This window comes from Peromyscus eremicus, unplaced genomic scaffold (assembly GCF_949786415.1).
Source record: "Peromyscus eremicus unplaced genomic scaffold, PerEre_H2_v1 PerEre#2#unplaced_67, whole genome shotgun sequence".
In the NCBI taxonomy this organism is placed as follows: Eukaryota; Metazoa; Chordata; class Mammalia; order Rodentia; family Cricetidae; genus Peromyscus; species Peromyscus eremicus.
The window spans coordinates 133,867-205,955 of record NW_026734308.1 but is presented as its reverse complement, the minus strand read 5'-3'; the positions used below and the strand labels follow the sequence as shown (position 1 = coordinate 205,955).

The 72,089-nt window shown below is 38.1% G+C and overlaps 1 protein-coding gene across 2 annotated transcripts; it reads left to right on the top strand.

Annotated features, from left to right (window-relative positions):
- Nucleotides 1-23,791: 23,791 nt before the first annotated feature.
- Nucleotides 23,792-54,310, top strand: LOC131901277 (sulfotransferase 2A1-like). Of its 2 annotated transcripts, XM_059252489.1 has the most exons (6): nt 23,792-24,044; nt 25,937-26,145; nt 27,811-27,937; nt 39,305-39,399; nt 49,708-49,885; nt 54,198-54,310. In XM_059252489.1, the coding sequence occupies exons 1-6, from the start codon at nt 23,873-23,875 to the stop codon at nt 54,308-54,310; spliced, it is 894 nt and encodes a 297-aa protein (XP_059108472.1). In that variant the 5' UTR covers nt 23,792-23,872. The 2 variants fall into 2 exon arrangements, with proteins under 2 accessions (XP_059108472.1, XP_059108473.1); XM_059252490.1 differs by lacking the exons at nt 39,305-39,399; nt 49,708-49,885.
- The last annotated feature ends 17,779 nt before the right edge of the window (nt 54,311-72,089 follow it).

Sequence of the window (72,089 nt, the reverse complement as noted above, 5' to 3'; positions counted from 1 at the left end):
CTCTCTCTCCCTCTTTCTCTCCCTACTTTCCCCCTCCCTGCCTCCTTCCCTTCGTTCCTCCCTCCCACTCTCTCTGGACTCCCATCTCAGACTGATACCACACTAGATAGCTGCTTTGAAATACCCTCAAATATTTACTGTTCTATGCAGACTTGCTAAGTCAATTACGATATCTTAAAAGGAGAAACTAGTTAAAAGAGATTTTTTCCTGCATTTAAAAGTGGGAAACATTTTTACAATGGAAAGAAATTGGTCTTTGTTTGATAACACCTTAGGCAGTCTAAAAATGGGACAATTAAATGAGAGGATAATTAATGTTGATGGGTTGTATGTAACATCAATTATGAATATTATTTGTTTAATTAGTATTAAAAATGTTGGTCAATCTAAGTGCCAAGGTAAAAGCATTAGAAAAACCTGATAAAAATGAATCATAGAGAACTTCAGGCCCAGACAGAAAAATTCAAAGGTGAAACTAACTAAGAATTGACATTAGAAAAACTAGTTAAAATGACTTATAGAGAAATTCTGAGCCAGGCAGAAGAATTTAAAGGTGAAATTATTTTGGGACTGAATTATATGGTTATAGAGAGACAGCCGGTTTTCAAACAACCAAACTTAATCTATCCAGTAACCTTACAGAAACTACCTGCTCAAGGATGTGTACAAGCTAACTGGATTCCAGTGGAAATGTTAGATTTAAGGAGATTTAAGGAAAATAGAGTATCATATGGCATGCATTCTCTATTTTAAAGCAAATGTTAAATGCATGGTCAACTTGTAATAGGGTTATTCCTAAGAACTGGAAAGAATTGGTAACAGCTGTCCTGGAATCTGGAGCACAATTACAGTGGTGAACATGGCTAAAGGAGGAGGCTAAGACAATAGAAAACCAATGTAGAATGAGAGGTGTGCAAATTTCACAGGATCAGCTTCTTGGAGAAGGTGAATAGTCTGATATACAAAGACAATGTTTATATGATAACAAACCATAATTTTATGCTGCATTGCAGCCATGAATGCATGGGACAGAATTGAGGAAGCAGGAAAAGAAAACCTGACTCATTCACAAAAGATATACAGGGCCCCAGAGAATCCATCATGAATTTCTTACAAAGGCTGTCTTCAGCAGTAAATAGAACGATACCAAATTAAGAAATTAGATAGATAATAATGGTATCTTGGGCTTTTGAGAAATATGAATGCAGCATGCAAAAGAATAATCAGGCTGCTAAAGGCAAGATCAGCACTCTTGGCGGATTGTGTCACAGACACAATTATTGTTGATTCTCATGACCATGATGATATGTGGATAGGAGAAGTAATTTCAAAAGCTTTGAGGAAAAATGTCAGACCATTTGGGTGTGGTAAACAGGGTCATTTGAAAATGGAGTGTAAACAGGGCATTCCTAGAAAGAATGTTTATTCAAAGAACAATGGCAACAAAATGCCCCTCCCTTCTGTATCATTCAGAGGGTGTGGTAAGGATAAACATTGGACCAACGAATATAGATCAACAAGAGACAAACAAGGCATTCCTTTGCCTCTTTCCTTGGGAACTCCCAGAGGGCCCTCATGTAGGCCCCCACAGCAAATTCAGTTCAGACATTTCCTGCCACCATAGAAGAAACTCCTTCTATGAGCAATTAAATAAACAAATGCCTATTGGAATAAACCAGCATGCTCAGGGTGATAGAACAGTTATAGCAGAGAGAACAGGAAGAAACTATAAGGTTAATTTTTTGGCAAACTTCTATGAATGAACAATGACCAAAATTAAAAATATGAATAAATGACATTTTTGTAAGGTTTAGTAGACACAGGTGTGGATGTGACAATAATTGCATCAGAATTTTGGCATTCAAATTGCCCTCTTCTGGTGGTAAATGTTAAGCTGTTAGGGATTGGAACATTATCTCAAGTGGATCAAAATGCAAGATGGCTCAAATATACAAGTCAAGAAGGACAGAGAGGAAAATTAAAGCCATTTGTGTCCAATATAGCTATGAACTTATGGGGCCATGGTCTATTACAACAATGGAATACTCAGATTCCAACCTCAGAATCAAATCATAAACTAACACATATTTCTGAGAGAAGTATTCGGAGGTATTATTCTAAAGAATGTTCACCAGCCATGCAGATTGTTCGAGAACAGGGCACAACAACTGCTGATATTTCAAATACACCAACAGCTTTTCCTTTAAAATGGTTAACAGACAAGCCTGTATGGGTTCAGCAATGGCCTTTAAAAACAGAGAAACTCCAGGCTTTTGAAGACCTGCTACAAGAGCAGTTAAATGCTCAGCATATTGAAGAATCAACCAGCCCTTGGAATTCTCCTGTATTTGTTATTAGAAAGAAATCTGGTAAATGAAAAATGGTAACAGACCTTGGAGCAATTAACAAAGTAATTCAGTCAATGGGTTCTTTTCAATCTTGAATGCCTTTGCATACTCTGCTACTTAAAGAATGGCCTCTTATAGTTATCAATTCAAATAACTGTTTCTTATCAATATCCTTACAAGAAAAAGACAGAGCAAGATTTGCCTTCACAGTGTCTATTTATAATAATTCACAACTGGTTAAGAGATATCAGTGAAGGCTTCACTCACAGGGAATGTTGAATAGCCCAACCCTGTGTCAATACTGTGTTAACAGCTATTGGAATTAATACACAAACAATTTCCTAAATCTATAATTTACCATTATATGGACAATATTTTACTAGCTGATTCAAATACAGATACTTTAGAAAGAATGTTTGAAAAAGTAAAGAAAATTTTGCCTTACAGGAGATTACAAATTGCTCCTGAAAAGATACAAAGAGGAGATTCTATTAATTATTTAGGATACAAAATAGATCTACAAAAAATTAGACCTCAAAAGGTGCAAATTAGGAGGGATCGATTACGGACTCTTAATGGCTTTCAAAGATTATTTGGAAATGTTTCCCATCTATGAACTGTGGGGGTAAAAAATGATGAAATGAGTAGTGTGTTCAAAACTTTAGAAGGTGAAAAGGTCTTAAATAGTCCAAGAGAATTATCAGCTGCTGAGAAAGAATTGGCCTTGTTGGAAAAGAAAGTACAGAAAGAAAATGTGCATCATGTGGAGCCAAAACTTGATTGCATTTTGGTTATTTTACCCTCTAAGCATTATCCTACAGAAATTTTAATGCAGACAGAAGATATTCTATGGGAATAGATATTTATACAAAATAAATGGAGGAAAAAATTTAAAAAAAAATATGTGAAAAAGTCCCGTGTAGCTAGAGTTTTCCTGCCTGGCCCACACTCAGGACAAATCTCTCTCACCTGCCAGTCCCACAGCAGCTCAGACCTGAACAAGTAAACATAGACTTATATTGGTTACAAACTGTATGGCCGTGGCAGGCTTCTTGCTAACTGTTCTTACAGCTTAAATTAATCCATTTCTATAAATCTATACCTTGTCACCTGGCTTGTGGCTTACAGGCATCTTCACATGCTGTTTGTCATTGTGGTGGCTGGCAGTGTCTCTCTGACTCAGCCTTCCACTTCCCAGCTTTATTCTCCTCCTTGTCCTGCCTATTCTTCCTGCCTGGCCACTGGCCAATCAGTGATTTATTTTTTGACCAATCAGCAACACACTTGACATACAGACCATCCCACAGCAGACCTGATTGATTTTAAAAGAAAAATTGAGACTTTGTCAATTAGCAGGAACAGACCCAGCAGAAATTTCATACTTTTAACTAAGGAAGACATTGAAAAATTATGGACAGAAAGTGAACCTTGGCAAAGAGCTTGCAGTAATTTTTTGGGAGAGATTAACAGCAAATATTCCAAAAGCAATAAAATTGAACTTTTTAGAAAGCGTGATGATTGTATTTTGCCTTACATTGTACTGGAAACAACCATATATGGAGCTCATATATTTTATACAGATGCAAGCAAACAAGGATAGGTACGTTACAAGTCAGAAAATTTAAATAAAGTGATTCAAAGTCCTTATAATTCAGTTCAAAAATCATAATCGTATGCTATTCTGTTGGTATTAATAAATTTTTTGGAACCTCACAACATAGTTACTGACTCTCAGTATGCTAAAACAGTGGTATTACATATTGAGACTGCAGAAGTTATCTATGATGAGTCAGAATTAACTTCACTATTTTATTCAGCTACAAGAAATAAACAGGAGTAGGAAGCATCCCTTGTATATAACTCACATCTGATCCCATACAGGTCTGCCAGGCCCTCTAGCACAAGGTAATGACAAGATTTTTAAATTATTGATAGAAAATGTGCTGGAGGTCCCAGAATTTCATAAAAAGCATCATGTTAATAGTAAAGGTTTAAAAAAGGATTTTTCTATAACCTGGCAATAAGCCAAGGAAATTGTCCTACTTGTTCTTTATACAATCAGATTCCACTATGAGCAGGATGTAACCCAAAGGGTACTCAGAGGAATGAAATCTGGCAGATGGATGTGTTTTACTTTGCAGAATTTGGAAAATTGAAATATTTACGCCACACTATTGATACTTATTCAGGATTTTAATACGCAACTGTTTTGGGTTCTTAAAAATCTAATTCTGTAATCATGCATTTGCTAGACGTTATGGCCATCCTGGGTACACCTGCACAAATTAAAACTGACAATACTTCAGCATATGTCTCTGGTAATATGAAACAGTTTTTTGCTTATTATAATATAAAGCATATTACAGCTCTACCACATATTCCTACAGGCCAAGAAGTTATAGAAAGATCAAATTGAACTCTGAAGGATATGCTAAATAAACAGAAAGGGGTAACATCACTCCCCAAATAGATTAAATAATGCTCTATTGTGGTGGTATTTTACTTGTACTGAAATGTGATTTTAATTGTATGTTAATAAATAAAGTTGCCTGGGGGTCAGAGTTTTAGAGCCATAGCAAATGCGTGGCGGTGGTGGCGCACACCTTTAAGGACCTGGAGGGCGGTACATACAGGCAATGACAAGGCAGTCACGTGTTTAGGTTTACAACCAATGAGAAGGCAGAACAGCTAGACTATAAAAAGGCATACACACAGGAAGTAGGCCCCTTTTTTCGGAGAGCTCTCTTGGCTGAAGCAGGATAGCTGAAGCAGGAAGGGTAAGGCTCTTAGTTCTGACCTCTTGGCTTTCTTCTCTGAATCGGCTCTGTGTTTCTTATTTAATAAGACGGTTGGTTACATCTACACTCTATTAACTTTGAATTTTCTCAGTGCTAATGAGAAAGGAACAACAGCTGAAGAGATATATTGGATAATAGAAAAACTACAGAATTAAATTAACCTATATACTTTAAATATGTGCTGACATCAGAATGGAAACCAGGACATACATTACATTGGGGATGAGGTTTTGCTTTTGTTTCTACAGTGGAAGATAAGCTGTGGATACCATCAAAATTGACAAAGGTAGGACTTGAACAAGAGAAACCTCTTAATTAAAAGAGATGATAGTTCATCAACAAGCATGACCATTCATTCAATTTTACACCAACTTATACCACTAACAAATGCTTTTCTTTCAATCAGATATAACTTGCCAAAATGGAACCTTTCCAAAGATAACCTTAGGGAAGGGTTTTTGTCATTGTCTTTCAGGAAAATGAAGATAAAGAATCTGAAGAACACTGGACAAATGAGACATCTGAAGAAAAGGGGCAAATCATCTAAAAAAAATGTCCCAAGAAAAAGAATAAATTTGCCTATTGGTATATCACATATAAAATTTCATAAGTCTTCCTAAATGTTTGCTCTTCTCTACAGACACTTAACACAAATAGTCTTTTTGTACTCCCAGTTCAATTAAAAATTAAGCTGGCTTTAGTGTTGGAAAGTGGCTCTCTCCTGCTGTAAACCCAAGAATGTTCTTAAAAGGAAAATCCAGAAATCTCTGTATCATATCAGAAGAAAGAACCATATTCTGATATGGGACAGAAGAAAATGAAAAAGTTAAGGGACGATTCTATTGCCACTAATCCCAATTTTTTGGTTCTATTTTGATTCTTTAAACTTCTCTTAAGGTATGAATTTTATATCAAATTTTATAAGATTAAAATATATATTTTAAACTTTTGTTATGATATTAATGGTCATATAGAGTGCTAACTAATTCTAGAAAAAAGGCTTCATTTACTTCCCTATACATGTTTTTGTGTTCAAGTCTCTATCAGTTTTCTGCAGGCAATCATGACAAGGCCTAACAGTGAATTTGAAGTCTCCAGAAAGATAATGTGGCCCCACAACAATGATTTCACATGGACAATCATAATACCATTAAGCTGACAAACATCACCCAAAAATCACCTTAAGAATACAAAACTGCTAAGAACAATTTCAAGATGGCTAGCTGAGATGATCCATCCTCACAGACTACTCAAACAAGGATGTGAGATAAGCCCTGAACTTTGGCATTATGCAGAGACTGAACACTAAATTATATAGCTACCTCTCCCGGAACTTGACAATTTACCCCAAAATTTTCTTTTCAGAGTCACCTAAAGATGCCTTCACCCACAAACAGCATGAAGTAATTTTAAGTACACAATGCCCACATTCCCAAGAGGTGGGGTAGGGTCGGTGTTTTGTTTTTTTTTTTTTCAATAGGTTTCATGTTTGGGATATTTGTCATTGTTTAGGATGGTTGGTTACAAGTTGTTGTTGTTAATAGTCAGGAAAAGGGATAAACAAAGGAGATTTGATTTAATTTCTTGTTTGAAAACAAAAGGTAAAAGAGGTTATAGGGAGACAGAGCCTGCCAGCACTCGACTGGACTAAGAGGTGAGTCTTTGTCCTCATACCCGGACACCTCAGCCCCTAGCCTTTGGGCCCAGGGGCACAACCCTGTGCCCCTACACCACCACCCATTGCAGTCCCAGTTTCAGGCCAGTTGGTAGGCATACCTCCTGCAGATAGATCAGACTACCACCATCCTCCATCAGACCCTGTAACCCAAGCCCCACCTACCCCAAACCCCACCCACCCTCAGAGACTGCAACTGTTCCCTGAAACAGAGCCTGCCAGCACCTAACTGGACTAAGAGATAAGTCTTTATCCTCATACTTGAACAATCCAGCCCCTAGGCTTTGGGCCCAGGGGCATAACCCCTGGATATGAAAAAAAGATCCATTCATTTGCTGCATACACATACAAGAAACATACCTCAACTTCAAAGACAGACACTACCTCAGAATAAAAGGCTGAGAAAAGACTTTCCAATCAAGTAGTTTATAGAAGCAAGCTGGTTTAGCTATCCTAATATCTAATAAAATAGACTTCAAACTAAATTCAATCCAAAGAGATCAGGAAGGACATTACATATTTATCACAGGGAAAATCTGTCAAGATGAAGTCTCAATTCTGAATATTTATGCACCAAATACAAGGGCACCTATATTCTTAAAAGAAATATTACTAAAGCTTAAATCACACATCAATTCCCATACACTAGTAGTGGGAGACTTCAACACCCTACTCTTACCAACAGACAGGTCTGCCAGCCAGAAACTTAACAGATAAACTAGGGAACTAATGGACATTATGATGATATCTACAGAATATACCACCCTAACACAAAAGAATATATGTTCTTTCCAGCACCCCTTAGAACCTTCTCCAAAATCAACCACATGCTTGGTCACAAAGCAAATCTGAACAGATACAAAAAAAAAAAAAAACTGAAATAACCTCCTGTATCTTATCAGACCACCACTAATTAAAGTTAGATTTCAACAACAACAAAAATTACAGAAAGCCTACAATCTCATGGAAACTGAATAATGTTCAAAGGAATCATCAATGGGTCAAGGAAGAAATAAAGTAAGAAATTAAAGATTTCCTAGAATTCAATGAAAACAAATGTACAATATACCCAAATTTATGGTACATCATGAAAGCAGTGCTAAGGGGAAAATTCATAGCTCTAAATGCCCACATAAAGAAGTGGGAGAAATCTCACACTAGTGACTTAGTAGCACAACTGAAAGCTCTAGAACAAGAAGAAGCAAACTCACCCAGGAGAAACAGATACCAGGATATAATCAAACAGAGGGCTGAAATCAATAAAATAGAAACAAATAGAACAATACAAAGAATCAATGAAACAAAGTGTTGTATTTTGAGAAAATCAACAAGATAGACAAATAAACCAAATTTATCCAAATAAACCAAAAACCACAGAGAGTATATCCAAATTAACAAAATCAGAAATGAAAATGGAGACATAACAACAGACAGTGAGGAAATCCAGAGAATCAATCAGCAGGTCATACTTTGAAAACCTGTACTCCACAAAATTGGAAAATCTGAAAGAAATGGATGATTTTCTGGATAGGTACCCCATACCAAAGTTAAATCAAGAGCAGATAAACTGTTTAAATAGACCAGTAAACCCTAAGAAATAGAAACAGTCATTATAAGTCTCCCAACCAAAAAAAAAGGCCAGGAACAGATGGTTTCAGCACATAATTCTACTGGATTTTCAAATAAGAGCTAATACCAATACTCTTCAAATTGTTCCACACAATAGAAGCAGAAGGAACATTACCAAATTCTTTTTTTGAGGCTACAGTTACTCTGATATCCAAACCACACAAAGATGCAACAAAGAAAGAGAATTAGAGACTAATCCCCCTCATGAACATTGATACAAAAATTCTCAATAAAATACTGGCTAACCGAATCTAGGAACACCTCCAAAATATCCTCTGTGACCAAGTAAGCTTCATCCCAGGTATGTAAGGATGGTTCAGCATAGGAAAGTCTGTCAATTCAATACACCATATAAACAAACTTAAAAGAAAAAAAAAACCTCATGATCATCTCATTGGATGCTGAAAAATCCTTTGTCAAAATCCAATATAACTTCATGATAAAGGTTCTAGAGAGATCAGGAATACAAGGAATATGCCTAAACATAATAAAGCAAGTGAACATCCAACATCACATTAAATGGAGAGAAACTCAAAGCTATTCCACTAAAATCAGGAACTAGTCAAGGCTGTCCACTCTCCCTATACTTATTCAACGTAGTACTTGAAGTTCTATCTAGTGCAATAAGACAACCAAAGGAGATCAAGGGTATACAAATTGGAAAGCAAGAAGTCAAACTTTCACTATTTGCAGATGATATGAGAGTGTACATAAGTGACCCCAAAAATTCAACCAGGAAACTCCTACAACTGATAAACTCCTTCAGTAAGGTGGCAGGATACAAGATTAACTCAAATAAATCAGTAGCCCTCCAATATACAAATGATAAATGGGATGAGAAAGAAATCAGAGATACATCACCCTTTACAACAGCCACAAATAACATAAATTACCTTGGGGTAACTCTAACTAAGCAAGTGAAAGACCTGTATGATAAGAACTTTAAGTCTCTGAAGAATGAAATCACAGAAGATATCAGAAAATGGAAAGATCTCCCATGCTCATGGATAGTAGGATTAACATAGTAAAAATGGCAATCTTACCAAAAGCAATCTAGAGATTCAATGCAATCCCCATCAAAATCCCAACACAATTCTTCACAGACTTGGAAACAACAATACTTAACTTTATATGGAAAAACAAAAAACCTAGATAGCCAAAAGAATCCTGTATAATAAAGCAACCTCTGGAGGCATCATGATCCCTGACCTCAAGCTCTACTATAGAGCTATAGGAATAAAAACAGCTTGGTACTGGCACAGAAACTGACACGTGCACCAAAGGAATTGAATTAAAGACCCTGACATTAATCCACACACCTATGATCATTTGATTTTTGACAAAGAAGCCAAAAGTGTACCATGGAAAAAAAGGAAGCATCTTCCATAAATGGTGCTAGCATAACTGGATGTCAACATGGAGAAGATTGCAAATAGATCCATATTTGTTGCCATGCACAAAACTCAGTCTGGTGGATCAAAGACCTCAACATAAATTCAGTTACACTTAACTTGATAGAAGAGAATGCAGGAAGTAGTCTGGAACCATTGGCACAGAAGATTACTTCCTAAATATAACACCAGGAGCACAGACACTGAAAGCAACAATTAATAAATGGGACCTCTTGAAACTGAGAAGCTCTTGTAGAGCAAAGGACTTGGTCAATAAGACAAAACAACAGCCTACAGAATTTGAAAAACACTTCACCAACCCCATATCTGACAGAGGGCTGATCTCCAAAATATACAAAGAATTCAAAAAGCTAGACTTCAAAATACTGAACAATCCAATTAAAAAATGGTCTACAGAGCTTAACAGAGAATTCTCAACAGAAGAATCTCAAATGGCTGAAAGACATTTAAGGAAGTGCTCAACATACTTCATCATCAGGGAAATGCAAATCAAAATGACTCTGAGATACTATCTTACACCTGTCAGAATGCCTAAGATCAAAAACAGTGAAGACAGCTTATGTTGGAGAGGATGTTCAGCAAGGAGAACACTCCTCTATTGTTGGAGGGAATGCAAACTTGTACAGCCGCTCTGGAAATCAGTATGGCGATTTCTCAGAAAATTGGGAATAAGTATTCCTCAAGACCCAGCTATACCACTCTTGGGCATATACCCAAGGAATGCTCAATCTCACCTCAAGGGCACATGCTCAACTATGTTCATATCAGCATTATTCATAGTAGCCAGAACCTGGAAACAACCTATATGTCCCTCAACTGAAGGATAGATAAAGAAAATGTGGCACATGTACACAATGGAGTGCTACTCCTCAGTAAAAAACAATAATATCATGAAATTTGCAGGGAAATGGATATAACTACAAAATATCATCCTGAGTGTGGTAACCCAGACTCAGAAGTACGAACATAGTATGTACTCATTCATAAGTAGATACTAGATGTGAGGGAAGGAATGGCCAGACTGCAACTCAAGGCTCTGGAGAGGCTAGCTGACAGGGAGGGACCCTGAGAGGGACACGGGGATTGCCCAGAGAAGTAGCAGTGGATGGGATCTGTGTGAGTGGGCTGGGGGTAAAAAATAGGGGGTGAGAACATAGGGAAATGAGAGGGTCGGACTGGAGTGGAGATAGAGTGGAAGATCAGGGAATGAGATACCAGGATAGATGAAGACATCATGGGAATGGGAATAGGCAGGGTGCTGGGGAAGCTCTCAGAAATCCACAGGGATGACCCCACCTTGCACTCCTGACAGTGATCGAGGGGGTGCCTGGACTGGTCTACTTTGGTGACTGGTCTAGCGAATAACCTAACTGTCATCATAGAGCCTTTATCCAGTGACTGATGGAGGCACATGCAGTGATCCACAGCCAGTTGCCAGGCTAAGCTCTGGGAATCCAGTCAATGGGAGAGAGGAGGGATTCTGCAGTTGGGGAACATCAAGATCATGATGGGAAGATGTGACTGGCCACATTGTTGGAGACCCATGATCTGTGGACTACTGGCTATGGAGTCCCCATGAGACTGGACTAGGCCTTCTGGATATGAGAGACAGTTGTTTAGCCCTAACTGTTTGGGGGACACCCAGTCAGTGGATCAGGATCCATCCCTGGTGCATGGGCAAGCTTTTGGGAACCCGGTGCCTGTGATGTGGCACGTTGCTCAGCCTTGGTGTGGCAGTGAGGGGCTTTGACCTGCCTCAGCTGGGCTCTGCTGACTCCCCATGGGAGACCTTGATTTGGAGGATGTGGCGATGGGGGTTGGCTTGGGAGGGAGGGATGAGGGATGGGGGAGGGAGGAGGGAGGAGGTGGGATCTGTGGGTGGTATGTAGGGTGAGTAGAAAATTTCTTAATAAAAAAAAGGAATTCAGCTACAGGCCATTTCAATGGACTGAGGCTGAGGAAAATGGTTTCAATAAGATAAATAAAGGCTCTCTTCTTGGCACATGCACTGAGATTGCCAGATATCACCAAAAGCCTTGGCTAATCAGGACCTTACTCAAATTCTAGGACCTTGGAGCATGCCAGTAGTGGCTTACCTGTCCAAGAGACTCAACCCATAGTAGCAGGGTGGCCTCCATGCCTAAGGATCATTGCAGCCACTGCACTGTTGGTGAATTATGCCAACAAGTTAACCATTGAGGGGGTGCTCATTTTAAATCTTTGGCCATAGCACAAGTTCAAACAAATAGCTGAAAAATGCCTGGCCTGCCAACTCACCAAAGCAGAAAATCAACCCCAAAATCCTGGAACCAGACTCAGAGACACTAAACCTGGTTCCCACCGGCAGATTGACTTCACTGATGTAAAACCTGGAAAATATGGCAACAATTATATTTTGGTATTTATAGATACATTCTCTGATGTGTAAGGCCTTTCCCACAAGACATGAGACTGCTCTGATGATTGCCAAAAAGCTACTTGAGGACATCAATCTGAAGTATGGTATCCCTACCCTCTTAAGTTAGACAACGGACCAGTTTTCATCTGCAGTTCAGGTCAGGTTGAGTACAAAAACAGGACCCTAAAACATACCCTTACCAAATTAACCATGGAAATTGGCAATGACTGGGTGGCTCTCCTCCCGTTTGTCTTCTACAGGGTTCTTAACTCACCTTATAGTTTGTGGCTAACTCTCTTTGAAATCCTGTTTGGGAGGCCCCAAATGCAGGAAAAAGCTCAGATTTTAAAAAGCTCAGATTTAGGCAAAATAGGAGGGGGCCTCCCAAACAGGATTTCAAAGTGAGTTAGCACAAGGCACCACACCACAGGCACTGGATTCCCAAAAGCCTGCCAATGCACCAGGGATGGATCCCGATACCCTTGCCTGGGTGCTCCCCAAACAGTTCGAGCCAAACAACCATCTTCCATACCAGAGGGCCTTGTCCAGTCCCATGGGGGCTTCATAGCTACTAGTCTACAGTTCATGGGCCTCCAATAGTGTGGCCTGTCATCTCTGTAATTCTTCCCATCATGATCTTGACGTCCCCCGCCTCCAGAATCCTTCCTCTCTCTCATCAATTGGATTCCCGGAGCTCAGCCTGGCACCTGGTCTACCACCCTGATCTCGTCTAATCTTGGAAGCTAAGGAGGGTCAGGCCTGGTTAGTACTTGGATGGCAGACCCTATGTCTTTATTTATGAGAGCCACAGCCTTGGTACAATGGGAAGGGGCTTGGACCTGCCTAGGCTCAGTGTGATGGGCTCTGCTGCCTCCACATGGGAGACCTTGATTTGGGGAATGTGAGTATGTGGAACGGCTTGGGAGGGAGTGCTGGGAGATGGGAGGAGAGAGGAGGTGGCACCTGTGGGTGGTATGTAGAGTGAGTAGAAAATTTCTTAATAAAGAAAAATGGAAAAAAATACAATATTATTTAAATAAAAAGACATAGGGTCCCACCTGAGGGCCATTTATGAGACAGCTCTGTCACCCATGCCATATGGGTTTTGGCCAGGAGACTGGGTCTTCCTGCAGAGACATTATAGGGAGACCCTTGAGCTGTGATGGAAGGGGCCACACACTGTGATCCTGACAACTCCAACAGCCCTAAAGTTAGACAGCATTGCCACCTGAATTCATCACACCCATGTGAGGCCAGCCAATCCAGAGACAGCGGGAGCCACAGAACCATCACAGGAAAGAGACTCCTCAGGCTGGAGATTCTAGCATCAAGATAATCCACTGAAGCTGCCAACTTCCATCATGAAGATCCTGGGTTTTGCTGGCACTGATATCCTTTGCCACTCTGTTTCCCGTTAATCCACAACAACCTGGAGAATTCACTTGGACTGTCACTGACACACCCTATGGAGAAATTCTCAAACAAGAATCAGCTATGGCTCCACCTGGGACCTGGTTCCCACCTCTAGAATTTGAGGTGCAGGATTTATTTCTGTCCCACCAAGACTGGGGCCAAATGAGAGAGTAGATTTTATGTCTGCCTGGACACAAGACTGAAAAGTCCTGGCTTCAACAATGTGGGGAACCAAGTCTTACTTCTATTCCCCTTGAAAATGTGTGAGTATGGAATCTATCTGAAGGAAACAGCCATCATGAGATGATTTGATCACAGTCCAATGGAGTCTATATGACAGTGGTTGCAGATTCAATGCAATATAAGGTGAATATAAGGATAGAATTTAATGAGAGGGGAAAACAAAATCAGACAGAGGAATGGACCACTGGTAAGATCTGGGGTATCCACATCTATGATGGCCCTGGACCTTATCTGGGACTGATCACAGGGCCCCTCTTCACCATTAGATTAGAGTTTCAGACAACCCTTCTCCCTGTGGCAATAGGATACAGTCCAGTCCTGGTACCACAGGAGGGTCCTGCCACTAGACTCCTTGGAGGGGTCCAGACACCAGTAATCCACTTTGGAACCACCTCTCAGTGTCAAGATTCTTCATACAGTCAACATCATTTATGGAACTTGGTTTATAAAAACCTTCCAGGTGATAAATGCCTCTAAATCTGACTTGAGTAAGAATGCTGACTTTGTCTAAATACACATCCCCTTATTATACCGGTGTTGCAATAACTGGTGATTACATCTCAGTCTCCCCAGCATCCTGCCCTTGGGGAAAACAGGGTAAGATTTTATTACAGCAGGTGAAGCTTATGAGAATATGTGTGGTGTCCATTGGAAAGCAAGCCTCAGCAGATTTATGTTACCAGACCATCACCATATAAAACAACACTCTCTATTTAGCCTCTGTTGGATGGTGGGCTTGCACTTCCAGGATCACACCCTGAATCCATGGGGCAGTCCTTAACACAGGACGATGTTTTTGTGTGATGGTCCAATTATTCCCCAACATGAAATACTATAAAGTGGTCCAAATGGAACTGGCCATATCTAATATTCCTGCCAGGGAAAAGCAGGTCATTGGAGAAACAGCTGTTTTACTCTCTTTCCTGGTAGGACTGGGCATAGCCAGGGCAATGGGAGTGGGTTTTTTTTTAAGATCTTAAAAACATAGAATAAGCTAGGCGGTAGTGGTGCATGCCTTTAATCCCAGCACTTGGGAGGGAGAGCCAGGTGAATCTCTGTAAGTTTGAGGCCAGAACGGTCTACAGAGCAAGATCCAGGATAGGCTCCAAACCTACACAGAGAAACCCTGTCTCGAAAAAAAACAAAATCAACAAAAACAAAATAACATAGAATAGTGTGTACTCAAATTAGAAACTTTCTTATATTCTCTGGCTGAAGTTGCTTTGCAAAAGTGAAGAGGTCTGGACGTCCTCTTTATGCAACAAGAAGGCCTGTGTGTTGCTCTGGGGGAAGAATGATGTTTCTATGTCAATCATTCTGGGGTAATTAGAGAGTCAATGGTCTTTTTGAGAAAACAAATTAATGATAGAGATCAGAACATCTGTGTGGAAGCTGGATGGTATGAGTATTTGTTCATTTGGTCCCCCTGGTTAACCACCCTGGTGTCTGCCTTATCAAGACCTTTAGTGATCTTGCTCCTTTTGCTTACACTTGGCCCTTGCCTTATTAATAGAGTAATTGCCTTCATTCAAGAACAGATTAATTGCATTCAGTTAATGATCTTAGGTCCCAATACCATCCCCTTGAACTGCTGAACAAGCAGGACCTATGATACTTGTGAAGAGAAAATGTTAATGCTGCCTATCCATGAGCATGGGAGATCTTTCTATATTCTGACATCATCTTCAATTTCTTTTTTCAGGGACTTAAATTTCTTGTCATATAGGTCCTTCACTTGCTTAGTTAGAGTTACTCCAAGGTATTTTATATCATTTGTGGCTATTGTAAAGGGTGATGTATCTCTGAGAAGAGTTAATACCAATACTCTTTAAATTGTTCCACACAACAGAAACAGAAGGAACATTATCAACCTCCTTCTATGAGGCTACAATTACCCTGTTGCAACAAAAGATGCAACAAAGAAATAAATCTACAGACCGATCTCCCTCATGAACATTGATGCAAAAATACTCAATAAAATACTGGCAAACAGACTCCAAGAACACATCAAAACAATTATCCACTATGATCAAGTAGGCTTCATCCCAGGGATGGTGGTTCAACATACAAAAGTCCGTCAATGTAATACACCATATAAACAAACTGAAAGAAGAAAAAAACCACATGAACATCTCATTGGATGCTGAAAAGGCATTTGACAAAATCCAACACCCCTTCATTATAAAGGACCTGGAGAGATCAGGAATACATGGAACATACCTAAACATAATAAAGGCAATTTACAGCAAACCAATAGCCAATATCACATTAAATGAAGAGCAACCCAAAGCGATTCCACTAAAATCAGGAACAAGGCAAGGCTGTCCACTCTCCCCATACTTTTTCAATATAGTACTTGAAGTTCTAGCCAGAGCAATAAGACAACATAGGGAGATTAAGGGGATACAAATTGGAAAGGAAGTCAAGCTTTCGCTATTTGCAGATGACATGGTAGTATAAATGAGTGACCCCAAAAATTCAACCAAGGAACTAATACAGCTTATAAACACCTTCAGCAACATATCAGGATACAAGGTCAACTCAAAAAAATCAGTAGCCTTCCTATATACAATTGACAAACAGGTTGAGAAGGAAATTAGAATGAGCACTTTAAAAACGCCATTAACTCAGACATCTAGAGAAAGAAAGAATAATCCCTGTAATGATAAAGAGAGAAACAGACATCAGAAATATGCTGACAGACCACTGACAACTTGATCTGTGGAATGGCCATTATCCTCCACTCATCGGGAAGGTTAGCTGGCTGATGATATGATTAACAGCAGGCATTAAGCTGTTAACCTGCTGTCTTTTCAGATTGGTGGCTCCCTCAACAGTGCAAAATGAAAGATTCTTTTTCAGTGCCTGCTTGTAGTCATTCATGTTCAGAGGCCACATATGTTACATGTATTGTCAACATAGATGGGATGGCTTTAAGACTCTATACTAGCATATTAACAAACAACTCTGACTGTCACCACGGCTGGTGATTCTTGGGTGGGGGCTTTGTGCTCTGGGATGGGAAGGTCCTGAAAAGATGCCTAGTGATTTCACTCAAAGACATTCCTTATACTGAGGTTTTTCATAGATCTTTCATGGAAGAAATTGCTGCATTTTATTGTTCTGCTCCATGATTACAGCTTGATTGGCCAATGTTTTAACAATATTTGATTTATATTTTAATGCATGGATGTATAACAATACATGTGTGAATGCCTGTTTATGTGTGCATATCTTTAAATATTTATATATATATATAATTGATTATATTTTATACACTACTCAAGATTTTGACAAAAAGAACAGAAATATATAAAAGAATATGAGTAGAAAAATAATCAGATGATTCCCCTTCAAAATTTCAGTTTGAGGAAATAATGGAAAGTAACACTACAGAATACATCTTATAACAACAGAGTATCATTTTGAATTCCTTTCTAACAAATTGTTATCATCTGACACCAAGTTGTGGTGGTTTGAAAGAAAATGGTCCCGCATATCACAGATTCTATGGACTCCTCCAGAAAACACTTAGACCGTATCACTACTTTCCACAAGACAGCATGGCACAAGATCCATGACCTTTTAAAATAACAATGAACATTTTGAAATAAATAAGAAAATAATACTCTTAACAATAGATTAAACTATACTGGGACCAGTCCTGAAAAAGGAAGTGAAATTAATTACAGTAAATATTTAAGACTTAAAGGAAGCACCTAAAATGAACAACATGAACTGGGATGACACTCTCCAGCAATACACTCTTCCCTGATTGACAAATATAATATTATGAATATGATTAAATAAGCACAGAAAATCCATAGTAAAATTTTGTCAAAATTCTAATTTCATTTCTTATTTTAAAAAGATGTTTCAAGTTTATTTTACTTTTATTTTTGAGTGTTTTACTTGCATGGTTATCTGTGTACCTCATGTATTTTGAGTGCCTGTTGAAGCCAGGAGAGATTATTGGATTCCCTGGAACTGCAATTACAGATGGTTGAGAGTGACATATGGGTGACAAGAATGGAATCTGTGTTCTCTGGAAGAATGACAAGTACTCTTAACAACTGATCTACATTGTGCTTCTCCCATATTATGGTCTTCTTATAAGTGAGAAGATTTTCCACAAAATCAATGGAATATTTACTTCTCACAGGCCTAATATCTTGTTTCTTCACCCATCACAATTAAGATTTGTTTCTTAGATAGGTTTCTATTGCTATGAAGATACAATATGACTTCAGCAACTCCTATAAAGGAATATATTTAATGGGTGGTTAGTTTACACTTCAGAGGGTTATCCCATTATCCTTGGGTGGCATGAAATGCAGCAAGAAGACAGATACAATACTGAATCGTGAATCCTCACATCTTATACAATGGCAACAGAATGTGCTCTGAATCACTGGAAGTAGCTTGAGCATTTGCCAAACCACAAAGCCCACCCCAACAATGTCACACTTCCTCCAACAAAGGCAATCCTACTTCAACAAAGTCATATCTCTTAATATTACCACTCCATTTGTTGGTCATTTTCTTTCAAACCACCACAATTTCATATCAGATAATTATAATTAGTTAGAAAGTATTCAAAATGACACTTTTTGTCATGGCATATACTCTATAATGTTAGTTTCAATATTTCTCCAAACTAAAATCCTGTGCGATATCAAAATAATAGGCAAGATCAAATTTTAATCAACTTGCGGGGGCTAGTGTTTCCTAAAATTGATACTAAATATATTTTGAAAAGCCATATGAAAACCCACTAATTTAGATGCTTTCTAAAGTAAATAAAATGATTCAAATTTTATTATGACATATAGGAATGATCATGTCCCAACTAGAATTTATATGCTGTCAAGTAAAATCTATAGTATCAGGAATTGGTTTTCATCTTTTGAATAGTTGGCAAAAAAGCGTCCCATAGACACCCCCAAATATTATAGGCTGTTGTCAATGTTATTGGTTAACTTCCACAACCTGATGATAAGGCCCTATTCCTGAAGACAGAACATAACTTATATTATTCACCATGGAGAAACTGAGTTGATATCTAACAAGAAGCTTCATCTCTACTGATTATCATTAACAGTACTAGAAGGTACTGTGCACACTACAGGAGGAGAAAAACAATCATAAATATCATATATCTACAAATCCTGTGACCTATACAAGTGACATACTGTTGCTAGAGTTTTCCTGCCTGGTCCATGGTCAGGGCAAATCTCTCTCACCTGCCAGTCCCACAGCCACTCAGACCCAACCAAGTAAACACAGAGACTTATATTGGTTACAAACTGTATGGCCGTGGCAGGCTTCTTGCTAACTTTTCTTACAGCTTAAATTAATCCATTTCTATAAACCTATACCTTGCCACATGGCTCGTGGCTTACCGGCATCTTCACATGCTGTTTGTCATCATGGCGGCTGGCAGTGTCTCTCTGACTCAGCCTTCCACTTCCCGGCTTTATTCTCCTCCTTGTCCCGCCTACACTTCCTGCCTAGCCAAGGGCCAATTAGTGTTTTATTTATTGACTAATTAGCAACACATTTGCCATACAGAACATCCCACAACCTAACTTCCAGATTTATTGGTAGTTTAATGGAAAAAAAATATTATGGGAATAGTAAACACCATTTTTACTGGATTTAAATCCAATTCCATCAGATGGAATCCACATCTGACAGTGATAATGAGGCCCAAACCTGATCCTAGATTGTTCCTGGACTTATGGAAAAATCTATAACTATTATTATGCTAAGTGAAACAGCAATAAAATTAGTCCTGATGATATATTGCTATACCCATAGATCAGGGCATCACACCACTGTCATCAGAGAAGCTACATTTTGCTGTAGATTTTAATTAACACAGAGATCACAACTGGACAAAGTGCAGAAAGTGAGAAACTTGAATCAACCATTCCAAACCAGATATCTACATAAAGCTCATCTATTCATGGCACTGTGTTCCATGAAGAACAGGAGATGGATAGATTGTAAGAGCCAGAATTGTTGGATAAATTCAAGTTTACAGAACATTCCAGACACAAGAAGGCTAGTGCATATAGAATCTCATACAGACTAACAGCATGCACAAGTTACACATGTTATATGAGACAAAAATTTCAGCACAGAAAAAGACATTTGGACAGAAATTCTCACTCCTAACCAAGAACCAACATGCAATTGATACGTTCTAGAAAGGGAAATTAAGTTATCTCCAATGGAGTGTCATTGGGTGTGTCAGCCATATTCTATGTCAGCCCTCACTCAGGTGAATAGGGCCAACACAAAACAGACTCCATCTGGTGTGTCTAGGCAAGTATATCATTTTAATTTTGTTTGGTTTCATTTTTTGTTTGTCTGTACTTTTATTTGTTTTTGATTTACTGAGAGAGGAATAAAATCAATTGTGTATAATCTGAAAGGCTTTGCAGTATGGTGTAAACTATGATCAAAATATATTACATGCAAAAATTTTAAATAAAATTATAAGAAAAAATTAAGGAATACAGAACTGTCACATGAAAGAGATGATCTATTTAAATCTTGGAGACATCTCTGACCAGAAAGTTCTCAAGAGAAGAAATTAATATGTCTATGGCTAAGAAATATCTTTTAAATTGGTCAACATATTTAAACATTAGAAAATGATAATTGAAACTACTTTGAGATTTCATCTTACTCAGCAAGAATGACTATCATTCCAAAACCCATAAACAACAAATGCTTATGAGAATAAATGCTGGAGAAGGTGTAGGGAAAGGGGAACCCTCATGCACTTTTAGTGGGATAGGAAACACTAGAGATTAGTTGAGCCACTCTGGAAATCAGTGTGGAAAATTTATCACAAGGCCCAAATCTCCTTGGAATTGTTTAAAGAACTTGATATTCTATTTCACAAATACTTTCTTGGCCATGTTCACAATAGATAAGAAAGTAAAACAACTTAAATGTCTTTCAACCAATGAACTACTAATGAAAACATGATACATGTATACAATGGTATACCTATTCAGGAATGGAGAAAAATGAATTAATGAAATTTTCATGTAAATGTGTTTAAGTAGAAAATATTATACTGAATGTGATAATACAGACACAGACACAGATATTAAATATTCTCTCTTATTTGTGCTTTCTGACTTTGAACCTGTAGATGCAAGTTTATTACCTCAAGCAACTGCAGAACCAAGAAAGCAAAATGGGATCAATTGGTAAAGCATCTCTCAATACTAGAACAGCATGCAGGTACTACAAAGGGAGATATGGAATAAATAGATGGGAGCTTTAACTGATGAAGGGTCACAGAGTACAATACAGATTGACAGAGTGGAAGGAGGGATACATACTACTAAGCATGTTTAAAAAGACAGAGATGATCTTATTATTCCATATTTACCTAAAATCACATATAATATGCATGTATTACCATGTATTTTTAAAAAATTTATGCCATTAATAGTGATCATATTACCCCAAGTGCCATGGAATATATATATATATATATATATATATATATATATATATATATATATATATATATATCCAAGTACCATGCATGAGAAACCTCCCTTTAAGTTGTTGGTCAGGGTAATCCATGAGACTTCTAAAACACTATCAGCTAATGTTGCCCTTGATTGTCTCAGAATTTGAAAACCTAATTCTTTTGCTAAAGTCTCGATGCACTTCAGACACAGATGTTTGGGGAATTGAACTGAACCTGACCTGGAACCTCTTTCCTGAAAAGTGGCTTTCAAAAGTGAAAAGCTGCAAAGGGAAAGGATCAATCACTAGACCTATCCAGAGGTTTCAAGGGCTGTCTAATTGGACTTAAAGCACACTCAACAAGAGGTGAGCCCTGTCTGGTACTGTAAACATAGACAACCAGTTAGGCATGGAGAGGGCATAGACCCAAGAGGTGAACCTGCTGCTGCCAGTTTAACTAACCAGCATACTTTCCAGCTGTTTTCTAAATACCTATCTTTATACACACAGATAAATATAGTTCTCACGCCTCATCAAAGAAACTTCTTTTTGCAACATATGGAGACTATCACAAAGTTCCACAAATAATCCACTGTAAAGTACCCAACTCCAGTTGACACATCTGCAGTGAATATGGGAAAAGGGGCTGGTTAAAGTAACCCAACCTGATCCTGGAGCCCAGAACCAGGGAAAGAAACACAGCCTGGGTCTGGGAACTGAGCCAGAGAAAGAAAAACTCTCCCCAAACCCAGAACCTAAGAAACATGCCCTGAGTCTGAAACCATTACCAAAGAAACACTCTTGGTCCCTAGAATCAGAGTCAGTGAAAGAAATATGCCCTACCCTTAGAATTAGTGTCAAAAAGCTAAGAAAGGCCAGTAAAATAAAAACACAGTTTGGCTCTGAGATCAAGGCTAACTCTGCCCCTAACCCATAAAACTAACCAATCCCTGAGCAGAAAAATCTAACCAATCTTTGGTTGACTCCACCCCCAAGATATTCTATATAGAGCACCCTGCATGTTCAGTTGTGGGCTATTCTCTAAACCCTGTTAGAGGCAGCCACTCTACTGGACTCCTCTTTCTCAAATAAATTCCTTTCTCAAAAGCGTTTTAGGTGTGAAGATCTTAATTCACCCTTTCATGCTGAGCTGTCCTAGCAGCTCCAGGCCTGGCTCTCCTGAGAAGTCAGAATACCTTCCCTTCCAGGGCTGAGCTGTCTCATTCAGATCCAGTTCTCAGAGCTGTCCTAGCAGCTCAAGGTATCTGGGAGACCTTCCCCTCCAGGGCTGATCTGTCCTAAGCAAGTCAAGGTATCTGGGATGCCTCCAGGGCTGAGCTGTCCTAGCAGCTTGAGGTATCCCAGATACCTCACCCTCTAGGGCTGAGCTTTCTCATTGCAGCTCCTGCTGTCAGGGCTGTCCTAGCAGCTCAAGGTGTCACCTGACTCTGTAAATAGTAAAGATACCTTTCCCCCAGACCTGCAAAATTCATGTTTTGGTGCCAAGACCTGGAACCAAACCCACAGAGTTGCAAAACTTACTTATATTTTGGTGCCAAAAACCAGGACCAAACCCACAGAGTTTCAAAACTTTTTTTTTACAATGAATCCCATCTACCTAAGGCTTGCGAAAAACACAGAGCTTAAGGATATCTGTTGATAGGATTTATCCTACAGCCATTACAGAGCAATACATCTTTGATCTCTCACCAGTATACTTACCCAAATGAACCACCACAACGGCACCAGTTATGCAAATAATGATAGAGGAAATTTTACATTGTCTTATCCCTAGATAAAAAACAACAACAAAAAACAGGTCAATAAAGGTAGATTCAACTGCCTCAGGAGGGGAAATCCCATATTGGTTGTTCAATCCCAAGTGCTCATCTAAGGACACATTCACATACAAACAGAACTAAATGGACTCTATATGTTATGTAAATGTGTGATCATATAAACATAGCATTGAAAATTAAGGAAAGGATCATGAATATGGGAAAGAGAGGAAGGCAATGGAGGGGAAAAATCGAGGCTGAGGTGCAGTGAAGGCACTATATTTATCAAAAACAATCCCTACTTTAAAAAATGATTGTACATGACAACTTTTTTTCAGGGCAAAATTTTTATGGTCTCTGTAAATTTTTTGCACATTTGAAACCATTGTGAATACTTAATTGTATTAGAAAGTATTTTAAACTAAGCCTTATTTTAATGTCTAAGTACTTGTTATTGAGTTTCTGGTTTGGGGTCATAACCTCAGGTTCACAATTCTCTAGATCATCTCTGAATAAGTTCACAGTTGCTTAATACAGCAACCTTTGACTGATAAATACAATCTGTGTTTATTCCTATCAGCAGCTCATTTCAGTACAAACTTTGGGATGTTAATGATTTTTTTGCCTGCACTATAAATTTTACCTCTCAGCATTTGCTTTAAGCTGAACAAGTGGTCAATGCTGGAATTCTCACAGCATCAAGACAGAGGTTTTGGGATGTCAGCCTACTTTTGGTTTGAAGGAATACCTTTCGCTGCTATAGCGCATAAAAGAGAAATTATTGAAGGAAGCCGTGATAAGTTTGTGATCAGAGATGAAGACACGGTCATAGTGAGTTATCCTAAATCAGGTAAGGAACATCACTGAGAATGATCCTGAACTGTCTGTGGAAGTTTTGGGCTTTAATCATCCTTTATTTAGGTGGTGAATGGAATGCTTTATATATCTCATGTGTTCCATGGTTTGTGGGCTTGGAGAGCTGTATCTGAGAGCATTTCCACTCAGAGGAAAAAGTCTAACCTAATCAATGTAGTCAGAGGAGCAATGACAGTGTTTCCTAAAGCAGATTCTGGTATTGGTTTTTCTCTGTGTGGAAGAGAGATAATGATGAGAATAAACAGATAAAATAGCATCAAGAAAAAAGGCATGAATGTAAGAATATGTGGAGGAGAGGACAAGGTCAGGTAGAAGAATTACCATGGACCTTCTTCACGTAGACGAGAGTCTCAAAACTCAAGGAAAAAAAATAGGCATCATGGTCATTGGGGGAGGAGTGTGGTGGATGGCAGAAGCCGGTTAAGTATTAGGTTGCACCAGGTGGTGGTGGCGCACACCTTTAATCCCAGCACTCGGGAGGCAGAGGCTGGCGGATCTCTGTGAGTTCAAGGCCAGCCTGGGCTACCAAGTGAGTTCCAGGAAAGGCACAAAGCTACACAGAGAAACGTTGTCTCAAAAAACAAAAAAAAAAAAAAATTTAGGAATAAAAGACCATGATAAATGAAGACCACATGAGAATAGGAAGAAGCAAAGTGCTAGAGAGGCCCACAGAAATCCACAAAGATACCCCCACAATAGACTACTGGCAATGGTCGAGAGACAGCCTGAACTGACCTACTCTGGTGATAGGATGGCCAAACACCCTAATTGTCGTGCTAGAAACCCCATCCAATGACTTACAGAACCGGATGCCGAGATCCACGACCAGGCCCCAGGTGGAGCTCCAGGAGTCCAATTGTTGTTAAGACCAAGGTTGGATAAAGCACAGGGACAAATAGCCAAACGAATGGAAACACATGAACTATGAACCAATAGCTGAGGAGCCCCCAACTGGATCAGCCCCTCTGGATAAGTGAGACAGTTGATTAGCTTGAACTGTTTGGAAGGCCCCCAGGCAGTGGGACCTAGACCTGTCCTTAGTGCATGAGCTGGCTGCTTGGAACCTGGAGCTTATACAGGGACACTTGGCTCAGCCTGGGAGGAGGGCACTGGACCTGCCTGGACTGAATCTACAAGGTTGATCTCAGTCCTCAGGGAAGTCTTTGCCCTGGAGGAGATGGGAATGGGGGGGGGTGTGCTGGGGGAAAGGTGCCGCGGGGGGATGGGAGGGGGGAAAAGAAGGGAATCCATGGCTGATATGTAAAATTAAATTAAATTATAAAATTAAAAAAAAGTATTAGGTTGCCAACATCAAAGGGCAATAACATGGAGAATCTAAGGGCAGTGGACTGCAGGAAAAGGATTCAGATAATAGCCCAGAGAATAATGCTAGAGAAACACTCATTGACAAATGAGCATATAATCACAAATACATGTGTGTATGGTAAATAGACACAGGAAATTTATTTAAGCTAAGGAGAAGCACTACCAATACATACAGTGCAGGATGGATGCATCTTAATGACATTGTATTAAATAAAATGTTTCAGTCTCAAGGACAGATACCATGACTGCATACCTGACAAATATCTGGAATAGGTGAATTCACCGAAACAGAACGGTTCTTGACTGGAGGGAATGTTCAATAGGCAGGTGGGGTTTGCTGAGATTCTCAGTTTTGTTTGGTGACGTATTTTGAATCTTCTGGAAGAATATATTTTGTACTTACACGATGTGGATATTGCAAATACCACATGCTTTTGTGCTTGGAAACAGCTACATTGTAAACTGTATGGTTGTATATTGTTTAAGGCTTTTCAGAAGTGCTCTTGAAATGAGTGACAATAACTTTTCCTTCTTGTTCAGGAACTAACTGGCTGACTGAGACTGTCTGCTTGATTCAGACCAAGGGAAATCCCAAATGGATCCAATCTGTGCCTTTCTGGGAACGCTCGCCCTGGATAGAGTTTCAAGACGGATATCTAACATTAATCAATAAGGAAGGACCACGCCTCATGACTTCCCACCTCCCTTTCCATCTTTTCCCCAAGTCTTTCTTCAGATCCAAGGCCAAGGTAAGTGTCCAGTGGTTGAGAAATCTTTGGCCAAATGCTCATTGAAATTATTCTTCTGCATTGGGCCGTGGACCTCTGCCTGAAATTCATTCTGTGTAGATTTGGAGAGGGAAGTTGGGATTCTCACATACTAGGTGATGCTAATCTGTCCCCTCCTCAGACTATATCAGAGTACCATGATATCAACCACCTCTCAGTGATGCTGGGCAGATATAATGTGAAAAAGTGTATTATCACATTAGGGCATTCAGGGACTATACATACATGTCAAGTAGAGTTCAAACTCTAGTGTACAGTGGATATTACTGTTTTGTTGTCATCAAAGTCATTTAGCTAAAATTGATTCTACATACAGCCCATACCTAATGGGTGAATCACCCAAGCAGAGTTGCTCATAGGGAAAGCAGCCTGAATAGGCACTAATGCTGTAATTTGAGAGATTGTTCAACAATCATGGTTTATCTGTATCCATTGTGTCTTGCTGTGTCTAGCTGTCTATTAAAATCAGTAGCCACAAAAATCACTGACATCACTGATAGGGGATCTCCTAAAGGAATCAGAAATATCCAGGTTCTGACACATCATTGCTCACTGTTAATAAGAAAGTTTTGTGGACGTCCCCACACCTTAGAAACTATAAGTATTTATGCTTAAACACAAAGACAAATGTAGAAAACAATCTCTCTTGAAAGTATCACAATGAAGTTGTGATCGTAAAGCTATATATGTGTGTCTTATCAGGATTTGGAAAAATTTTGTCTGGAGAAATTAAGGCCTAAAAGATGAATTATATAATAATGTCATAATGAGCATTGGGACAAAATATTAATTTCATTAATTAATTAATACTATATTTTTTGAAATTTTTTCTTCTGTTTTTGAGATTGTACTATAATTAAATACATTATTCCCCCTTTCTCTTCCTCTCTCCAGGCTTACCATCATAACTCTCTTTTCTCTCTTTCAAATTTGTGTTTTTTTCATGATTTTTGTTACATCTATATATGTATCTACATATTCCTAAGTACCTTGGTACAATCTGCTCAGTATGTACAATGTTACTTGTATGTATGTTTTCAAGGCTAAGAAACTGGTATGGCATAACCAATTGCTATGCTTTTCCCTGGGGAAGTCTATTTCTTTCTGTATCAGCATTTTTTAGTGCTCATGGGTCTTTGTGTTCACCATTTTGCAATGAAATGTTAGCATTAAACTCTGCATCATGATTCTTTTGAGAGTTTTCTTTTATAGTTACACTTACAGAAATCAATTAGTTTGTCATTTTTCAGATATATTTAACATAGTATGCATTATTCCATGTGTATAAGACATTCTTTCACAGTGGATGGATAATCTTTTACACTGTAAGATAATTGATCTTTACAAGTATTGAATCAATCTTGTTTTTTTCTAGTTGCTGTTGGTTTTTTTTACAGTATTAGTGAACACAGTCATTTTGCTATTTCATTTTTGTAAATCAAAATTATAAAAGAAGATTCTGATAAATATAGATATTTTGCACTTCTGTTCATATTTTGTTCAAATAAAAATGATAAAAATTTTTAGAAACCTCACTGATATTTGATTGACTTTTCATATAAACTATGCCAGATAAAATCGGTTTATGACTATATTGACCTTCATTTACATGTTTTTCCATTTAAGGTGATCTATATCATCAGAAATCCCAGAGATGCTCTTGTGTCTGCTTATTTTTTCTTTCGTAACACAAAACTTATCGATAATCCAGAGTCACTAGGAACTTACTTTGAATGGTTTCTCAAAGGAAATGGTGAGTGTCCTGTTAAATATAGGGGTTGAGGGAGGCTCAGTTACATTTATGAAGACAAGGTTTGATATAGCTTAGGATGGCCTTGAATTCTCAATAGAGATAGGGATTACCTTGAAGATCTGCTCCTCCTCCCTCTACCTCATGAGTTCTAGAACTACAAGCACTCACTTCTATATTCTGTTTATTTAATTCTGGGCTTCAATCCCCAAGTCATTTATGTTATCTAACTTGGTTACAACTCTAGCCTTTAGTATATTCTGTAATTTTCTCTTAGCTCCGTCTTATTCCTCTACACTCTACCACCTGTTGATCCAAGGATCATTACCATTACAAACCTAATTGTGAAGTCTTCCTGTTCTCATAAGCCACTGCCTAATGGCACAGCTACAGCTTGACCTATGACTAACCATCCTGGCAATATTTGGAGTAGCTAGTCTTTGTAGTACTAATGAAGATGTTATACCTTGTGGTTAACAGAACAACAGTGATAGCAACAACACTAGGACCTATTCCCTCCCCATCATGGATACTTGACCATGCTTACTGTATCAGATGTGAAGTCTTCTTAATCAGAAAATGATTGGTTACTCTGATACCACAATTGCAGTTATTGCACCAGTGGGTGTATGTTGTATGGATGTTTAAAATATAGATATCAGTGTCCATAGATGAGTGTAATATTATTGACAAGACACTCCCACTAGAATCGTACATAAACCTTTTGTTACAATGAAGGCTATTCAGCAGAAAGGCATATTTCAGCTCATTACCAGTTTTCTTTCCTTATGTTGTGTGACAAGACTGGTTTTAGGAATAGGGTCTTAGCTGGGCAGTAGTGGTGCACATCTTTAATCCCAGCACCAGGGAAGCAGAGCCAGGTGGATCTCTGTGAGTTCAAGGCCAGCCTGGTCTACAGAGCAAGATCCAGGACAGGCACCAAAATTAGACAGAGAAACCTTGTCTCGAAAGCAAAAATAAATAAATAAATAAATAAACAAATAAATAAATAAATAAATAAATAAATAAATAGGGTCTTACCAACCAGTTTTTGTGGGCAACTGACAATAATGACAATTGTCTATATTATTTGGATCCTCAGGCCCATTTTAGGCAACAAACTCCTAGGGAGGCATCCCAATAATAGCAATGCAGTTTTTATTTTATAACCAATAACTTCTGGGAGCAGTAGTATCTGCTCATGAAAGCTGCCTTGATTTAAACTCTGTAATATATTTTTAAATGAGCTTACAAACTAATGAGTTTGTATATGGCATTTTCATATATTCTTGGTTTTGGTTAATTCTATCCCTAATTTACCCACCCCATTTTTGCATCCACACAATCACTCTCATATTCCCTCATTCATATTGATACCATATGTGTCCTGGTACTTCTCTCTCCTTAAGGTCTCTTTTTTTCTTGCTTCTCTTCTAATGGTTCTTTTCTACCTTCCTCTCCTTTATTTACACATCAAGGTAAACATGCTAATAATGTGTCTAGGATCCAAGTATGAGAGAAAAGATGCAGTGTTTGTCTATCTGTGCTTGTGTTACCTCATTAAGTATATTTTCCAGTTGCAACTATTTTACTGAGAATTTCCTAATTTCATCTTTAAAGTGGAATGAAATTTTATTGTGTGTACATATCACAATCTCATCTATTTTCTTTCTTTTTTTTCCCAAGACAGGGTTTCTCTGTGTAGCTTTGCGCCTTTCCTGGATCTCGCTCAGTAGACCAGGCTGGCCTCGAACTCACAGAGATCCTCCTGCCTCTGCCTCCAGAGTGCTGGGATTAAAGGCATGTGCCACCACCGCCCGGCCCTCATGTATTTTCAATTGATGAGCATCTAGGCTAAACCTGTTCTGTAGCTATTGTGAATAGAGCTGCAATTAGCACAACTGTTCAAGTGCCTATGCAGTTGTATATATCTAAGTCTATAGTAGTATATACCTACCTAGTTTGAGTAAATACCTAAGATTTGATAGCTGGGTCATATGAATTTTTGTTTTCATCTTTGTTAATGATTCCCACAGTGATTTAAATAATGGCTATGCAGTTTTCAGTCCCAACAGTGTTTTTCTTTCCCCACAATTTTTCTGAAAATTAAAAAAATTAAAAACTAAATTTTATTATAAAGCAACTTGTACATAAATAAAAACCAGATTCACCAAAATTATTGAAACTCAAAGTCTATACAATACTGAATTTATATACAGTTAGAATTGGTATCCAAAAGAGAAGCTGGGAAACATCATATTAAATGTTATAATTTCAGTATTGCTTATATTTCACCCAATTTTGGACCACAAAACCCCCAAATCCATGAGAAATTTAGAACAAGAATAACATTTGACTATATACTCTTTCAACAGTCCTGTCCATTACTTGCATCTACTTCTTTCTCATTCCTTTGTATTTAAATTATCTTTTCTTTTCAAACATTTTCAACATACACTTCAAACATTTATTTGTTTTTTTTTCCTTTTTTTGTCTTTTTTGTTGTCATTTCTGAGATGCATTTTCTCTATGTTACAGCTCTGGCATAATTTTTTTAAATAATCGTGGCCATTCTGACATAGATAAGATAGACTCCTAAGTTGTTTTTAGTTTTTATTTGTATTTTCTTGATAGCTAATCAAGGAATTTTTGATTTTGATCCATTTCTTTCTTTATATTGAATATTTTATTATCTTTAATTCTTTTTAGATACTAGATACACATTTTCTGGAAGCATATAACTTGCAAAGATTTCTTCCATTGTATTACCTGAATCTTCACATGATTAATTATTTCTTTTAGTGGATAGAAATCTTTTGATTTCAAGGGATCCCACTTGTTGAGTACTTGCCTTATTTTCTGAGTGAGATGAGTAGCATTTAGAAAGTCCTTACCTGTGATTACCTCTCAAAGTGCACTTCCTGTATTTTCCTCAACTGTGTCATAGTTTTGTATCTTCTGTTGAGGGTCTTGATACATTTACAACTGGTGTACATGTGTGTGTGTGTGTGTGTGTGTGTGTGTGTGTGTGTGTGTGTCTGTGTGTGTGTGTGATGAAGGATTAAGATTGAAATTCATTCTTCTACACATAGCAATCTAGTTTCTAAAAAGCCATGTACTAAAGATACCAAGATCTTACTTCCAATGCATGTTTTTGATATTTTGTCAAAAATACAGTGCCTGCAGTTGTGTGAACTTATGTCTTGGTTTTCATTTCAATTAATCCACATGTTTGTTTGGTGTCAGTGCTTTGCTGTTTTCATTTCTCTATCTCTGTAGCATAACTTGAAATAAGGTCCTATCTTTTTCCAAAGTTGCTTTGATTATGTGCAATTGTTTGTGCTTTTGTATGAATTTATTATTGAATTTGTTCTTAAGAAATTACAAAGATGTATAAATTATGTTCTGCTTATTGAAACCCTTTGCCCTCTGTTATCTCCCTCTCACCTTTAGTAACCCCCATTCCCTACAGTTCTCCTTTATAACTTTCACATCTCTTTATTGGTGACCCATTCAATTTAACCATGATTATTATCTTCTGTGGGAATGTGGGTTTTGACTACCAATAGAAACCTAGTTGGCACCTCACTGGGGACACAACTGAAGACAGCTTGAGTCGGCTGTTTGAAACCTGGGGCCTATGCAGGGTCCCTTGGCTCGGCCTGGGAGGAGGGGACTGGACCCACCTGGACTGAGTCCACCAGGTTGATCTCAGTCTGTGGGGAAGGCTTTGCCCTGGAGGAGATTGGAATGGGGGGGCGGGCTGGGGGGAAGGTGAGGGGGGGGGAGGGGGGAGAACAAGGGAATCTGTGGCTGATATGTAGAACTGAATTGTATTGCAAAATAAAAATTAAAAAAAAAGTTATCAGTAGATAATTTTAATGTAACACCTCTTAGATTTTTTCCCATAGAGTGATAGATATCTTGGAATTCCCACTCATACCTTCTTCCTATATTATCTTTGTTCTTATTGGATTGTCCCACATCTTTCACCTTGCCTTCACACCATGATATATTTTTCTTTTAAAATTTTCTTATTTATTGTGATCTAGTGTACATGTGTGCATAAGTGTCTGTGTGGTACCCACATCTCACAGAACATTTGGAAGAACCTGAGAAAAACCTTGTGGAGTCAGTTGTCCATTTCTAATTTATATGGTTTATAGAGACTGAGGTCTGGTCATCAGGTTTACATGATAAGCATTTTACCCATTGTCATATCATTACCACACCATTCCTTTTTGTATCACTATTTAATTCATTTACAATGTATTTGTTGTGGAGATCATTTTGTGCTACTTTATACTTTTCATTTTACAGTATAGCTTATTCTTTAAAATTATATTATCATAGGAGTTTGACAGAAGGCTCTGGCCAAAAGAACTTAATGCTTTTTAGAAGAAGGTGCTTTGTTTCCCAGAGCCCTCACAGAGTGGCTCACTACTTCCTGTAACTCTAGCTTCAGAGGAAACCAACACTCTCAGCTCTGTAGACACACACACACACAGACTTGTACTCACATAAGAACATATAAACATACAAAAATAAAAATACAATAAACCATTGAAAATTTATTTCTTTATCCACAAGTTTCTAGAGATTTGTATTTTCTCCAAATATACATGTTTAAAATCCCCAGTCTCTTTCTACTTTTCCTGCTCTCTCTCTCTCCTCTTCCCCCACACCTCTTTCTCTACCAGTTTACTTATGTACCTCACTCTGGTCATTCATGTAATTATTAATGTGGTCATATAACCTTGATACATACCTTCTTTTGATTTCACTCAACAGGTTGCTTTATTGATGGTAATCTTCCTTTCTGTCATATTATGAGATGCCATGCTTTACATATTTGTAACTGGAGCTTTCAGACTTCCTCAGGAAGTTGTCCAGGTGGCAAGAATGTACTTGACTTGTTATTGAATATTACTTACCACTAACACTAAAATTTTGTGGTTGTTTGTTGTTGGATACAGCCACTAGGTCTCATAATTTGATACTTATCAATTAAAGTGTAACATATAATAAATTTAAAGATACATAGATTAATATTTATTGGCTAATTTAAGATATAAAAGCTACAATGAAAAAAGCTTGCAGTTATAATTAATATAAGCCTCTGTGTGTTTAAATTGGTTCTGGGTGGCTGTGGGCCAGGCAGGACACAGGAAAGCTCAAGCTACATTTAGTGCCCAACATGGGGCAAGAATTTCCACCCAAAACTTGAGAAAGTTTAAAAAAAAGGATTCTAAAAGGGAGCTAAAAACAGCTTCCTAGTGTGTCTGTCAGGCCAGCTGCAGCCTGAGGGCTTGAGTATGGCAGGTTTGTGGCATGTGGGCTTGAGCATGGCAGATTCCCTCCAGAGTATAGAGAAGCATCCCCATGCTGCATTGTGGATTTAGCTTTTGATGGTATGGACAAAAGAAAAAAAGGAAGAAGCTTTGGGCTACACATTTCTGGGTGGAAGCACAGACCCACAGCCTCCTGGAGTCAGTGGACATCATGGCTCCTAGAGACAATGGTGAATTATCTCCACCATGTTGAAAAGCTGAGGTGGGCAGAGTCAGCACCCAAGACTGTCACTTCAGTACTAGCCACTGCAGTTTAAAGCAATAGACTCACAATGAGACAGATTCAAATGGGATAAACCCTAAAGAGTTTATAGTGTGTGTAAAAATATATATAGGCTTAGAAGAGAGAGGAAAAGGAATATAGAGTTATATAAAATAGGTTTTAAAGAGTAAAGTCTTTAAAGAGACAGTAAAAGTAATATAAAAATGAGCCACATAAAGATGGAAATCATACACAGAGTCTGGATTATGTTGTCATTGAGATTTTTAACTGTAGAAAGACATTTGATTATAAGGGCTGCTTTGTTAAACCAATATATGTATTTTAAAGGTATTTTGACTTAAAAATTTGGATCTAAGGATATGTTGCTTTGGAAAGGAGGCTCTGCGTTTTTTTTCCACAGAAAGCCAGAGGCTATGGATTTGTTCCAGATTAAGAAGGTTCAGATTTGATCAAGCCAGACATCCTGAACCTTAACAGGTGGTACCTGTCAAGAATGGTTATAACCAGGCTTCCCAGGACTTGAACATTATCTCACATTTTCTCAGGATTCCCCTAAGATTACCAGCACCCTCAATCAGCAGGGGTAGTATGAGAAGCTACTCCTAAATTCCCAAAATATTGTTTATAAATGTTTATTTTTGTTTAAAGCAGGTGGATTATAAATACAATTTCTTTCTCAAGAGGAAAAGAGAATGTTATAGATATGACAAGATGAAAGGGTAGATTATTATTTAAAAATGTTTTACATTGCTATGGATTTTAGTTTATTGATACAAATTTAAAGTTAATTTTTTTGTGCTGTATGTATATTTATACTCTTTTTGGAATTATTTTTTTTGTGCAACTCATTTAAAGTTGTAATGTATCATTAAGAAATACATATTCATAGTTAATCATCTAAGATAATCAAACTTGTAGTCATGTTAGTTAAGTTGTCTAGATATACATAGATATATTTCAATTATGTATGTAATCTTCAAACAGTTCAAAGACCTAAAGAATATGGAATTTAAAATATTTTAAGAACTTTGACTTTCTGGACATTGAGACATGTCTGCTCCTGGCAGCACCAGTCTACTTCAGAGAAGATAATGGGCCTTGAAGAAACTCATTATGAAGTTTGCTTTCTTTGTTGCAAAAGTTAGCCAACAGACAAAAAATTGCCCTTGCCTTGATTGCTTGACAATAAATATGTTGAATTAAGTGGACATGCAGGACCCATAAAAGGTGACCACTGAATTTTGCAAGATAAGATGGTTCTTCAGGTACCTACTTAACAGATGAGACTGCCAGACATTCCACAGGACACAGAGAGAAGCAACTGAGAGACACTAGGCCTATAGACTAATTAAGGATGCAACAATGTTGCATGTAACTGTTCAGGTAGCCAGCTCTCTCTGTCATTCTAGATTTTTGGAAGTTGCGTACAATGTATTTCTTGCTTACTTAAGTAATATATCCTTCTGGGGTCTTTGATGTAGTTGAAGACTAGATAGTTCTAATTATAATTTCCCTTGGTTATGATAAAAGTTAAATTAAATATGAAACCTTAGACTCACACATATAGGACAGATAGAATATTTTCTTTAATTTTACAAAATACAAATAGATTAGATATTGTAACTGTAATTATTGCTTGATAACTATTTTGTTATTTGTAATTTTAATATGTTAAGTTAAAACCTTCCTTTTGTTTAGACAGAAAAGGGGAAATGGTGAGGAAGTGTCATTCTGTATTCTGTGAATATGTGTTGCTTGATTAGTTGATAAATAAAGCCATTTGACCTATAACAAGGCAGTTTAGAGGCAGGGTAGAAATTAAAAGAGAGAGACAGGAAGAATGAGAGAAGAGATGCCAGTGAGCCACAGTTATGCAGTTAAAGCCACAGAACATGTGGAGATACACAAATTAATAGTTATGGGATAATTTAAGATATAAAAAATAGCTAGCAAAAAGTTTGAGCCATGACCTTGCAGTTATAATTAATATAAGCTTCTGTGTATTTACTTGGGGGGGATGCAAGTGGGAGAGATGTGTCCCTATCACCAGCAGGTCAGGACACACGAAATCTTCCAACTACAGCCTTGTTGGGAATACACTTTGTAATTCATGTCCCCAAATTACCTTTTAAGACAATTTTCCAAAGCAGAACTGCTATTAATTATTATCAATATTTCTTATTAGCTTATTTTTGGTGCACTCACTAACATGCTTTTGGTTTTTTTGGTTTTGAGACAGGATCTGTTGTATCCCAAGTTGACACGAAATTCATTATGTAATTGAAAATTACGTTGAATCCCTGGTCTTTGGGCTCTCCCTTCTGGTTTTTTTTTTGTTTTGTTTTGTTTTGTTTTTCAAGACAGGGTTTCTCTGTGTAGCTTTGCGCCTTTCCTGGAACTCACTTGGTAGCCCAGGCTCGCCTCCCTTCTTAATTTTTGCATTACATATGTGTGACACATCATTTCACTTGGCTTCTAGCTTTTCTTTTTATGCATGTATGTATTAGTGTTTATGATGAAGTGCATGCAAATGTGAAAATGTAGGTGTTCTTATGCTAAAGACAGATGATAATATCAGGTGTTGAACCTTGATTTCTACCTTGTTTGAGACAATCTCCTTCTTGTACATCCCTGTGTATGGCACATTGGCAGGTCCTAAGCTTGTAGGCAATCTCCTGTCACCACCTCTCATGTCATAGTAGGGGTACTAGGTTTAAAAAAAAACAGGCTTCATCACCATGTTTGAATGGATTTTGAGGATCCAAACTCAGGTCTTGTGACATACAAGGCAATTGATTATCTTTGAGCTATCACATGTGCCCAGCTTTCAATCTCTTTAAGTAACTTAATTCTCTCATATATTATGCAATTCACTTTATCTCTACACATTCTCTGTAGATCATTTATCACCGCCAGGTTTCAATCAAATCTTAGATTCATTGAATTCATGTGTCCTACTTCTCTGGCAATGACTTAAGTCTTACTTTCTCTCCTGACTAGATTCAGTTGGTTCTTCAGATAATGGGGAACAATACAAGCCTGCAATGGAGGGTGAGGCATGAAGAGACAGCACAACTAGACAGGAACAGTTAGGACACTCTGACTAGTGAAAACACATCAAAATAGTACTAGAAATGTAAATGATACATTGGGTTGAATGTGGAAGGCTATGCCTTGAACATCTCTAGCTGTCTATGATTTGCTGTCTTTGGTCTTAAGGACTCATTATTCACAAGTTGTGGAACCTTAGAGGTGGTTGTTAGTGGGAATAGATCTCCCTCAGAAGGGGTTAATAGAATTCTCCAGACATTATGGTAATAAAAAGTCCCAAGCTGGAAATGCTCAGAATCCTCTGGTACTTGTACTTTTGTGATCACATTTTACCAACTCATGCCTTTGTCACTGCTACTTGCCAATAGGATGTCTCCTCATGGCACCAGTAGTAAATCTGTGAGGTGATGAGTTCACTAATGAACTGGATTTTATCTGCTTACTAACTTTGTGTGTGTGGTAAATGGTATCATTGAAATGATGACCAGCCTTCAGGAGCTCAAGGATTGAAGAGGAAGCCATAGAGTCAGCAAACTAATCACTTAACTTGACTTTACTATCTGAGGGTGTAAAACTTAATTCGCTGGGGCCAGAGAGAGGACAAAATTTAACTCTCTGGGGCCAACAAAAAAGGAGGAAACATGCACAAACATTTGTATTTCTCCATCATTTTCTCTCTGTTCTTCCTCTATGTTTCTCTTACAGCTTGTACATCTGAACAAAATCTCTCAGGCAATATAAAACTTACAATGTGGTTACATTCTATTTGTCAAGTGCATGAGTACAATGAATAGAGTTAGAAAACATAATTTCCAATTTCCCTCAAGTGATTAAACATCCTACATATTATGGATGTAAAACAAATTATCCCACGAACCCACATACATTCATATCCAAGCAACTTGGTATAGATTAAAAGAATATATATAGATTAACAGAATATAAGCCAGTAAGATATATTTCTCAACGATTGTTTTACTGCCAGGCTGAATTTTGTGGTTACAAAGGAAGGATCAATAATTTTATTACTTATCTCAAATGGTAATCCTATGAACAATCTTAAAAGAATCACAAACCCAAATTATTATGTATAAAAAACAATCATTCTTCTGTCTTTTAAATACTCAGATTGTGTATTCATTCATCAATAGCTTTTTTGTATCAGGAAGCAGAGGGCATAAATGGGCATTTATTAATCACTGTCTTTGAATTAATTATCAGGATTTAAGGCATTAAGGAATTAATCATCATCTTGGATTGCCAAACTATCCTAACAAGAAAGATCCATCTGCAAATAATAACTAGGCTGCTTTGTTCTTGTTTCTTGACCTCGATGAGTCCCTCACTCAACTATGTGCCTTTCTAAACTTTAGATGGTTTCCCCAAGTTTTTCATCTCAAAGTTATTAACAAAATTATCTTATCTTATCTATAAGTCATATTGAAAGCTTTTTTTTAAGCTATGATGCACACTGAAGCCCATGTCACATCTCTCAACATTAAGATTAAAAGAACTTGAGCTAGCTTAACTTCTGGGACACAATTGTGTTCTTGTTCATTTTTTACTCTTTTGGGTGGTCTACCACCCGGCTCCCAAATGTATCACACAAGGAGGCTTATTCTTACTTGTAAACACCTGGGCTTAGTTTGACTTGTTTCTTGCCCGCTTTCCTTAACTTCAATTAACTCATCTCTCTTTTGCCTCTGGGATTTTTCCCATTCTCTTACATCTGTAAATCTTACTCTTACTCTTACTCCTACTGGCACTGGCTGTGTATCTGGTTGGCTGACTCTGATGTCCTCCTTCTTCTCTCTCATTCATTGATCATTTTTACTCCCAGAATTCTTCTACATATTCTCTGCCTGCCAGCCCCTTCTGTCCTTTCTCATGCCTCACTATTGGCTTCAGTTCTTTATTAGACCGTCGGGTGTTTAGACAAGTACCATAACACAACTTCACAGAGTTAAACAAATGCAACATAAAAAGTAACATACTTTAAAATAATATTCTACAGCACAATTGTTTTTCTTAATCATTAACCTAAACCACAATCCATATGGATCCTCAAAAGAAACTAGGTATGTGACATTTCCTTGTTCTTGTTTTCTATTCTCTGCAGCCCATGCTTTATCATGGGCAGGGGAAACACCATATCTTGCTTTTGACTTTATTAGTTTCCCTACGAAACTAAACTCTATCATAATCAATTACTATATTTATTAAAGAACCTAAATTACCAAAATCCCATTTAAACTATCACTATTATTTTGTATAAAACCATTGCTTTAAACAGAATAGCTTAGGAGGAAATAATTTTTACAATAATTCACAAATAAAAATGCCCGGTAGAATAGGATATTTCCCGGAGATAGTCATAATAAATTAAGGGAAGTGGGGATTTTCCCACATACATTCACACCATTCTAGATACCATAGGAAAATAGCAGTGGCAAAAATGTAAAGGTGCAACATTAGCAAAAGACATTCTAGAGCCAAAGCCTTTGGGGCCTTACCTATCTGAGATTCACCCATTAGAACTTTCCTTCCTGGTGGATCAACCTACTGATCTTCAGTTGCCACCTAATGCTCCTCTGACATGGCTACATAAAATATCACATTAAATGCTGTAAATACTGGTTTTGTTTTTCTTAGTAAATTTCTCTGCCATTTGTGGAAAGTGAATAATAATAGGCAGACCTCAATTTTATTCTTTGTAATCAATAATTTCCTTCCCCTTTCACACAGTGCTATATGGATCATGGTTTGAGCACACCCGTGACTGGCTGTCTATGAGAGGAAATGACAACTTCCTGTTACTGAGCTATGAAGACATGAAAAAGGTAACTGTCATTCTTACAGCAATCACAAAATCCTTTAGCAATTCACCCCATGCAGCACCCTACATTATTCAATATCCCTATTCCACCTACTCTATCACTGGTAGGATCATGAAGAGTCACTAAATGTGATATTATACCCTATTTCCTTTATTAAGATGCATCTGTCACTTACTCTCCAGCCTCCTAGTCACCCTACTTGACCCTGAAGTAGGTTGGAGAAGCTCAAACTTGTTCTAGTGGTTTTTCAATTCTGTCTATGCAACAATTTTGATACAGTTGATAATCCAGTGGTAGTGGGGAAGGGGTAAATAGTGTCATTCCACTGGTGTGCCGAAATGTATGCCATCTCTCTTTGATGAAAAGAAGAGGGACAAAGGCATTCAACCTTTCAGGGAATAAGGTGTCTTGTGCTCTGAAGTACTGAGGGTTTCTGCATGGTGAGCTAGATGACACTGGAAATTTCAATAGTCTTAGAAGAGAATATCTAAAATGTTTCAACACTAAGTAATGAAATATATCTAAATACTCTGATAGGCCATACCCTTATGTTATTTTGCAGGTTTCATTTCATTGAAATGTCCCACTGCAAGTCATAAATATGTTTAAGTAATATGTGTGTGTCACAAATATCTCTTACTTTAAAAATAAACAAAATCATATTTTGTCAGGGTGTCACATGATTGTAAACCTTGCACTGAGAGATAGAGACTGACTCAGAACTACAGGCCATCTTTGGTTGTCTGATATGTTTGAGGCCAGCCTTGGGTACAAGAGACCTTGTTTCAAAAGACTACTAAGGAAAATAATTTTGAAGTTCATTTGTCTATTTTATTTTCATGTAATTAAAAAAAAATCTTCCCTCCAATGATGGGCACATAATAATGAAACCAAGCATATAAGCAAAAAAGTATTCTCATTTGATCAGCAATTCAAAAATTTAAGTAGTTTGAAAGTTATATGTGAAATATAACCATCATTTACACATTTATATATCAACGATAAAGATATCAATTGTACTTTTTACTGAGCAAAACAAAATTGTGCTGAGCAAACAATCTGTCAGAAAAAATACTTGTCCACCTTCAGAATTCTTCAAAAATTTAGTTAAGGAGAAGCAATTTTACAGCCACTGCTAACCTTATAGAAGTAGATTCTAGTGATGACAAAGGCTGCTGATAGTTCTATCTTCTTTTTTGTTGCTTTGATTTCTCATATTATATTTTTTATTGTTTAAAACAATTATATATATATGTATGCATGGTTTTTGGAGACAGAGATTCTCTGTGTAGATTTTGGAGTCTGTCCTTCAACTCAATTTGTAGAACACGCAGAAATCTGCCTGCCTCTGCCTAATGAGTGCTGGGATTAAAGACGAGCACCACCACACATGGCAGTTTAAATATATTTTGATCATATTCTGTCCCTCACACAATTCCTTCCAAATTGTCTCCCCTTCCTTACACACCGAACTTTAAATTCTTTTTTTAAAAAAATCCCCAAATGAAAACGATAGCAAAAGAGAAAAACACTATGAGACTGGACTAGGCCCTCTGCATAGGCAAGACTGTTGTGTAGTTTGCTCTGCTTAATGGGCCCCCTGACAGTGGGATCAGGAACCATCCTTGGTGCACAGCAGGTTTTTGAGAGTCCACACATCCTAGGGTGGGACAACTTACACAACCTTGGTGCAGGAGTAGGGAATTGGACCTGCCTCAACTGAGAGTATCAGGCTCTGCTCACTCCCCATCGTAGGTCTCACATTGGAGGAGATGGGAATGGGGGTGTGGGCTGAGGGGGAAGCCTATGGGGGTCAGAGGAAGGTGGAGAAGGGGATGGTGGTCAGTATGTAAAATGAATAGAAAATTTCTAATACTAATAAAAAAGGAACAAAAGAAAAACACCAAAGTGTAACAAAGTGTGAGCGCTCCCACCACCCCAAAAACTATGGAGTCTATTATATGTCAGTCATTTACTCCTGCACATGAAGACTGCCCTGAAGTGGTTGATATATACAGGGTCACTGCACTGGAGAGGCCTAATTTTCCCTCTCCAGGCAGGTGTAAATGACAGTTCAGGTGTTAACCTTTACCCTAGTGGCTAGATTTTCATTCATTCATTCATTATTTTTTAAATGTTTAACAAAATAAAACACAATATGATGAAACAATACTATCATCTTAGAGTTGGACAAGACAAATCAACAGAACAAAAGCATCACTATGGCACAAAAATCAGAGATCCATGTGATTGAACACTTGGGAAGCCCATAAAATCATGAAAGTAGAAACTCTAATTTATAAGTAGAGAACTGGTGCAGACATGGAGCACAGTGCAGCATGCTTCAGAATGTGGCTTCTTATGTGTTTTTCTCATGCTGATGTGGAGGGCCTTGTTTTCTTCATGTCTTCCCTCCTCTCTGGCTCTTACGCTTTCTTCTTCTGAGGAGGAGTTTTGGAGGGATTTTTGGAGGGATTTAGTGGAAACATACCATTAAGAACTGATTTGTTCAGAAGTATCCACTCTGTGTAATGTCTGTCTGAGGGTCTCTTATTTGTTCTTGCCAGCTTCATGAGAAAGCTTCTCTGATGATGGCTGAACAAGGCACAAATCTGAGCATAGCAGTATATCGTTAGGAGTCATTTTGTCACTAAATTGTTAGATCAGTATTAGTTTCCTTTACACTAGGTCCCCAGGCTATTTAACCTCTGGTCAGCAAAGCAGTGTCAGGTAAAGATTCCATCTCATGAAGTGGGCCTTAAGTAAAATAAATTATTGGTTATTTCCTCCCATGAGCTTTGTGCAAACATTACTCCAGCATATCTCTCAGGACAAAATTGTAGATCAAAGTATTTGTGGCTAGATTAATGTTTACATTTCTCTTTTGATAGTATGCATAGTACCATCTTTTAATAACGATGATGGAATGTGGAGCTGACAGCAGTATGTAATCACCAGCATCTCCATGGTTGATGAGTGATAAAGGTGTTGTCTTCAGCAATGAGTCCTTGCTGTCAGTTTGTGGAGAGCAAACTATAGTCTTGGCAAAGGCTTGTGTTAGGGGTCCTGTGGAATCCCTTTGGCCAAGAACTCACTAGGTGTAACCCAATACCAGACAAGAGATGGTCATTTGGAACATGATCTCCCCCATTATTTGGTAATATTATTTAGATTGTCATCATATGTGTATATATTTTAAGAAGTTTTTATTGTACTAGCTTTCCATACATTCACTGATGTGTTCCTTAATTGTAGCTGTCACTCCTCATATTCCCTCCCTCCCTCAAGTCCCTCTTCTTTCCCCATCCTCATTTGATTATCCCATTCCAGGCCTTGCCTATCCATCTGTAACTTGTCTCCATGTTTAGTTCTTTCATTATGATTATGGGCTGAACCAACTTTTTTTCCTGATGTTGTCTGTTGTCTATTTTGGGTTCTGCATGTTTTCTTTTTACTTTGATATGCCTCTCCTTCTTTAGGTTGTGGAGTTATTGTCATGATTTATTTTTGGTTTATTTATTTTTGTTTTTTCATCCAAACCAAAATTTCCCTCACTCCCCTCTTCCTACTTCTTCCAACACTACTGCCACCCACACAATTCCCCTCCACTGTTACTCTTCAGATACTGGTGGGCCTCCCAATGATATCAGCTAGCCATGGTATATCAAATAGTGGGGTGACTAGTCTCTTCCTCTTCTATTAAGGCTGGATGAGGTAATCTGGTATTGGAAATGGGTGTCGAAAGGAAGCAAAAGAGTCAGGGACTTCCCCTGCTCTCATTATTAGGAGTCTCACAGGAACACTAAGTTACAAAACTGTAATATATATGCACAGCACCTATAACAATCTCATGGAGGTCCGTTGTTGTTTGTTCAGTCTCTGTGAGCCCCTGTGAGCCCAGGTAAGTGTAGTCTTTGGGGTTTTTTTTGGTGTCTTTGATGTCACTGGGCCCTACACTCCAGCCATGCCCTGTTCTGAAAGATATTTGTGAGCTCCACCTAATGTTTGGCTGTAGGTCTCTGCATATTTTTCCATCAGTTGCTTTGTGGTGAAGCCTATGTGATGACAGTTGTACTAGACATCAATCTATGAGAAAAGCAGTACATCATTTCATTGACTTCCTTTGCCATTCATATTTTTGCTGTCCTAAATCTCTGGAGTATACTGCCTCTGGGTGCTAGCCCACAGAGGGGAGCCCCTCTCAGGACATGGGTCTGTAGCTCTGTCAGTCATTTCTTGTTCACTCCCCCAATTTCTGCCACATCTTTACCCAAGCAAATTTTGTCAGCAGGAAAGATTGTAGGTTGAAGGCTTTGTGGCTGGACTGGTGTCCCAGTCCACAGGAAATCTTGCCTGGTTACAGGAGATGGCTAGTTCAGTTGCCATATTCCATGTTACTAGGTCGTTCTCATAGATTCCTGAGTGTTTCCATTGCTCTAGGTTTCCATCTCATCCCAGTGATGCTCCATATTCCATTGTCTCTCCTAATTCTCTCTCAACCCATCCTCCACCCACATGATCTCTCCTGTTCCCATCCTCATTCTCCCTTCTAAGTCCCTCCTCCATCCACTAGCAATGTTCATTTTACTTTCTCACAGTGAGTCTCATGCATACCCCCTTGGGCATACCTACTTATTTAGTTTCTCTTGGTCTGTCAGTTTTATCTTGGTTCTCCTTTACTTTCTATGTAATAATCACTTATGATTGAGTACATACCATTCTTGTATTTCTGTGTCAGAATTGCCTTAATCATGACTATCTTTTCTACATCCATCAGTTTGTCTTCATATTTAATGATGTCATTGTTTTTAACAGCTGAGTAATACTCCATTATATAAATATACCAGATTTTCTGTATCCATTTTTCTATTGAGGTTATTTACAGTTTCTGACTATTACAAATAAAGCTTCTATAAACATAGTAGAAAAAGTGTCCTGTGGTATCGGGTGTTCTTTGGGCATATGCCCAGGAGTGGTATGGTATAACTGAGTCTTGAGGTAGATCTATTCCCAAATTTCTTAGAAACTGCCATATTTATTTCCAAAGTGGCTGTATAAGTTTGCACTCCCCCCAGCAGTTGAGGAGCATTCCCCTTGTTCCACGTGCTCTTCATCATAACTCTGTCAATGGTAATTTTGGTCTTAACTATTCTGACAGGTGTAAGATAAAACTCAGTGTTGTTTTTAATTGCATTTCCCTGATGGCTAAGGATTTTAGTATTTCTTTGACTCTTTCTCAGCTATTTATACTCCCCTGTTGAGAATCCTCCGTGCAGATATGTACTTCAATTTTAAATCAGGGACAGTGATATCTGTGGACATTATTTTCTTGTCCAAGATTGTTTTAGCTATCCTGCTTTTTTTATTTTTCCATACAAAGTTGAGTATTGTTATTTTAAGGTCTGTAAAGAATTGTGTTAGAATTTTGATGGGTATTCCATTGAATCTGTAGATTTCTTTTGATAAGCTGACCAGTTTTACTATATTAAACCTGATGATCAATGAATATGGAAGACATTTCCATGTTTTGAAATCTTCTCCAATTTCTTCCTTCAGAGTCTTTAGGTTCCTGTCATACAGGTTTTTCACTTGCTTTCTTACAGTTACACCAAGATATTTTATCTTACTTGTGGCTATTGTGAAGGGTGTTGTTTTCCTGATTTCTTTCTCACCCCATTTATCATTTGTATATAAGAGGGCTACTGGGATTCTTTTTTTAATTTTTTATGTATCCAGTTACTACACTCAAGATGTTTATCAGTTTTGGATCTCCTTGGTAGAATTTTTTGTTAGATTATGTATACTATTGTATCACCTGCAAATAGTAATTTTTTGACTTCCTTTACAATTTGTTTCCCATTATTCTCCTTAAGTTGTCATATTCTGCTAGACAACACTTCAAGTACTGTGTTTAATAGATGTAGAAAGTGTGGAAAGCCTTGTCATGTTCCTGTTTTTTGTGAATTTGCTTTGACTTTCTACCCATTTAATTTGATGTTGGCTATTGGTTGCAATATATTGTCATTAGTATGTATAGCTATGTCCCCATATCCCTGATCTCTCCAAGCTATTTATCATGAAGGGGTGCTCCTGTTTGTTAAAGGATTTTTTCATCTAATAGGATAATCCTCTGGTGTTTTTCTTCCAATTTGTATATATGATGGATTAAATTAACAGATTTTCATATGTTGAATCATCCTTGCATCTCTGGGATGAAGCCCACCTAACTAGGTTAGATTATCTTTTTGTTTTCTTGGATTCAGTTTGTGAGTACTTTATTGAGTATTTTACATCTATGTGCATGAGGGAAATTGGTCTGTAATTCTATTTTTGTTTCTTCTTTGTGTGGTTCAGATATCAGTGTAAGCCGGGCGGTGGTGGCGCACTCCTTTAATCCCAGCACTCGGGAGGCAGAGTCAGGCGGATCTCTGTGAGTTCGAGGCCAGCCTGGGCTACCAAGTGAGTTCCAGGAAAAGGCGCAAAGCTACACAGAGAAACCCTGTCTCGAAAAACTAAAAAAAAAAAAAAAAAAAACAGATATCAGCATAACTGTGGCCTCATTTGGCAATATTCCATCTATTTCTATCTTGTGAATTTGAGGAGTATAGGTATTAGCACTTCTTTGAATGCCTGGTAGAATTATGTACTAAAACAAACTAGTCCTGGCTACTATTTGTTGGGAGGCTTTTAATGGCTGCTTCTATTTCCGTGGGCATTATGCATCTATATAAATTGTTTTGAACTTCATATAACTTCAGTAAGTGATATCTAACACAAATGTTGTTCCCTTCTTTTAGATTTTCCAAGTTTGCGGTGTACACATTTTTGACTTATGGCCCAATGATTTCTTTAATATCCTAGGTGTCTCTTGTTATGTCTCTCTTATCATTTCTGATTATGTTAATTTGGATATTCTCTCTCTTCCATTTAGTAAGTTTGGATAAATGTTTGTCTACCTTGTTGTTTTTCCTCAAAGAACCAACTCAATGTTTCATTGATGGTTTGCATTGTTCTCTTTGCTTCTATTATATTAATTTTAGTCCTCTATTTGACTATTTCCTGAATTCTTTCTAGTATTTGTGTCTGCTTCTTATTGTTCTAGAGCTTTTAATTGTGCTGTTAATTCTCTGGTATGAGAATTCTCTAATTTCTGCTATCAGGTTCTTAGTGCTATGAGTCTTCTCTTAACAGAGCTTTAATTGTGTCCCATTAGTTTTGGTAGGTCATGGATTTATTTTAATTGAATTCTAAGAAGTGTTTAATATCTTTATTTCTTTCTTGACCCATTGTTAATTCAGCTGGGAGTTTTTCAGTTTTCATGATTTTATAGGCTTTCTACAGTTTCTGTTGTTTTCAAAATGCAAATTTTACTCACAGTGGTCTCATAGTATATAGTGGGTTATTTCAATTTTTTTGATGTATGGATACTTGATTTGTAACTGAGTATATGATCAATTTTGGAGAAGGTTCCATGAGAGAATGAGAAACAACTATAACCTTTTGTGTTTGGGTGAAATATACTATAGATATATGTCCTGGTCATTTGTGCCACAATGTCTGATAATTCTATTATTTATCAGTTTAATTTCCTTCTAGATGGCATGTCCATTTGTAAGAATGAGCTGCTGAAGTGTCCCACTATTAATGTTTGGGATTTGATGTTTGATTTAAGTGTTAGTCGTGTTTGTCTTACAAATATGGGTACCGTTGCATTTGGAGAATAAATGTTAAGAACTGAAATGTCATCGTGGTGGATTTTTACCTTAATAAGTATAAAATATCCTCCACCTTCCTTTTTGAATAATTTTGGTTTGAATTCTCACTTTTGCATTAAAATTAACCCATTTTTATTAATCTTTGTATTGTCACAGGTCCTGTGGTTTCACCTGCCTATAACATCTTGTTTCTTCAGTGGCTCACTCCACTCTGCTCTTCATTTCCTCCTCCATACTTTGATTTTATTGCCTAACCGTATCTTTCTTGGCTATTGGTCAGCTTTTTCATTAAACCCATCTGGGCATAATTTATACAGAGTACAGGAACATTCCACAGCACTTAGAAAATGGAGTGGACTATGAGTGGGGATAGAAAGGACACCAGGATGGAAGAAAGCAGTTTTCCACAGGAACTACATAGATAATCACCTGGAAATGAGGGCACGGAGTGAGGACAGGCCACAGCAAAATTTTGATATAAAGCTGTGAATGAAACTGAATGATTGACCTTGGGATAACAGAGGTAGAGGTGAGGATCTATAGTTAGCCTACTTGCTTTCCTGGTCAGAGTGACCTGTGGGATCTTATGGAGTGTCTTCTTTATCTGGAGGTGAGGGGAAAACAATGAGTAGGTAGAAGGAACTTTGGAGACTAAGACTTATGTTATACACATTATATTGGGGAATTTTGGGGAGAGACTATAGCAGGTGTTCTGCACAGAGATGAGGGTGAAACTAGGAGAATGGACTTGAGGAGGAAATGGAGAGATAAACCTCTGCATTGAGTCTATTATTTCCATGTCCAGTTTTGCCTGTGGGTTTTTGGGAAATGGTTGATTGACTTGAGGTGTGGGACCAATCAACAATTTATGGTAGGGGTATTTAGGAGGGTCTCTGAGATCCACTAGAGATGGAGGTGTCTGATGTAGGTGTTTTGATGCAGAACTGGGGATAACACTGGGGGATGGGACTCAAAGGAATGGAGAGTGAGCCAAAAATCTATAGGTGGCTTACTTTTCCCTGGCCAGAGTAATCTGTGGGTTCCCAAGGAGGGCCAGTTGAAGTAGGGGCTTGGGATAATCCTATGAGTTGGAAAAGTCAGGATAGGAGGAGAAGCTCTTTGGGATCCACTCTAGATGGGGCGAGATGCCACAGATATTCTGTGGCAGAACTTGGTATGAGACTTGGCAATTGGTATGTGAGGAACAGAGGAAAAGGAGAAAATATGTGGTCAGCCTACCTACTTCCCTGGCATGAGTCAGAAAAATAATCTTTGATGAAATTTATTAAGGATAATCAAAAAGAGAAAAACTGGATTTTTCCAAAATAATTTGATCTCTTGATTTTATCTTTTCCAGGGGTACAAATTTTCCATGTAAAAAGCAAAGCCATCCATCAGATACTTTGCTTTTGAGGAATATTTGAATTTTTCATTGTAAAATTCAATTTTTTCCCAGGAAACTTCATTACCCACCTCTGCTGCATGCTTATTCATTTTCCCATAATTCTCCTTTGCAACCATTCAATGCACTGTTTTCAATTATTGCCATGGTTGTTTACCTTTACATTAAATATTAACTGAATCTGTGATAAAATATGTAATAAAAGTTTAGAGCCAAAAATTCCTGTATGAACATATTTGTAGGGCTTGGATTCTAAGCAAAGTCTTCCTTATTCCAAAATTTTGCATTCTTATGAGTAACTCCTAGAAGTGAGCCAGTTGTGGTAGTGCACAGTTATAATCCCAGTGGGGGGTCTGAGGTAAAAAGGTTGTGAATTTGATGCCCATCTAAGTAACAGCATGAAATCATAATTCAAAACAAAATAACATATTGGCAGTAGCCCCAAGTAAAAATTATTGAGAACATTTTTATAAAAGTGTTTTAAATCTGTGTTATGCTCAGTTACCCATAGGAAAAAGTATCATTTGGCATAAACATGAACCCAGATCAAATTATTTGTGCATATTGCCTTCACTCACATTGACGCTTTCTATAAGTATGTCTACAAGTATCTTTAAACTTCTGAGGGCAGGTTGGGTATGGTGGTGCACAATTTTAATGCTAGCACTTAAGGGGAAAAGCCTCTTTGTGTTTGAGATCAGTCTGGTCTCCACAGCAATTTGCATCAGACCAGATAGGACTCCCTCCATAGCATACTGTCTCAAGACAAAAATCCCATTGTATTTAGTAGGTAGGTTGGCATATACCTGTGAATATAGCAATAGATAATTGACGTTAAGATGATCAAAAGTTTAAGGTCTTCATTCAATACAAAGTAAATTTGAGGACACTCTAAGTTATATGAGACCCATCTAATATTAACTCCCCCATAAAAAACCATAGCCTCTGTATTTTAGGGGCCAGAAATCAGTCACATTGCAAGCCGACTAAATATACAAATGTTGTGTGTGACTCTTGCCCTGTTTACAAGGCATGTTTCTTTCCTAAACCCCATTCAATATTTTCTCATTTCGTGGTACCATTTCATTCTTCATTTTTCTTTTTCCATCTTCCATCTGTAGTTACCTTCTCTGCATCTGTTTTCTCAGAGCTCTATAATTATTAACCTCATTTTTGTTTTGATTCTTCATTTAGAATACAAGGGGAACCATAGAGAAGATCTGTGACTTCCTAGGAAAGAAACTGGAGCCAGATGAGCTCGATCTGGTCCTCAAGTACAGCTCCTTCGAAGCTATGAAAGAAAACAGAATGTCTAATTTAAACCTCCACCCAGAAGCTGTGAATATTAATTGTTTGGTCCTCATGAGAAAAGGTGAAGAGACTCTTTAGTCCCAAAATATGTCAGAATATGTGGAGGGTTTTTTCTTCCAATGAGGCTCTAAGAAATTGTTGTGAATGTGTCAGCAGTCATTGCTCATCACTCATAGTTTCTCAGAGATCTTCCAGTGGAATCTTTCTGTGGTGATGACATGGATTTCAGAAACTCTGAAAAGATTGATTTTTTTTTTCTGGGAGATGATCTTGGGTTTGTAGAGGGTTGTGTCCAATATCCTCAATGGAAAATGAGAGACATGTTTTTGTGAGTCTTTGTTAGGCTCTCTGTATCATAGCCATAAACTCTAAAGAAAATGTTTAATGCAAAGAACCAAAGATATATATTGGGGGACAACCACAAAATACACATCCATTCACTGCTGGAAAAAGATGTCCAACAGGTCAAGATTGCTGACCCACTAGTGAATTATCCTCCAGTGTTAAAATATGATGGCATTTGCCAAGCTAAATTTGGATTGCTTCACGATCATAGTTACTGTCTTTTTTTCTGAATTGTCTCCATCGGAATGGGAATATCCATCTTCTCTATGTCTGTGCCACCTCTCTATGCTATGAGCAAATTGTGGGTATAGTTTCATAGCTGTGCAGTTGAGAAGTGACTGCCAGAATACACCACATCAAATTAGTGAATAATTGGTGAGATGGGACTCAGGGTTGAAGAAGGAATGAGTTAGATGTGAGGTATTTGGGGATGACTAAAGAACTTGGGAATAAATGCAGAAAGTGGAGAGTTATGCGTTTAATTTTCCTCCTCTAGTTATTTTTTTTTTTTTTTGGTTTTTCAAGACAGGGTTTCTCTGTATAGCTTTGCACTTTTCCGGGTTTCGGTCTGTAGACCAGGCTGGCCTCGAACTCACAAAGATCCGGCTGCCTCTGGCAAGTGCTGGGATTAAAGGCGTGCACCACTACCGCCTGGCTTCTTCCAATTATTTACATGCTTCAGCCTTAATCTTCAGTCAACCTCCAACCTACAGTGTTTGTGAGAATCAGGTCATGAGACTCTAAGAACATCAGGAATATACATAGAGATAAGTAAGTTAAAGTCATTAGTGTATTGCATCTAATTCAGTACTCCTGCTGTCCTCACAAGAGCAAATTATACTCAGATTTGGGCACACAAAAACGTCAACTTAAGGAAATGATCATCTATGCACTAAGGACCGAGGCCTATGGGAGGATCCACTGCCATTGACCTACAACCTCAGACTCCTGTGCTCCAGACTGTATGGAGATAGAGTTCTCTGTACAAGAACTGAAGACCTCAAATAAGAAAAGAAATAGCCTATTATTGGATTTCCTGTAATGAATAACAATTTGGCAGAGATAAAAGAGTATGTGTTCATAAATGGCTTCAATAAAATGCCAAAACCAAAAAGTGGCTTGTTTAATAGAGACAGGCTACTGAAACTAACAAAAGTTTTATCTGAGACACACTGGAGCAGATGAAATAGAATTTGGAACAAAATTGCATGAGGAAAACTGTTTTTCCAGCTATGTTTTTCCAGAATGAGACCACATTGGGATTTTAGTTTACTCTCTTCTAAAACATAATATTTTCATGTATTATATTTTTAGGAGAAAAATATATAGTAGTTATTTCTCAAAAAATGAATATGGCCCTAAAGTCATATGTAGTTTAATTATCATAGTGATCATATAAAACACCCATTTCTTTTGTATTTGAAGATAACTTTTATTCTGAGAAATTGTTTTCCTTGTATTAAACTCACTATAAGCCATGCATCCCACAGGAAACCAGGTCAATGAAGGGGGAGACAAACTTCATTATGCCCTTCACCCTGATTCATGACTCCAGTGCAGAAGTTGCTGAGATGCATATGGTGGGAAACAATTTGAAAAGAATAAGAAGAATGAGGAAAATGTTGATCTTCTTAATTCCTACATTAGATTGATTCCTTTTTTAATATGGAAAGTATTAACAGATCAAAGATTAATTATAAAATTTATTTCATCACTTACCATTAGATACCTAATCCTTAAATCATAATGCATGAAAAGTTATGTTAAATGTTATACTAGCTTTGAAAAAGAGGAACTCTCTCGACTTACTTTTGTTGTCCTTTAATTGCTTTTCTCAGGACACCCGAGAGATACATTTCCTTGCCTCTAGAGAGATACTCTGAAGAGCTACTATTTACCTAGGAGTCTCACTTATCTGGCTAGATGGTATTAATTTAGTTTAAAGCTCCAATGAAAAATTTTCCACAAACAATTTTGGTCATTATGATTCAATATTTAGATATTTCAGGAAATACAGACTAGAGAGATGTTCTGCGTAGTTGAGGTAACTTCAATAAAGACATTGTCACAATCAAGGCCCATGGGAGGAAATGTCTTCTGACATCTTCAAAGGTTTTGACCCTCAGTAGTTCACAGTAGATATTTACTAGACAGAGTACTTGAGCCAGTAATCATTTTCTCTGGTGTAACAAAGAAGATATTAAGAGACACAGAGGGAAGAAGACCTATGGAGAAGCCCACTATCTACAGGCCAAAAAAGCCAGGAAGGCTTTTTATGAGAATTGCAGCCTCTGAAACTAGGAAGAACTTCCTTTCCAACAAGAGTTAAGCCACTATGCGTTAGGGTTATACTGACCCTGAACACATCAGAGTTGGAGGAGGTTTTTAGAAAGAAGCACTAAAGAAAAATACTTGCATGAAAGGTACACAAGATTATGAGAATGTTGGACTGAGAACTTCATGTGTACACTCCACAAACATGATTCTCTCATCTGGACTGATTCATTCCATTTGGCAGACACATTGAATTTGCTGAGATTCTGGTAGCTCAGCATCCAGTCTGGCTTATGAGGATCAAGATTGCTGTGGGATACAATAACACAACTTGTTTCAATAATGGGTATAATAATGAAGCTGAAAGTAGCAATGGGCATTGACAGATTCCAGTATTAATAGATGACACTCTTACAGTCATCGCAAGTAATGATATATTATTTGAATATTGTGCATCAATAATTATTTTTCCTTTAATGTGTACAACTGGGCATTTAAAATTAAGTTATGTGATACAAAAGATTGTATTTTAGTAAGGAAAAAACATGACTTCTATTGTCAGTCTTTTGGCTTCAAATCTACATGCATCACTATAATACTGGTAAGATCTCAAGGACTAATTTATCTTCATCAGTAAAATGGCAACAAGGCCACTATCTTCCTTACTCATTTACTAATACTTTCAATAATTCCATACTGAGAATGTTTTGTATGTCTGACACACTTTGAAAATGAAGCCTTTGATAATTTAAGAAATATTTTACTTTTCAAACATATTACATGCATATTTCAAACATGTTTAAAAAAAGGAAATTCATCAAAGTGTCACAGCTATGAAATAAAATACAGCAAGGATGGGGCCTGTAGAATTCTACATGGAGAGAAGATAGGAAGAAATGGTCACCATTACACAAATAAGGAAACAAAAGAACAAGAAGTGACTACGTGGAACACATCAGCACTTCATGGTGAAGGAACACATAATACAATGTGAGAAGTTGGACTATTTGAGATCTCTAAGTCGAAACCTAAAGACCTCCTAGAATGTGGTTATGAGAACCAAGGTATGGTAAAAAAAAAATACTGGGGATAAAATCATCTTCACGCATCAGCAAACTCCATACTGACTGAAAACAGACATCCTGGGATGCTCTCAGCAGACAGTATCTGTGTCTCTTGTATCTGATGGAAATACCAAGATGACTGACATGTAGCTCACCATTGTGTGTATATCCAGCTCTACGGTATCTGAAACCTTCAACCTCTGCAGGCATGTGCATTCATATGCAGCTACAGACACATATTTAGAATTAATTTTAAAAGGTATTTTAAAAGTTGCTGGCATAGTTTGCAGAACATTTATAAGTAAACCATAAAAGAAAGAAAGAACAATTGAAGTGTGTTTGGATAATTGACATATGAAACTCTGTTGGGCTCGATAGCATGGTGGAAGCATATCTAGTGAGAAGGAGAAATAATATGGACATTAAATATATAGATCCAGTGTCCATGTTGTTAGATTGTGGAGTTGATATATTGGTATAAGAGATGGTTGACATTACTTATTGAGAGGTACAAGTCTGTTTGCATATTTTTCAAAGCATAAGAATCATTCTCCACAGAGTAACTGTTAGTTCTACTTTACTTACTGTGTGGTCCTACATAAGCAGATGATAATATCATGTGAATAAAGGAATGAGAGCAGATTTACAATCACCATTAACCCATCTCTGTGTCTGCTTCACATTTTCCAGGTGTGGCTGGGGACTGGAAGAATCACTTTACAGTAGCTCAAGCTGAAACCTTTGATAAAGTATTCCAGGAGAAAATGGCTGGTTTTCCTCCAGGGCTGTTTCCATGGAAATAAATTCTTAAAACTTTAAAATCTTACATGGACATTGGTGTTTATTTCCCTGTCCTTGTACAGGGACTGAGTGGATATGGTCATAGAATACATCCTATTATTGAATTGTGTAGGCTTTTTTCTAAAATGTATTAGTAGTAACTATAGCAGTACTATTAGTGGTCATAGTAGTGGTGTAGTGGTGGTTGTTTTATGTGAGTCTGTGTGTGTGTGTGCGTTTGTGTGTGTGCATCACGCACATGGGTGTGCACATACATTTCTGTGTGTAGTAACTTTAGGGATAAGAAGAATGCATTGTTTCCCATGGAGCTGCCATTATGTATGCTGTAACCTCCTTTCTTTGTGTCCTAGGAACTAGATTCATTTCTTCTATGAGGGTAGTACAGTGCTCTTAACCTCTCAATCATCTTTCCAGCCCTGATTCTTGTAGTCTTGAGTCATCAAATATTTGTTCCTATTATGACTGTTTTACTCTACATTGCCAGTTAAGTCCAATTTGCTTCACAGAATTCCAGCTTAAAATAACCCTTGTAATATCTGAAATATAAAACACACTACAGAAATTTGTAGATAATTTTTAGTCTGTGACATTCGGGCAATATAAATAAATCGTATTTATAGAGACATTCAAACCTAATTTAAGTAGTCTATGGTAGATCTTTATAAACTTTCATTTCTGCTCACAATTGTGTATTTGCATTTCAGCTTTTTTCTTCTTTTTTGGTAATTTTTACTGGGTGTATACAATAATGGGTTTCATTAGGAAACTTTGGTTCATACATGCACATCATTGTCATTTTCTCAGTATTGCTCCTCTACTGACAAGTTCCATACATTCACTCATGTTAGTACTTTCTCCTCCCACACAGCACTTCTCTGCTTGTGTGTCATATAGACACACTTATATTTAAATATGGATGTTCAGAATAAAGAAATAATGCAATATTGTCTTTCCTTTTTATGACTACAGGGGAGGTATTTCTGGTAGGTAAGGTGGAGAATATACCCAGAGGCATCTAGAAGAGTCCAGAGCAAGGAGAAAAAGTAGTAGACAGAACATGGCCAGCAGAATAGGCCAGGCTACTAAGTGGGGAGCAAGAAAGCAGGACCAAAACTGAAGGAGCTGAGAGAAAGTGGCCAAGAAAACCAAAAGAGCCAAGGGGGTTGTGGTCAATTTGGAAGGATTATATACAAATCAGAAGCTGGGGAATAAAAGTCTGTGATCTGGAAAAGTTTAGGATAGGGACTGGGGTGAGACGAGCAGAGAGGAGACAGGATACTGGATACTAGTGTGAACTCTGTAACAGGTATTTTCTGTGAGAGAATGGAGGCAAACATGTACTTTGGTATGCTAATAGGCACCAATTTAGCCATTTGTCCTGAGTTTCTCTTGGCCCTGACACACCAGACTTTTTGTTGATGATAAAGGACTATGTAATCTGTTCGGTAATGATAGTGTCATGACCTGGGAAGTTTGCAGTTCTAATCAAGGTTGGGAGGAAGGAGAGAAGTTAATGCTTGGAGACATATGTTTTGATTGCTTCCCACGTTCTGAGGGAAACCCTCGGGCAAGCAAAGTGCTGCGAGCTTTAGAGTGTCTGAAAATTCTGGTTAAAGTCAGAGGCTCAGGCTAGTCTGGAATTCCTTCAGAAACATCAAGTTTACATGGTTTATAGCAAGTGTAGAGGTAGCTAATTTTAAAATGGAGCAATTTATGGTTTTTTAAATAATTAGAAATCTGATGGGACAGCTACAGACTAGAGAAAGAAGATAAAGTTAAAGAGCATAGTGGAAAAACTTTTTCTTGGGTTTACACTTGAAACTTCCAGAACTATAGGTAGTTGGGGTGTGGAAGTAGTCTGAAGACTAAGGGTAGCAGAGAAAGTTAGCTAGATGGAGAGATAGATAGTTAGATAGATAGATCCCAAATTTAGGAATTGACAGTGGGTAAGTAGAGAAGCTTAAGCTGGTGAGATTGACAGGAGTACTTATCTAAAACAGGAGTTGTGACAGATGGATCCAAGACATAAATCCTTGAAACTTCATTAATCAATTAAGAAACTTAATATCTTAAATTTACACATGGAGATGAAAATTTTGGATATATTAGCATTGCTACTGCTTATAATCTGTACTGAAATTTTCACTGTTGAAAAAACAGTTAACAGATGTGTAACACAAATTGCTAAATGGTCTTATTAATAAAAAAAATCCCAGTGCCAAATATTGATGTAAAAGTTGAAAGATCAGAGAAACAGAACAAGCCAGACAAGTTCTTACCTCTGCAAAATCCTCAGCCTCAAGACAGAGACTTCTTGTTTACTTGGGATTGTATACCCTTTTCTGCCCTGACATCTTACTTCCTGGGAATAAAGGCTTGTAGGCTTCCCAAGCGAAGACATGAGATCTCAAGAGTTGGGATTAAAGTTGTGTTCCACCACATCTGACTCTGTTCCCAGTGTGACTTTGAACTCACAGAGACTCAGAGAGATCTCTGTCTCCTGAGTGATAGGTTTAAATTAAATAGCACTTCACAGGTGTCTTTAAAACATTTATAGTACACTCATCCCTTGGAGTCATATCAAAACCCATGGTTGTGGGTTAAAACCATGAACATTTTTCCTCTGTCCAGAGGATAGATATATAAAGTTTAGAACAAGATGTTTTCAGCACAATGTGAAGCATTTTTTAAGTCTATCCCTAGGGAAAAAAACAAAGGAATTTCAAATTTCTGGGCTTGTGATTATGATAATAGTAGTATTTTACCATGGCTAGATTAATAGCTTATCAGAACTCCATTGATTAATGTTAAAACTCTGAACCTTCAAATTTTTAGTATAACAATAACATGGAAAAAAGAAAAGAAATATGAAACATTTTCCATTTTTCCACGCCCTTTGCACTTCTTAAATCATTTCATTAGACCTCAAAACTTAAGCATTCACATCCTCTGACCTTTACAACTTACTTTTACATACTTGAAATTACTTCCTTAGACCCTATGTCTTAGTTACAGTTTTTATAGCTGTTAAGAGACGACATGGCCACAGTAACTCTTTTAAAAGAACACATTTGCACTTTCAGAGGTTTAGTCCATTATCTTCATGGCAGGAAACATACAAGTGTGCAGGCAGATATGGCGCTGGAAATGGAGCTGAGAGTTCTTCTTCTTGATCTGCAGGCAACAGGAAATGAGCATAATCCCACACTGGGCATAGTTTAAGCATATAAGACCTCAAAGCCTACACCCACAATGAAACATCTCATCCTACAAGACTACACCTACTCCAATAAGGCCACAATTCCTAATAGTGCCACTCTATATAGGACAGGCATTCGGTCACAAGAGTCTATGGGTGCTGTACCTATTCAAACCACCATATTCCACTCCCTTGCACCTATATGCTTGTAGCTATAACATAATACAAAATACAGTTAGTCTAATTACAAAAGTTCCCAGTCTATGACAGCTTCCACAATGTTTAAAGTTCCAAAGTTCAAAGTCTCTTTTGAGATTCATGCAAACTCTTGGTTGTAATCTCATTTAAATTATAATCAGAGAAAAGGTTCCAATATCATTAGGCCCATGAAAGAGTAAGAAAGAGACAGAGAAGGTAAGTCTGGTGCTGTGGCAAGGAAACTCAAGGAAGGTTTCAAGTACATATGAGAACTGAGAAATCAAGGGACAGAGAAAGTTAAGTGACCTGTTGACAAGAACTTCAATCCAGGGCTTCCTCAGTTTGGTTGAGAAACTTGTCAGAGAAAAATGTCCCAAATTACATAGGATGTATCCCTTTGCATGTGATAGGATCACTATATAGTGAAATAAACTTTCTGGTATACCAGTGTGGCTTTTGTAGTGGTCCAAGAGAGACAATTCAGGCATCTCTAGGCTGACACTGACCAAGTAGATGAAAGATAAGGGATGAAAAAATGAAGAGGAAAAAACATCTACAGAGGTAGACTGGGAGGTACTTCTAGGGAAAGGGAAGTTTCAAATAGAGAAAGAAGGCTGTGTCTTAGTAGAGAGATTACCAAATGGTGGGTGACCACGGAGGTTACCAGGCTTCAGGAGCCAGAAATACCCAGCGATGGTTGATGGGTGCACAGAAAGGCACAGAAAGGTGCAGGAGTTAGAGAAACAGAGAGGACCCATACTGATTAGGCAAGGAAAAACACTTACCATAGATAGAAGGAAGAAGCAGCTGAAGAGGCAGACTCTAGGATTTGGAATTGAATACTGTGTGTAGGGAAAGCCTTCAGAAACAAATGATCCATACTTGCCTTAAGAGAGTCAAATCAACAGTTTTATTCAGTAATGGGAGAATGAGCCCCTTGTATGTGGCTCTTAATTGTTTCTACTGGATTTCAGGCACAAGACACATAAAATGAGAATATGACCTTACTAAGGTATAGTAGAGGGGAAGGGTTTTATTGTAGAGATGAGGGAGAATAAAGCCAGGCTCGATAATCTGGAAGAGTCTACAACACATAGAGAAAATGGTAGACTGAATATAGACTGAAATATAGGCTGGATCATGAAAGGAGAGGGAGCAGGGATAGTAACCTCCCCCAAAATAAAAAATGAAAATATTTTTTAAAAAGAGAGGAAAGTTGAATATTGTTCTTTACTGAAAAAGAGATCAGAAAAGGGAAAGTTCTCCCATGTTCATGGATCTGTATGATAAACATAGTAAAAATGATCATCTTACCAAATGCAAGCTACAGATTCAACATTATTCCCATCAAAGTTCCAACACAATTGTTAACAGAACTTGAAAGACAATACTCAATTTCATATGGAAAAACAAAGATGCGTAATAGCTAAAACAATCCTGTACAATAACAGGACATGCAGAGGTATCACCAACTCTGATTTCAAGCTCTACTACAGAGATGTAGTAGTAAAAACTATATGGTAATTTGAAAAAAAAAACAGAAAGGTGGATCAGTGTAACTGAACCAAAGATGAAGGCATAAATCCATAAAACTATGAACACCTGATCTTCAACAAAGAAACAAAAATTATACAATGTAAAAAGAAAGCAAATGATAGTGGTCTAGCCAGATATCAGCTTTTAAAAGAATGCAAATCAATCCATATTTATCACTTTGCACAGAACTCAAGTCTTAGTACATATAAGACTACAACATGAGTCCAGATACACTGAATCTGATAGAAGAAAATGGGGAATAGCCTTGAATGACACAGGAGACAACTTCTTAAACAGAACACTGATAGCACAGTCACTGAGACCAACAATTAATAAATGGGACCTCATGAAACTGAAAATCTTTTATAAAGCAAAGGACACCATCAATAGGGACAACATTGCAGCCCAAAGACTGGAAAAATATTTTTAACAACTCTGCATCTGACATAGGGTTAATATTCAAAACACATGAACTCAAAAACCTAGACACCAACAAACTAAATAATCCAATTTAAAAATGGAGTACAGTTTAAATAGAGAATTCTCAACAGAGGAAACCAAAATTGCTAAGAAACACTTAAAGAAATGTTCAACATCCTTAGCCAACAGGGGAATGCAAATGAAAATGACTCTGCAATTCTTTCTTAACCTGTCAGCACAAAAGCTCAAGTAACAGCTGTAACTGGAGTATTTTTGTGTTTACTTGTCTCTTGTAGTTGTTTAGGCCCAATTAAACACATCCAGACTTACATTATTTATAAAATGTATGGCCTAATGGCTCAGGCTTTTAGTTAGTTGTTTTTATATCTTAAATTAACCCATTTTTTATTAATTTATAAGTTATGTGGCTGGTGGCTTACTGGTATCTTAACATTTTTTTATGGTGGCTGGCAGCATTTTTTTTTGTTTTAGTCTTTTACTGTTAGAATTTTTTTTTGTCTCGCCAAAATTTTTTGTTTGGGAACTGGCTAATTAGTATTTTATTTATTAAACAATCAGAGCAACACATTTATAGCATAGAGAATATTTTACAGCATTTTTTAAAAAGGGAGGTTTTAACTTTTACATAGTAAAACTATATATAATAAAATAGTTATCAAGTAAGAATTATAGTTATAATATCTAGTCTATTTGTATTTGGCAAAATTAAAGAAAATATTTTATCTAAGGCTTAATATCTAGCTTATCTTTTATCATAACTAAGGAAAATTTTAAGTTTCTGGTCTTTAACTATATCAAAGACCTTAGAAGGATATAATATTACCTGAGAAACAGGTGAAGGACATAAGTAACTTTGGGAGTCTTGTGAGAGTAGACAAAAGCAATTGGCAGCCTGGACAGTCATCCAAAGTTCCTTTGTAAAGTTGGTGCATCTGTCTTTATTCCACAGGCCTAGAGTCTCTCAGTGTTTTTCTTTTTTTCTTTTTTTTTGTGAAGCAGGAACCTGAAGGACCATTTTGTCAAGCAAAGCTTAATGGTCATATTTTTATGGGTCTTGCATGTCCAGTCGATCAAGCAGTCCAGGCAAGAACAGTTTTCTTGCCCAAGTGGCTATTTTTGTCAAGAAGAAGATAAACTTTACATAGAGTGTCTTTGATGTCCATCTTCCCTTCTGAAGTAAATCGGTATTGTCAGGATGAGACATGTTTCAATGCCCAGAAATTTTGTACATCTCTGAAGTGTTTGATGATTGTCTACCTCACTGAATTATATCTATGTATATCTATGAAAACTTAACAGGACTATAAGTTTGACTATCATAGAAGACTAATTGTTTTATTACAATTTAAATGAGTTGTATCAACATAATACCTTAAATAAGGGTTAAAATACATATAGAGTATAACAAAATTACGTTTAATTTTGTATCAATAAACTAAATCCATAGCAATGTAAAACATTTTTAAAAAAGTTGTTGCTTTTTAAAAGTAGGTTAAACAATCTACTATTTTATCTTATCATATCTATATCTATATATCTATATCAAAGAGCTTATGCTGGAGAGGAGGTAGAGTGAGGGGAACTCTCTTCCATTGCTGATGGGAGTGCAAAATTGTACATTCTCTTTGAAAGTCAGTGTGGAGGTTTCTCAGAAAACTGGGAATCAACCTACAAAAAGACCCAATTATATGTGAGGCATTTACACTCAACTCAGCTGTTAAAAACAAAGCCAACAGAAATTTGGAAGCAAATGGATAGAAATAGAAAAAAAAATCACCCTGAATGAGGTAACACAGACAGAGAAAGACAGATATGGTATGTACTCACTCATAAGTGGATATTAGCTGCAAAATAAAGGATAATAATGCTATGATGCACAGACTCAGAGAGACTAGGTAACAAGAGGATTTATGGGGGCTACACCAAGATATCCATGTAGAAGGAAAATAGAAGAGAATTTGTGAGTCATCTGAGGGCAGGTTGGGTTGGAAACATAAGTAATCAGTTTGAGGGAGGGGGTAAAGATATAGAGTAATGAAAGAGACTACTGGAAAGGGGGGCATTTCAGGGTTAAGTAACAACATGACATAAGGGAATCCCCAAAGAATCTATCAGGAAGATTCTTTAGACTCATAGAAATAGCAGATATGTAGTCTGAACTGGCTTTCTCCTGTGACCAGATTGGTCCCTAACACAATTGTCATGAGAGAAGCTTTATCCAGCAACTGATGGAAATATATGCAGACTCCACAGGTGGAGTTCAGAATATGCTGCAGAAGAGGGGAAGAAAGGGTTGCATTAGCCACAGGGATCAAGGATACCACAAGAAAATTCACAGAATCAACCTGGGCTTATAGGGGCTCATAGAGTCTTAACTGCCAATCAACCAGTTTGCCTACTATATGTGTTATAGTTTTGTAGCTTGGTGCTTTTGTAGGACTCCTAAGAGTGGGAAAAGTGGCTGTCTCCAATTATTTTATTGGCTTTTAGGACCCTACCCCTCATACTGGGTCAGCTTGTCCAGGTTTAACACATGGGAAATTGCTTATTCTTACTGGAACTTCATAGGCAATGTTTTGTTGATACTCATGGGAGACCTGCCCTTTCCCAAACAGAAATGGAGAAGGAGTGGTTTGAGGGGTGGGAACAGAGGGAGGTTAGGGGGAGTTCCTGGGAGGAGAGGAGGGATGGGAAACTATGGTTGGAATGTAAAAGTATACATAAATTTATTTTAAAATGAAAAGAAAAACAAACCAAAAATCAAACTGCCAAGGACAATTTTAAGAGCCATGCCATATTGCCTGCCCATGTTAAGTTTCTGTTGTCCAGTATTGAGCCACTAACCAGAAACTTTTAACATGCCTGGACAAATCCTGAGTTATTAGAAAATAACTTATCATTTCCTTATCTTTCTGCTACACTGACCATTAGTAACAATGTTTTGTGGTTGGGTTGCTTAGTTGCGGTGCTTAGCAACTCAACAGTCCCCTGATTTTTTCCCAAAGAATGTTTCTTGGTCTGCTTACTATAAAACCCACCTGAGAAAAATAAAAATTTGCAGCTTGATCAGAATACTGTCTTGCTGTCAATTATTTGTGTCTCTTGTCCCTTTCATTCGCCATTCCTCCTTCTAGCGTCTCTGCTGAAGATCCCACTGGCCGGGACAACTGGCACCCAACATGGAGCTCAAGGATGTGGAGGAGTGGTGAACATAGTCACAGCCCAGGGAAGGCCTGCCTAAGAGCTGGACCACCATGGAAGTCGGCTCCATGAGCAAAGGTCCGGTCAGTAATCACCTGGGAAACACCCAGCCGTGAGACAGATCCAGAGGACTTGTGATGTGACAATGTAAGTTAAGTTTACCATGGGACAAGCATTTAGTAAACAGGATTTGTTTATTTCGGGACTGAAACAGTCTCTCAAGACACGAGGAACTAGGGTTAAAAAGAAAGACTTAAAAAAAAATTCTTGACTATATTGGAGATGTCTGTCCTTGGTTTCCCCAAGAAGGGACCATAGATGAAAAGTGCTGGAGACAGGTTGGTGACTGTTTAAATGATTTTTACCAGACCTTTGGTCCTGAAAAGGTCCCCGTTCAAAACTTTTCCTACTGGAATTTAATTAATGATGTCTTAAAAACTTATAATCATTCCCCTGATGTTCAAAAATTAATTAAGGATGGAGAAAAAGCCCTAAAAGGTCCTCCCATCCACCCTCTGTCTGTCATTCTGTCAGTATTAATATTCCTGAACCCCCCACATCTAGTCTTCTGGCAACAAATAACCATCAGAGAAGAGAAAAGAGGGACTCCCCTACTCTGGGTCCACCTACCCACATCTTCCTCAAAGGTCCTGGACACTTATCCATCTTTAATGTCCAAGCTAATTATTAAGGGCAGAGAAACAAGTCGCCAATACTTTGGAAAAAATCCTGACTCCATAGCCATCCCCTATATGTGAGAACAATTAGATTGGCTGCTTCAAACAAATGATGAATGGCCCATTGCCTGCTCCTCCTTCCTTGGTACTATCGATAACCATTATCCTAGTGATCCCTTGTTACAGTTTGCCAGAATTCATCCTTTTGTTTTCCCCAAATTAACTGCCTCACAACCTATAAGGGAGGCTCCTCAATTATTTACAGATGGCTCAGCCAATGGAGTTGCCCCCTATGTTGTTGATGGAAAGGCTACCTCCTGCCTCTCCCCATGTTTCTCAGCTTGTTGAACTTTATGCAGCCATTCAAGTTTTTCAACTATTTCATTCTCATCCCTTTAATTTGTATGTTGATAGTGCTTATGCTGCCCATTCTGTTCCCTTATTGGAAACTGTTCCCTTTATTAAACCCTCTACCAATGCAGCTCCACTTTTTCTTCAGCTGTGCTCTTTGATTATGGCTAGACAGTGCCCCCTTTTTATTGGCCATCTACAGGCCCGTTTAAAATTGCCTGGTCCTCTATCTGAAGAAAATGCCTTGGCTGATGCAGCCACACAATTAGTTTTTCCTGTTCTTGCAGGATCCCTTTCTCAGGCTGTCCAAGCACACTCTCCTCACCATTTAAATGCTCATTCCCTTCGTTTGTTGTTTAAGCTTACCTGAGAACAGGCCCGAGAAATTGTTAAAAATTGCACTGACTGTGCTGTCTCCCTCCCGGTTCAACATCTGGGAGTTAACCCCCGGGGCTTGGTTCCCAATGAAATTTGGCAAATGGATGCTACTCATTTAATTGAATTTGGCAAACTTAAATACATATATGTTACAGTTGATACTTTTAGTGGTTTTATATTTGCCTATCTCCAGGCTGGAGAGGCCTCCAAAAATGTTATTTCCCATATTTTACAAGTGCTTTTCTGTACTAGGAAAGCCTAAAGTTATAAAAACTGATAATGGCCCAGGATATACTGGAAAAAATTTTCAATCTTTTTGCCAACAACTTCAGATTAAGCATGTCACTGGCATTCCTTACAACCCCCAGGGCCAGGGCATCATTGAACATGCTCCTCAGACTCTAAAATCCATGCTTCATAAATTAAAGAAGGGAAGCCTATATGATACGTGAGGCAACCCCTGAAGTATTTTACATCATGCCCTTTTTGTCCTTAATTTCCTTACCTTGGACAAGAATGAAAGATTTGCAGCCGATCACTTTTTGGCATCCACAAACTCAAAGCCACCAAGCATTGGTCATGTGGTGAGACCCCTTAAAAGCCCAGTGGTAAGGGCCCGACACAGTCCTGATCTGGGGTCAAGGGTTAGCATGCATTTATGACTAAACAGAGGGAGGCCCTTGTTGGCTTCCCGAGAGATTAGGAAAACAAGTCAACACTAACCAATCACCCAGGGAAAAGGATAGCCCCTGAGGTCGTTTCCCTTTCCTTCTCCTTCATTACAGATGCTGATGAAGAAAAAAACTGGGAGAAATTCCCTGGATATTTTGGATCCTGCTGCTGCCTGTACCTTCTTATCAGGACCAGAGACCTTTTGGCACATCCCCATTTGCATGGTGCATTTATTTGACTGAAAATTATACTAATTATGCTAAAACACAGACCTTTGGCCACCTGTTGGCTACTGCTGATTGCACCTTGCAAGGATGCCAGAATCCCATTTTACTCAATGTTACTGATTTCCATAACTCTCCCTGCAAGGTGGCTCCAGCTGACTGTTTTTTGTATGATCAGACTGTTCACAAATGCAAAACTTATTTGAAGGAGAAAAGCATAGGATGTCCCTATTTTTACTGTAAAATTCATGATGCCATTCCTCCTGCTGAGGGACAGGTAATTGAGAGATAATGGAACGACCCTAAATTTTGTAAGACATCTACAGGATATTCCCTAGTGGTTTGGGAATCCGTGGGACTCATGATGGACTAGTCCAGTAGAAGGAGCCATGTACATGGCCCGAACAGCCACATGTCCTAGCTCCAGACTCTACATTTAGCACTCTTATGTACAAGTACATTCTACAGTCCATCATAATATCCTTATACAAGAAAAAAAATTAATGACACCATTATCATCCCTCTCCTCTCCATTTTCTTGGCTTTCCCTCCTCCAAGAAGGCCTTAGGTTTGTCAGTGTTACTGGCATTGGAAATCTCTCATCGTGCTTCCTATGTGCAGCCTTGGGACATCCTCCCCTAACAGCAATACCTCTGCCACAGGTTGTTAATTGCACCACCACTGATAATTCCCATGGCTTCCACCCCATCCCTGAAGTACCCTTGTTTCTTGACTCAGGCCACTCCAAGTTTGATTTTTGCTTTTCTAGTGTTTCCCTTCCCTTTTGCAACCAGACCATATTACTCAATAATCCTTTTACCCCCCACCCCGTATTTTTCATTTGGTTCAATGGCACTCTATCAAAAAATTTGACCATCCCTATCCCATAGGACATGCTCTGCCTACCTGTCACTCTGGTCCCACAACTTATGCTCAGAACCCCTGTGGAGTTCTTGGGATGGGATGCCTCCCAGCCCAAGCAAAAAAGAGCCATCTTCAATTTCCCTAGCCACATCTCTGGTCTCTGCAGGCCTGGCAGGAGGAGTTCTGGGTCATTCCCTCATAACAAAGGCTCACCTATCCAAGCAACTTCAGGTAGCAACTGAGGCTTCTGCAGCATCCTTATCTTCCCTCCAGAGGCAGTTAACCTCCCTTGCACAGGTTGCCCTACAAAACCGACGGGCCTTGGACCTGCTGACAGCAGAAAAGGGTGGGACATGCCTTTTTCTGAGGGAAGAATGTTATTATATTAATGAGTCTGAATGGTAGAAACCCAGATAAATAAGCTACATAAACTTAGCCTAGAGCTACATAAGCAGCAATTTTCTGCAGCAGCAGATGACTGGTGGAGATCATCCATGTTCTCCCTTTTAATGCCTCTTGCAGGACCATTAGTCAGCCTTTTGTTATTTGTAGCTTTGGGTCCCTTTATAATTGGCAGGCTAATCCAATTCATCAAAAAACAAATAGACTCCCTGGCATCAAAACCTATACAGGTTCATTACCATCGGCTTGAAATGCTGGATCGAGGATGTGATCCCTATGATATTTCTCAGTCCTCTTCTCCTTTAGGAGCAGCATAAAGTCCGAACCTATGCTTATTGATATCAGCCAGTATGGACACTGCTGGGTGCAAGGCCAAGCACTGCAGGGGAAGGCTGATTTAATAGCCCTTGGTTCAGATTCCCTGAGAGACAAACCTGACTTGCATAGAGGTTGGTATCAAGAGGCACCAATATGCCTAAGCCCTCTCCTCCCCAAAAAGTACCCTTTTTTCTCAAGCCTGCAGCAGCTCTAGGAGGAGTCAGGTCAGTGTCTCCTCCAGGTGGTTAAGGTTCACCACCGTTCAGGTGGGCACACCCCCTCATAAAATAAAATAAAGGGAGGAGATGCTGAGGACAATTTTAGGAGCCATGCCATATTGCCTGCCCGAGTTAAGTTTCTGTTGTCCAGTATTGATTGAGCCACTAACAAGAAACTTTTGACATGCCTGGACAAATCCTGAGTTATTAGAAAATAACTTATCATTTCCTTATCTTTCTGCTACACTGACCATTAGTAACAATGTTTTCTGGTTGGGTTGCTTGGTTGGATTACTTAGCAACTCAACAGTCCCCTGATTTTTTCCCAAAGAAAGTTTCTTGGTCTGCTTATTATAAAACCCACCTGAGAAAAATAATTTTTTAATTTAATTTTATTTTATTTTACAATACAATTCATTTATACATATCAGCCACGGATTCCCTTGTTCTCCCCACTCCCACGCCCCCGCCACTCTTGCCCAGCCCACCCCCTATTCCCATCTCCTCCGGGGCAAAGACTCCCCCGAGGATTGAGATCAACCTGGTAGACTCAGTCTAGGCAGGTCCAGCCCCCTTCTCCCAGGCCCAGGCAAGCGACCCTGCATAAGCCCCAGGTTACAAACAGCCAACTCATGCAATGAGCACAGGACCTGGTCCCACTGCCTGGATGCCTCCCAAACCGATCAAGCCAATCAACTGTCTCACCCATTCAGAGGATCTGACCCAGTTGGGGCCCCTCAGCCAATGGTTGATAGTTCATGTGTTTCCATTCATTTGGCTATTTGTCCCTGTGCTTTATCCAACCTTGGTCTCAACAATTCTTGCTCATATAAACCCTCTTCATTATCACTAATTGGACTCCTAGAGCTCCACCCGGGGCCTAGCTGTGGATCTCTGCATCCAGTTCCCTCAGTAGTTGGATGGGGTTTCTAGCACGACAATTAGGGTGTTTGGTCATCCCATCACCAGAGTAGGTCAGTTCCGGCTGTCTCTCGACCATTGCCAGTAGTCTATTGTGGGAGTATCTTTGTGGATTTCTGTGGGCCTTTCTAGTACTTTGCTTCTTCCTATTCTCATGTGGTCTTCATTTACCATGGTCTCCTATTCCTTGTTCTTCCTCTCTGTTCTTGATTCAGCTGGGATGTCCCACTCCCCCAAGCTCTCTTTCCCTTCACCCTCGCCATTCATTACCCCCACTCATGTCCAGGCTGTTCATGTAGATCTCATCCATTTCTCCATCATTGGATGATCCCCGTGTCTTTCTTGGGGTCCTGTTTTCCAGATAGCCTCCCTGGTGATGTGAGTAGCAGTCCAGTCATCCTTGGTCCACATCTAGTATCCTCCTATGAGTGAGTACATACCATGTTTGTCTTTCTGAGTCTGGGTTACCTCACTCAGGATGATTTTTTTCTAGATCCATCCATTTGCCTGCAAACCTCATGATGTCATTGTTTTTCTCTGCTGAGTAGTATTCCATTGTGTATATGTACCACAATTTATCCATTCTTCAGTTGAAGGGCATCTAGGTTGTTTCCATGTTCTGGCTATTACAAACAATGCTGATATGAACATAGCTGAGCAAGTGCTCTTGTGGTATGATTGAGAATTCCTTGGTCCAAGAGAGGTATAGCTGGATCTTGGGGGAGATTGATTCCCAGTTTTCTAAGAAAGTGCCATATTGATTTCCAAAGTGGTTGTACAAGCTTGCATTCCCATCAACAGTGGAAGAGGGTTCCCCTAGCTCCACATCCTCTCCAGCATAAGGTGTCTTCTGACAGGCATAAGGTGGTATCTCAGAGCTGTTTTGATTTGCATTTCCCTGATAATTAGGGATGTTGAGCAATTCCTTAAATGTCTTTCAGCCATTTGAGTTTCTTCTGTTGAGAATTCTCTGTTTAGTTCTATAGCCCATTTCTTAATTGGACTGTTGGGCATTTTGATGTCTAATTTCTTGAGTTCCCTATATATTCTGGATATCAGTCTTCTGTCAGATGTGGGGTTGGTGAAGACCTTTTCCCATTCTGTGGGCTGTCGCTTTGCCTTGTTGACAGTATCCTTTGCTCTACAAAAGCTTCTCAGTTTCAAGAGGTCCCATTGATTGATTGTTTCTCTCAGTGTCTGTGATACTGGTGTTATATTTAGGAAGTGATCTCCTATGCCAATGCGTTCAAAACTACTTCCAACTTTCTCTTCTAGCAGGTTCAGAGTAGCTGGATTTATGTTGAGGTCCTTGATCCACTTGGACTTAAGTTTTGTGCATGGTGATAGATATAGATCTATTTGCAGCCTTCTACATGTTGATACCCAGTTATGGCAGCACCATTTGTTGAAGATGCTTTCTTTTTTCCATTGTACAGTTTTGGCTTTTTTGTCAAAAATTATATGTTCATAGGTGTGTAGATTAATGTCAGGGTCTTCAATTCGATTCCATTTGTCTACATGTCGATATTTATGCCAGTACCAAGCTGTTTTTATTACTGTGGCTCTATAGTAGAGCTTGAAGTCAGGGATCGTGATGCCTCCAGAGGTTGTTTTATTGTATAGGATTCTTTTGGCTATCCTGGGTTTTTTGTTTTTCCATATGAAGTTGCGTATTATTCTTTCCAGGTCTGAGAAGAATTGTGTTGGTATTTTGATGGAGATTGCATTGAATCTGTAGATTTCTTTTGGTAATATTTCCCTTTTTACTATGTTAGTCCTGCCTATCCATGAGCATGGGAGATCATTCCATTTTCTGACATCTTCTTCAATTTATTTTTTCAGAGACTTAAAGTTCTTGTCATAGAGGTCCTTCACTTGCTTGGTTAGTGTTACCCAAAGGTATTTTATGTCATTTGTGGCTATTGTAAAGAGTGATGTATCTCTGATTTCCTTCTCAGCCTCTTTGTCAAGTTTATATAGGAGGGCTACTGATTTTTTTTGAGTTGATCTTGTATCCTGCTATGTTGCTGAACGTGTTTATAAGCTGTATCAGTTCCTTGGTTGAATCTTTGGGGTCACTCAATTATACTATCATGTCATCTGCAAATAGGGAAAGCTTGACTTCTTCCTTTCCAATTTGTATCCTCTTAATCTCCTTATGTTGTCTTATTGCTCTGGCTAGAACTTCAAGTACTATATTGAATAAGTATGGGGAGAGCGGACAGCCTTGCTTCATTCCTGATTTTAGTGGAATTGTTTTGAGTTTCTCTCCATTTAATTTGATGTTGGCTGTTGGCTTGCTGTAAATTGCCTTTATTATGTTTAGGTATGTTCCCTGTATTCCTGATCACTCCAAGACCTTTATCATAAAGGGGTGTTGGATTTTGTCAAATGCCTTTTCTGCATCTAGTGAGATGATCATGTGGTTTTTTTCTTTCAGTTTTTTTATATGGTGTATTACATTGATGGACTTTCGTATGTTGAACCACCCTTGCATCCCTGGCATGAAGCCTACCTGATCATGGTGGATAATTGTTTTGATATGTTCTTGGAGTCTGTTTGCCAGCATTTTATTGAGTATTTTTGCATCAATGTTCATGAGAGAGATCGGTCTGTAATTCTCTTTCTTTGTTGTATCCTTGTTTGGTTTAGGAATCAGGGTAATTGTAGCCTCATAGAAGGAGTTTGGTAATGTTCCTTCTGTTTCTATTGTGTGGAACAATTTAGAGAGTATTGGTATTAACTCTTCTTTGAAGATCTGGTAGAATTCTGCGCTGAAACCATTTGGTCCTGGGCTTTTTTTGGTTGGGAGACTTTTAATGACTATTTCTATTTCGTTAGGGGTTATTGGACTATTTAAATAGTTTATCTGGTCTTGATTTAACTTAGGTATGTGGTACCTATCCAGAAAGTTATCCATTCCTTTTAGGTTTTCCTGTTTTGTGGAATAGAGGTTTTTGAAGTATGACCTGATGAATCTCTGGATTTCCTCAATGTCTGTTGTTATGTCCCCCTTTTCATTTCTGATTTTGTTGATTTGGATGCTCTCTCTCTGTCTTTTGGTTAGTTTGGATAAGGGCTTGTATATCTTGTTGATTTTGACAAAGAACCAACTCTTTGTTTCATAAATTTTTTGTATTGTTCTCTTTGTTTCTATTTTATTGATTTCAGCTCTCACTTTGATAATTTCCTGGCTTCTATTCTTCCTGGGAGACTTTGCTTCTTCTTCTTCTAGAGCTTTCAGGTGTGCTGTTAAGTCACTAGTGTGAGATTTCTCCAACTTATTTATGAGGGCATTTAGTGCTATGAATTTCCCTCTTAGCACTGCTTTCGTAGTGTCCCATAAGTTTGGGTATGTGGTGTCTTCATTTTCATTGATCTCTAGGAAGTCTTTAATTTCTTTCTTTATGTCTTCCTTAACCCATTGGTGATTCACGTGAGCATTATTCAGTTTCCATGAGATTGTAGGTTTTCTGTAGTTTTTGTTGTTGTTGAAATCTAACTTTAAAGCATGATGGTCTGATAGAACACAGGAGGTTATTCCAATTGTTTTGTATCTGTTGAGATTTGCTTTTTGGCCAAATATGTGGTCGATTTTAGAGAAGGTTCAATGGGGTGCTGAGAAAAGGTATATTCTTTTTTGTTAGGATGGAATGTTCTGTAGATTTTGATTAAGTCCATTTGAGTCATGACATCAATTAAGTCCTTTATTTCTCTGTTAAGTTTCGATTTGGGAGATCTGTCCAGTGGTGAAAGTGGGGTGTTGAGGTTTCCCACTATTAATGTGTGGGGTTTTATATGTAGTTTAAACTTTAGTAATGTTTCTTTTACATGTGTGGGTGCCTTCATGTTTGGGGCATAAATGTTCAGAATTGAAAGTTCATCTTGGTGGATCTTTCCTGTGATGAGTATGTAATGCCCTTCTTGATCTCTTTTGATTGATTTTAGTTTGAAGTCTATTTTGCTGGATATCAGGATGGCTACACCCACTTGTTTCTTAAGACTGTTGGATTGGAAAGTCTTTTCCCAGCCTTTTATTTTTAGGTAGTTGTCTGTCTTTGAATTTGAGATGGGTTTCTTGTATGCAGCAGAAAGATAGGTCCTTCTTTCATATCCATTCTGTAAGCCTATGTCTTTTTATAGGTGAATAAAGTCCATTGATATTGAGGGATATTAATGAC

Bases quoted from the DNA above. Each gene is read 5' to 3' on its own strand.
- LOC131901277 (XM_059252489.1), top strand. From the start codon at position 23,873: ATGCTGGAATTCTCACAGCATCAAGACAGAGGTTTTGGGATGTCAGCC. The intron at 24,045-25,936 runs GTAAGGAACATC...CTTCTTGTTCAG, and splicing joins AGTGAGTTATCCTAAATCAG to GAACTAACTGGCTGACTGAG. The intron at 49,886-54,197 runs GTGAAGAGACTC...CACATTTTCCAG, and splicing joins TTTGGTCCTCATGAGAAAAG to GTGTGGCTGGGGACTGGAAG.